The following is a 72089-nucleotide window of genomic DNA, read 5'->3' as shown; positions in this document are numbered from 1 at the left end:
TTCAAATTTACCAACGCCTTCTGAGTTTGCTTCTTCATGTTCTTCCTCAAAGCCATGTGTTTTCCACCCTCAACTTTGAATCTAGTTTCAATTCCTCTCTTTCCTCTGATGGCTGATTGTAGTTCATGCGGGTTTTCCTTTGATAGCAAAAGGCAATCCTTAGCTATACCGCAGATATCCAAGATCTGAATTGATCCTTCTAGTAGCTTATCGACATGTTTTTCATTGCACTCTTGTGCTAATGCTAGTTGTTCAATTGGCAATTGAAGTAACTTATCAATGCAGTCGAGAGGTGGCTTCAGAAATATTTAATCTTTGCAAGTAGTCCTCAATTTGTAGGGGGCAAAACTATTGTTGTGAAGATGCAAAGAGCCTTTTCTATTTGTTTCAGTGACTTCCATTTTTTCGTTGCAGAGAAGAGAAGGTTAGAGGGTGAGTTTGTTTCAAATTTTGAGTTTTTGTTGTTTTGTCACTCCATTTATATAGCAAACAAAGCAACCAATTAAAGGAGACAAGAAGAATATTTGTGTTATTAATTTATGTTACCAATTTCTAAACAAGCAGATTTAGATAGAAATAGATAAGAATCTCTTGAGTGTTAGTCTAATTAAAGCAAAAGATTTGTTAGTAGCAACAAAAAAAAAGTAATTTGCACATAACATAAAATTGTTTGCTTACATTCTAAATTTGAATTTTTCTCTCTCTATATATAAACACTCTATGCATGCTTAATCTAAAATGAAAAAATGATCTTCCAGTCAAATTCAAGATGTTGAGAAAAGCCTTTCGATCCTTGTTTTTTCTTCTCCTTGTTTTCATCTCTTGATTCCATTTGTCAACAGAATCAAGATGATTGAACAGGTGAAGGTGTGAAATGATCGGTGGGGGTTGGTGAGGTTGTGAAAAACAGATTGAATAGTGTTAGACACCACAGTGTGAATCACCTTTTTCATGATTTGGATCGGATGTACCATGTGGCTAGCAATGAGCTTGACCAAGGAATTTCATGGTACAAGTACATTGTGTTTGTGGTTGTTTCAGGTTTCAACTATCACACTGAGTTGCAGTTTCTAAGGAACAAAGCATAGGGAAACTGATGCATGAGACAGATTTGTACTCATGGTCTGACGTATCAACAAGCACCAGTGGTCTAGTGGTAGAATAGTACCCTGCCACGGTACAGACCCGGGTTCGATTCCCGGCTGGTGCATCAATATTTTCAAACTGAGCTTTTTTACAGGATCATTTTCAACCTCCTCAGGTACTAAACGTGCAATCATTTTGGATCTCTCCACGGTGTTGCCAATAACCACACCATTTTCAACCTCCTCAGGTACTATTCTTTTCTTTTCTTAATTTATTAGACTTTAACATTTTCTGTGATTTTTCTCATGACTATGTAGAATTGATTTGATTTAATTTTTTTAGAATTTTGAATGATAGGTGCAAAGTTTTGGAGGTGGTTCAGCGAGTGCAACCAACCAGGCTCCGGTGAGCGGTGCACCGGCTCAGCCGAGGCAGAAAGTTAGGGCTAGGAGAGGACAAGCCACTGATCCACACAGCATTGCCGAAAGGGTATGCTTTTCAGTTTTTCACTATGCGTGTTTGGTTGCCCAGAAAATTGAGAAAAATAGTTTCAGTTGTCATTTTCTAGTAATTACTCCATATACTTCTGAAAACGTTAATATAGTATATCAGCCTTATTTGCTAGGCCCTACTATCATTCTGTTTTGAGTTTAAAATAACTTTGTTTTGTTTTCATTCGGTTTTCTTAATATTTGATTATAAAACAAAGGAACATTAGACAGGTTAATACTGATAATAATCTCATATATGTTGGTATAGTGTAAATTGATATATATATCTATATTTGACAAGTCTTTGTTGAGTTATTTAGATTTAGTTAGAACAATAGATTTCTTTCCATGTATCAAGTTTAGATATAAAATTGGGAAATTCTAGCTTTTTAGTTACAATAAATTTTCAAAACAAAATTAATTTTTATGGAATAAATGATAATTTGATAATTTTGTTTTGATGTATGACAGTTAAGGAGGGAAAGAATTGCTGAAAGAATGAAAGCATTGCAAGAGCTTGTTCCAAATGCCAATAAGGTAATTATCATTCTTTTCTTGATTAGTAGTAGGAATGATATTCAATTTCATTGATCATGCGATATCATTCCCTCTTATTTTAGTCAACAAAGAATTTATTTCATCTAAATTTAATAGACAATAATTTTCTAAGAAAAATAATAACCCAATTAAAAAAATTATAAACATAATGTGATGGGTGTATCTATCCTTGTTGAAATTTTAATAATTTTTCTGGTCTGTGGAGTGACAGACAGATAAGGCCTCCATGCTGGATGAGATCATCGATTATGTCAAGTTCCTACAGGTTCAAGTCAAGGTGAGATTCCCCTCTTTTTCTTCAATATTTTTCAAAAATTTACTATGCGACTTAAAGACATAGAATTTTAATTTTTGTTAATTGTAAAATTTACAGGTTTTGAGTATGAGTAGACTAGGCGGTGCTCTGGCGGTCGCTCCCCTTGTAACTGACATATTCTCCGAGGTACTAGTAGTAATTTCTTCTTTTCTTGTTTCCATTGCTCTTTCAATAAAAGAAAAGAAAAAAATCTTTTTTTTTGTTGGCTTTGGCTCATTCTTTAAATCAATCAATTCAGAAATTCTCAATAACCACAAAACGACAAATCAAAAGTATCACGCGTGGTTACTTTCACAATTCCACTATTTCCCTAAACAGTGACACGTAGTATTTTCTGTTTGCAGGGTGTCAGTGACTGCGTCCAAGCCAACAGCAACGCTGGGGTCCACCCTAAACCGTCGTCGTCGTCGAACGAGAGTCTCACAATGACGGAGCATCAGGTGGCGAAGCTCAGGGAGGAAGACATGGGATCCGCCATGCAAGGCAAAGGCCTCTGCCTCATGCCTATTTCTCTTGCCACTGCAATCTCCACTGCCACGTGTCACGCCAGGAATCCTTTGATCGACGCATCCAACGGTGATGGGTCATCTTCTCCCGGAATGTCTGTTAACAGCATCGTCAAAGATGCTAACTCTGCTTCTAAGTCGTAGACGCCGTTTGGTTGACTTTGATAACAAAAACAAAAGGCATCTAAGATGAGCTGAAAACAACATGACGAGGAATTTCCAAAACTAGGTAAATAATGCGTCAGTCACACGTCATGCGATGTCGTATTTACTTAGACATAAGCGGAGGCTAACTTTTTTGTACCTACAGTATTTATTTTTTGGCATATTGATCAATCCCTTATCAATTTTCTAGGCCTTTATTTTTGTTGGTGTAAGTTTTTTATATCTTTTTGATAATATTTCCCTCTTTTTTTTCATTGTTCCAATCTAAAAGTGTTTTTTTTTCTTTTGGAGAATGGTAACAAGTGCTCTAAAATTTACGCAAGCAAATTTGTTTTTTTTTCTTATAATTAGATAAATATTTACTTGTATTTTTGCTAAATATAGTTTTTAAAAAATATATATTTACAAGGTCGATTAGTGAATTCTATGATATATGTGTATAAATTTTTAAAAGAGTGTTAGGTTGTTTGTTGTAAATATAAAAGTAGATTCGAGTTTTGTAAGAAAATAAAGATAATAATTTGTAAAAAAAAAAAGGATATCGACTGTATCAAGATTCTTGTAAAATGTAAAATAAAAGAAAGGTGAAAAAACAAGAAAAAAGACTTTGTTTAAATATGTAAAGAATTGTGTGCAGGATCATAAATGTTTGCTCACCGACTCCTTTCTCACTCTTACTTGGGTATTTTGAGTTTTTGAAGGTTTTGTAATGATATTGGCTCCATGAATCTTAACACTAGAATCCCTATATATATTACTCCCTCCGTTCCTTTTTAATTGTCTCTTTTTAATTTTTTCCGCATACCAATGAAACTAATAATTTTTACTACTTTTAAAGTAATGATTATCTTTTTACCTATAATACCCTTGGTTATTTGTTAACTTATTTGATTTTTTCTCTCTTTTCAATAAATAATTAGGGGTAATTTTGAGAAATCAACAATTAATGTTACCTTTAACTTTGAAAACGACAAATAAAAAGAAACAAAAATTTTACTCAAAAATGACAGTTAAAAAGGAACAGAGGGAGTAATACATAAATAACTGCCTATGCGAAGTCCTCCTTTTCAAATTTAATATAACTGCTTCGAGATCCTTGGCTAAGGATCATTCTTATCGAAACGCGATCATAAATCATTATTTTATTAAGTATTTTCCGAATCCTTTTTCCTCGTGTCAAGTTCATGATGTCGGAATTTTCTTCTTTTATTAATCTTATAAAATATTTTTAATTAAGACATTCATCAAATCATTGCATTATGAATGCATCGTAAATGTACATTTTGTTGAAGGACGAGAAAATAGTGTTACATAGTATAATGATGCAGCTAGCTGAAAACATTATGGATTAATAATCGCTAAATTTAGAATGAAAGTATAGATTTACAAACCTGATAGACAATATTATGGAATCCATCAAATAGAGAAAAATACTGAATATTATTATGATAAAAGATGATCATGACATTCACGCCAAGTGTTTAAATACAAAAATAAAGAAATTTTAATGGATTTTTAATTTAAAAAAATAGAAAATTGCATAAAATAGTAAATATTGTTTTGAGGCCTAAAACAAACTCATATGACTTATAAAACCCATAGATCTCAACGAATCTATGAGTCAGACTCATGAGTTGATTCAAGGTGAGAAAAATACATAAGACGGGGGTTGAATTCTATATGCCTAAAAATTTCTTTTCGCTTCTGATTCTGGATCATCAGATTCTGAACCAAGTTCAGAGTCTAATACCAGAGTGTATGTCAGTGGTGAAAAGTTTACTTCTTTTTCTTCAACTCTATTTCAGAACCTAAGGTTTCACACTCGGATTCTGATACGATTAAGAGGTTGAATCATAACTGAGTATAACTTCAGAGATCGTTTGTACAACCGAATATAAATACATAAGAAAATAAAGACACACAATATATCTTGGTTCCTCTCAAACCGATAGTAGTTTAGTCCCCTTGCGACATAAGAGCTTTTAACTATAGTCAGACTGATTACAATTGCTTAAGCCAACAACTCAAGACTTCCTGCTCAAACACACCTGATCGAGACTTCCTTTCCTGAACACCTTATTCAGGACTTACTTACCTTAAGCTCATGTTAAGGACTTCCTGCTCATTCACCCTGAATGAGGCTCCCTGCTCTGCCCGCAAGCATGAGACTTTCATGCCTAAACAACCCGTTTAGGACTTTCCTACCTTAAGCTCAATCACATAGAAAGGGACTTGTTTTCCTAATTAATTAGATTATGACTTTACTCTAAGCACAACTATTAGAGTCTTCAAAATCTCTTAATCAAAAGAGTTTAGCATTAACCTTGTATTCGTGTGAATGCTTCTTGGATAAGCAGATACATAAAGATTTACACTCTTGAGCAGAATATGAGTTGTTTGCTCCTGAGTGGGGAAGAATGAAGTGGTCATTCTTCTTCTCTATTTGCACAAATTTTATCTTGTTGTGCCTTTTTGTTCTGATGATCTTCCTTGATCATTTTCTCTTTGCTCTCACACACTTAACCCTTATGGTTATATTTTCTATTTAATGTGTGTTTCTTAGATCTGTGTTTTCTAATTAAAACATAGTATCTCTCTCAACCAATAGTGTAAACTGGTATCACATCTTTGTGAACACAATCACGTATTCTTTAACTCACATTTATCTTGGTCAAAACAGTAATTTGAATGTTTTCTCTAAATAATGAGAATATATCAGTTGAAGGTTGAAACTATCAAAGATACAAGTAGCCGATAAAGGTCTTTAGTCGTTGTACAATAGAGTGAGCCAAAAATCAGCTAGCATTAAGACGTTGGGAGAAAAATGTAAAGTTCAAAGCAGTTAGAGAGATAAGATCCCGACAATATAACTTAATGTTGATTAGACATAAAGTATTGTATCATAGTCACATGATCTTCTTTGGATAACTTTAGATTTTAAAACTTCTTTTAGAAATTTGTTAAAGCTTATTCAGAGTCAATACTATCCTTATACTTAACTTATTGATTCAAAGGATTTTTATAGAATAAGTTCAAGTTTGATCAGAAGTTGAAGTATGTCTTCAGAACCTGGTTGGAGTGAGACTTCAGAGTCTATAGTTCACAGGTTATGAGCTTCTCTTCGTCGGAGTCTTGATCAGAACTAGTTTGGATAAACACTTGTAGAGTTGATGACTTAATGCAGACAAATTTCGTTGAAGCAGATCCTTCAGAAGTGTTGATTAAGCATGTTCAGAAGTTGCAGGGTCATTCCTTGTGACAGGGACTGCTTATTTTAAACGTTTCCAGTCTTTAGAGCTTTTATGATCTTTGTATTCTACGTAAGCTTATGTTCATTATCTGAAAGACTTGAGTTGACTCATCAGAGTCTGGAAGCCTGGTTATGATCCTTCATATTCATAACAACTTTTCTTCCTTTAATGGTTCTTTTGAGTGATTGACTTGATTTATATCAATGTTAATGTCTTTTGGTCTTTCACACTAGAATAACCATTAGTAAACCATATTGTTCTTTAAATATTATGTTATCATCAAAACTTTTAGGATCTTGTACAAATCTTATTCTAACAATCTCCCTCTTTTTTATGATAACAAAGAAATGTATTTAAGATCAATGGTTAATGATTTAATTAACACAGTCTTACATCAGAGGCCGAGATTTATAAGCTTCCCCTAAGTTAGACAGTCCATTAAGGTGAGGTTTGTAAGCTCCCTCCTAAGTCTGATAGTCCATTAAGATGAGGTTTGTGAGCTCTTCTTAACTCCTTATTTGTATTAGTTTAATCCTATAACTTTAATCAACAGAGTCTAAAATCAGAGTCTGAGGTTTGTAAGCTCCCCCTAAGTTTAACAGACCTTAGGTTGAGGTTTGTAAGCTATTCATTTAGTCTTGACAGTTCATTAAGGTAAGGTTTGTAAGTTTTTCCTTAAATTCTTGTATTTATTAGATTAAAATTAGTTATTTAAGCTCAATAGAATAAATTATAACAAAATTAAAATAACATAAAGCTTATAAATCAAAAACTATTTTGTCAGAAACTGCTTTGTTCAAGTTCTGATGCTTTATTTTCTTTTTAAATACTCTATGAATTTTCTCCCCCTTTGTCATTATCAAAAAGATTTACGAAAGACAAAGAAAAGAATAACAAAACTGAGAAAAATAAAACAGTTTAAAAACACAAAATTTTAAAAGAAGTTGATACCAAAAACAGTTAAGGACGAATTTGATATCAAAATAAAAGGATTAAAAACTTTCCAGAGACAGAAGACGATTTAAAACGAGTTTAAGAATCTGAAAGAGAGAACATAAACAAAATTAACACATTTTTCATAAGAGACACTTTAAAAAAAATTAAAGTTATTTTGAAGAGACTGGAAGGAATTATTTACTTCTTATGGTAAATCACTACCGTTACAGTTTTCAAGGAGTAATTATGATTCGATATGACATTGCTTAATTAGGGTTTGACCTTTAGATTTTCACATATCAGAAACTTAAACCCACGAGGTGTTTGATATTTAGAAATTTTGTAATAAACACATATGTTCAAGCTAGAGCACAAATCCTTATTCACTCAACCATACATCTGTTTTAATATGAATACAACTTTTAGACAATCTTCTGCTTCTATTGTTTCAGAGGCTTTTCTAGTCTCTGATGCAACTTCAGATTGGAAGGTGAGACCATTTGAAGGTATTCTTTTAATCTTTCTTCCTTAGACATTGAAGCCACATAGGAAGATTAGAAGAAGAGGTCCATGAGAAGATTCTAATAAGTGTTTCATTTCAATTCAGATGATGAACATTTGATTTAGATTGGAGAAACTTTCTACGATTGTAGACCTAAGGATGGTTAGGATTAATGTGATAAACATTGTTTTGTAGTATTCCTTTAGTTCAATGAAGTCATTTTTCCTTTTTAATTAGCATATCATTTTTTAATCATTAGTTAATTCCTTTATTACAAACTGATTTAAGAAGTTCATAATTCAGAAAAGAAAACGAAAGACAATACTTTTAACTTTATTTTTTTTCATTCAATTCATTTGATACATCTATTTAACCACAAAAACTGATTTTGTTATACAATCAGAGGCTAAGAATGCATCAAACAAAAGAGAAACTAAAAATAATCTAAGAGAAAGTTAAAAAAGAAAAGAAAGGAAATGACTACAAAAATTAAAAGAAAGACATCAAACAAAGGCATCTTAGAAAGATTGTTGAAGTTTGGTGGAAGGAGAAGAAGTAGATGGAGTTGGACTTTCCTTAAGTCCAACATGATCTTCACTAGCAACTCTTCAGCGCTGGGTTAAATGAAACTTCACCCACACTTACAACTTTTCCTTGCATAGAAACGAGTTCACCTAGAACTCATTCAGAAGGATTGAGGAACACCTTCCTCTCATGGAGAGGCAGTGTCATCTTCAAGAGGTTGAAGATTATTTTGTGAAATTTCACTCTTAAGCCTGAGTAAAAAAGAAGCAGGAGATCACAATCAGAGACTCCCAATTCTTCAAGAAGAGCTAGTCTTTCATTGATGTTCTCTAGTTGGTTTCTTATGTCAAGGTTTGAGCTAGAGTTCATCTCAATTTAGGATAGAGGCGAGAGAATGAGCTTTAGAAAAACCAGATCAAGGTTGCACAACTCTATCAAGCAGGTTTGAGGGAAAGGTTATAAAACCAGAATAAGAAACTTAAACTGAGAAAGATCAGTTTAAATAGAAAAACAAAAGGCTTAACTAAAAGAGTAAAAAGATTGATGACAACTAGATTTTTAAAAGACAAAACACATAAAATATTTTGGAAAACCAACAAGCAAGATAAACAAGTACGAAGAAAAAGTAAGACATGACAAGGAATATAGGCCATATAGAATCCAGGGAGTAAAGCATTACAACTCTATAGATTCTGCCTAAATAGCTTCACAGTTAGAATAACAATTTTCAGAAAAATGGATTTTTGAAAACGGCGCCAATTTGATACGCTGTCGCGTGCGGATCAAAACCGAGTTATTTTAAAAACGTAGTATAGCGACAATGACTCGAATCGTCTCTCAAGGATTCTTGATTATCACTAACCAAAGGTAAATCAATTTAGGGGGGGTTGGATTCAGGATCGATTGAGGAAAAAAAGTGATTATTAAATAAGTGATTATTGAAATAAGCTGTTATGAAATAGGTGATTATAAAACAAACAGATTCACTGTGTCAGGTTCGACTTATCATCGATTGCTAAAACTACGACTTCTATCCTATTTGAACACAATATCATTCAACAAACGTGATCGACACTGTAAGGTATATATTCTTATTGCCGGATTAAGCATACGGTTATAGATATCGCAAATTTAACGGTTAAGCAGAGTTGAATTGCGATCAAAAGTCAAGAACATATATCATTCAAATTTAACCAACAATATTATATTGAAATCGGATTAAGCAAACAACAATCATATAATATTATTGAAAGGAATAGAATTCTAATTGCAATTATAACAATCTCAAAGTAGTGAACCTGAATACAGCAAATTTGTCTGGATAGATTAGTTCTCCATTACGGTTCTTTCAAGCGTAAAAAAAATAATTCGTGAATGGTCCCAAAAAATGTGAATAATGTTTTCGGCTGCTAGGTATTAGGGGAAAACCAAGGCAATCTGTTTACAATCCAACTGGGTCAAATACATAACCCAGGCCCAAAACTAACGACCCAAAACTAAAATAAAACTAATGCTGCAGCTTCAAACGAAATTATGGAAAATAAGCGCTCCGAATATGACTTCGACTCCAACATGAAAGTTGTAGCTATTTCTCTTAGCTTTCCGGCGATTATTATAATGCATCAATCGGATTCCTGGATCTCCATTTATGATTGTTTTAGTGCAAACTATTAAACCTGAAAATTAAATACGAAAATCAAATAACATAAAAATAAACTAAAATATAAAAGCATTATAAAACATAAAGGTAAGCAAGGAAATCAAAGAAATGCTTAAGAACAAACATAGGAGAATTTGCATTAAAATGTACTGATCAAATTCCCCCACACTTGAACTTTTGCACTCTGAGCAAAATCAAAACTCAAGAAACATACAACATCAATTACTCATTCCAGGCTACAAACTCTTCCTTGGTTAAGATAGCACCGATAGGTACTAATCATGCACACTAAGGATATCGTAGGAACACTAATCCATAATTATGCAGTCATAAGCCTCCTGAACACATAATCCATTCCGAATCATGTTATTATACCAAAGCCTAACTTACTCAGTCTCCTTTTTACTCTTTTTCATTCTTGCGCAATCACATTAAGTCCGTTATCTCCACACACTTATAGTAAGGCAATCGGTTAGTGACTCTGATCCTTTTTACACGGGGTTCTGGTACAAAAATTGGTAACCCCTTATTTACCCAATTGCAGTTGTGGGGGATCGGGCCGTAATCCGCCCTACCAAGTCTAGCACCAGAAACCTCTGAACCAACCAACAATAGGTAATTATTATGTTTTATTTTTGTAGGTTCCACAATCGTTGGGTTAAGTGACCGGGTGAGGGCCACCCAACTTAGAAGGTGCATTCCCTAATTTAATTTAATTTTTTTCAAAAGAAACTTGGATCACTCACTTATTTTCATCGGCTTCCTTACGTAGAGCATGTGTGAGATGGTGCCGACTGCAAAGATAAATTACTCAAGAGCTATAAGAGAATGAAAATTCAAGGCTATGTCATAACAAGTATTCAAAACAATTTCCATACTCATGAGACTTATGGTGTTAAGACGATACCTATCTTGTGAACTTTTCCCAAGTCTCCACAACTAACCTCAGATTAATCTATAGCCTAGAACTTTCAAACAGATACATTTTTTTTTAATTTTATTTTTTTTATAATTGAAAACAAAATAACGAAACAAAAGCAAAGAAAACAAAACAAAAAGGGAATTCCCTCCCCCACACTTAAAACAAGCATTGTCCTCAATGAAAGGACATAGTTATTGAAGTTGAGAGAAAGGAATAAGAACTCCATGATCAAGTTGCAGTGTAGTTGGGTGCTTCCAAAGAAAGCTCCTCTATGCTTGCATTGTCAGGCGCTAAACTCTCATGAAATAGCTTTAGGCGCTGCCCATTGACCTTGAAAACTTTGTCAGTACCTGCACTTTTAATTTCTACTGCACCGTGAGGGAAAACGTTAGTAACGACAAAAGGGCCAATCCATTTGGATTGGTGTTTCCCAGCCATAAGCTTAAGGCGGAAATTAAACAGTAAAACCTGTTGGCCCACAGAGAATTCCTTCCTAGAAATCATCTTATCATGGAAGTGCTGAGTTTTCTCTTTATAAATCTTAGATTTTTCATAAGCCTCTAGCTTAAGCTCTTCAAGTTGTTGTAATTGGAGTTTTCTTTCAATACCTGCTTGTTGCATCTCCAAATTACAACTTTTCACCGCCCAATAGGCACGGTGTTCTATCTCTACAGGAAGGTGACATGCCTTACCAAAAACAAGTCGATAAGGAGACATCCCAATGGGTGTCTTGAAAGTTTTTCTTTGAGCCCAAAGTGCGTCTTTTAGACGGCGGCTTCAGTCCTTCTTGTTTGGTTGCACCATTTTCTCTAAAACTTGTTTGATCTCTCTGTTAGAGATCTTAGCTTGCCCATTTGTTTGTGGGTGATATGCAGTAGAAATTTTGTGTACAACTCCATACTTCCGGAGCAAAGCTCCATGGTGCGGTTACAGAAATGAGTGCCTTGGTCACTTATGATAGCTCGCGATATTCCAAACCTGCAAAAGATATTAGACCTGACAAAATCTGCAACAACTCTAGAATCATTAGTCCTAGTGGGGATAGCTTCCACCCACTTTCAAACATAATCAACAACAAGTAAAATGTACAAAAAACCAAATGATATAGGAAAGGGACCCATGAAGTCGATTCCCCATACATCAAATACCTCATAGAAAAGCATAGGCAGCTGAGGCATTTCACTCTTACGAGTGACATTTGTACATGCTATCTGGCAATCTTTAAAAGTACGGTAAACCTCATAGGCATCTTTAAAAATAGTGGGCCAATAAAAACCCGAGTCTAGGACTTTTCTTGCAGTCCTTTGAGGACCAAAATATCCGCCGACTTGAGATGCATGAGAAAAATTCAAAATGGATGCAATCCCATAATCGGGGACACATCTCCTGATTACCTGATCACTACCAAACTTCCAAAGATACGGATCATCCCAAACATAATATTTGGCATCACTCTTGGGTTTGTGGATTTGTGTCCTGGATGCACCTGTAGGAAAAACACCAGCAACAAGATAATTAACAATATCAACAAACCAAGGAGTAATACCATGCACAAGTAAAAGTTTCTCATCACGAAAGTCATCTTGGATGGGAAAAGGATCCTTATCTCTCTCTATTCTGCTCAAGTGATCAACCACTAAGTTCTCGGCTCCACTTTTGTCCTTAATCTCTACATTAAACTCTTGGAGCAATAACATCCACCGAATCAATCTCGGTTTTGCTTCCGACTTCTTCAACAAGTACTTTAAAGTTGAATGGTCAATAAAAACAACAACCTTGGAACCTAGCAAGTATGATTTGAATTTATCAAGAGCAAAAACAATAGCTAGAAGTTCTTTTTTAGTGGTGGTGTAATTTGACTATGCAGAATCTAAAGTCCTAGAAGCATAGTAAATAACATGGTCAGCCTTGTCAACTCTTTATGCAAGGACAGCCCCAACAGTATAATTAGAAGCATCACACATAATCTCAAAAGGGAGGGTCCAGTCGGGAGGTTGGATGATGGGAGCGGAGGTCAATGCTTTCTTCAAGAAGTCAAACGCTTGTTTGCATTTGTCATCGGAACTGAAAGTGACGTCATTCTTCAACAAGTTTGACATCGGAAGAGCTATCTTGCTAAAATCCTTGATGAAACGCCTATAAAAACCTGCATGACCAAGAAAAGAACGAATCTCGCGAACGCAAGAAGGGTAAGGCAATGTAGAAATTACATAAACCTTAGCAGGGTCAACAGAAATTCCTTTTTCAGAAATCATGTGACCAAGAACAATTCCCTGCTCAATCATAAAATGACATTTTTCATAATTTAAAACAAGGTCAATCTCGATGCATCTCTCTAAAACCATATTCAAACTTTTCAAGCATGCATCAAAAGACGAACCATAAACAGTAAAGTCATCCATAAACACTTCCATGCAATTTTCAATAAACTCAGAGAAAATACTAATCATGCATCGCTGGAAAGTGCCAGGAGCATTGCAAAGACCAAGAGGCATCCTCCTGTAAGCAAATGTACCGAATGGGCATGTGAAAGTGGTATTTTCTTGATCTTCAGGTGCAATATGAATCTGAAAGTAACCTGAAAAACCATAAAGAAAACAATAATGTGATTTACCAACTAGTCGTTCAAGCATTTGGTCAATGAACGACAAAGGAAAGTGATCCTTTCTGGTAGCCTGGTTCAACCTCCTATAATCAATACAAACTCTTCAGCTATTTTGAACTCTAGTGGGAACAAGTTCATTCTTTTCATTTTTCACACTACGCCAAAAACTGGAATAGACAGCGCACCTTAGAGGGCGCTTTATTACAAAAGCGCACTCTAAAGTGAAGCGAAAAAATAAGGAGCGAACAACTGGAATAGACAGCGCACTTTAGAGGGCGCTTTTGTAATAAAGTGCCCTCTAAGGTGAAGCGAAAAAATAAGGAGGAGATAGAGGGACAACAATACAGGGCGCTTTTTAGAAAGCGCCCTCTAAGGTTACCCTTAGAGGGCGCTTTTAAAAAAGCGCTCTATAAGTCCATGTGCATTTCCAGTTTATAAAGCGCTTTTGGAAAGCCTTAGAGAGCGCTTTCATAAGCGTCCTCTTAGGCCCCCTTTAGAGGGCGCTTTTTTTCCACAAGCGCCCTCTAAGGTCCCCTTTAGTAAACATTAAAATTATAACATACTGCGCGTTTTGTTATTTCACTCTCTCTTATTTTCATTCTTTTTCACGTTAGGGTTCTCACTGCTACGATTTTCGCTACTTCTAAGGCATTCTCCTTCCACCTCTGTTAGATCTACGACGTTTCCTCCTTCTATTAATTCGTTGTTAGCTGTTTGATTTTGACACCATAGGTATTTTTCTAATCTTCATATTACTTGGTTTCTCTTCTGACGTTCGCTATTGTTCATTTTTGGTTTCATTTTTCTTGGTTCATACATTTATTGAGTATTCTCAACAATAATTATTGTGTTGCAATGCTAGCAATGGAGACTAGGCATTATGGGTTAAAAGTTTCACAGAGTTATTAGCCCTTTTGAAAGATATGCTTCCTGAGGATAATGTTCTTCCCAACCGAACATATGAGACCAAAAAGATGTTGTGCTCTATTGGCATGAGCTATGATAAGATACATGCATGTCCAAACGATTGTGTTTTGTTTCGAAATGAGTATGCATCGTTAAATGAGTGTCCTAAATGCGGTGTCTCGCGATATAAGAACAAGTTGTCTCCAACAAAAGTCTTGTGGTATTTTCCTGTTATTCCGAGATTTAGACGCATGTTTCGAGTGATGTAGCAACATTTGGAGTCGGTGCTGTTCAGGTTCGACCGAAAGGAAACTAAATTTATAGCGTTCCAAATTTATCAGACCATAATCTGAACAATATTTACATGTCATTTAGGTTCTTGCTACGATTTTAACTTTGTGGTTAGCAGACAAACCTGGTCGCCGGCTTTTACTTATTGTGAGTCTGAGCTTTTTCGATAATTTTTGCATTCACATTACTATTTGTTTGGAGGGTAATAAGAGATTAATCAAAATCTCCTATTGCAGGTTTCTTCATCTACAATGGCTTTGAGTCTTTTGGTTGTTTCAATATCATTCTACTTGAAGGTAATAATAATTTTTTTGTTTGTTATATTTTTTGAACATTTTTTTTTGTTTATTTTTTAAATATACATAATACATTAACTAGATATTACACATGCATTCATGCATAAATGTTCAAAAATTTGTAACACGGATTCACAGGATTATATATCAGTAAATTCTTCTTTATATTTTTGGTTTTTTATATGGATAATATATTTTATGTTGAATTTGCTCTCAGGAATATATATCACCAGATTCTGATTTATATGCGACATTGAGCCTCGTATCGGTGGCTGGAGTTGTGGTGTGTAAATACAACTTTATTACACAAATGATGGTTTCTATTGTTTGTTTCCCTAACTTCATTATTATAAACTTTCAATTTCTTTCAGGTCATGGTTATTGCATTCTCTCTGGGATTAGGAGCAATGCCATGGATTATAATGTCTGAGGTACAATTTTCTTCAATAATAATATGCATGACAACCCTATATGAACAAACCTTTGTTGTAATATAATGTGATAGTTGATGTGTTGAATATATTTTACATAATAGATTCTTCCGATTAACATCAAAGGCCTAGCTGGAAGTTTTGCAACACTTGCCAATTGGTTCTTTTCCTGGTTGGTTACATTAACAGCAAATTTGCTCTTGGATTGGAGTTCGGGAGGTTTGTGTGCATTGTCTATGTTAATTTTCTATAAATATCTATTGTTTCTAACCAGAAGCTTCCTATGTTTTTATCAGGAACCTTCACAATATATACTGCAGTGTGTGTTTTCACAGCAGGATTTGTTGCCATTTGGGTCCCCGAGACAAAGGGAAAAACTCTTGAAGAAATACAACAGTTTTTCAGATGAAGTTTCCTTTCGAGTAGCACTTCAGCTAGTGTTCACTCATGTATTCACATTCATATTTTTTTTTTCTGAATCAACTCAATTCATTTTTGTGCTCTTTGGTCTTGTTAAATATGAAAAATACCAAAACAGTGTGATTTTCTAATCTAGCAGCATACTTGCATTTTTGTTGTAATTGATTGATTATAAACAAATAAATGAAAGAGAGTGGTTATTATACATTTCAATTAGAGTAGCAGTGGTTTCGGTTCATGACATTTCAAATAGCAAGAGGATCATATAAACAATAAGCATATATCAGTATTTGTATTTTAATATTATAAAAGCATAAAAAGAACTTTTAGTTGCTCTTGTGAATTATAACAAGCAGCTGTATGCCATTTTCTTCTTGTTACCTCTTGTGGCTGCAACATAACCTGAAATGAGAATATGGTCACAGAGACATGTGATGCATGTAAATGTTAAATAACCACCCACTTTAGAGGGCGCTTTCCAAAATAAGCGCCCTCTAAACCCTTTAAATTTCCACTTTAGAGGGCGCTTTCCAGTAAAAGCGCCCTCTAAACCCTTAAAGGTTTCCACTTTAGAGGGCGTTTTCCAGTAAAAGCGCCCTCTAAACCCTTAAAAGTTTCCACTTTAGAGGGCGTTTTCTTTAAAAAGCGCCCTCTAAAGTGGCCCTTAAAGGGCTTAAAGAGCCACTTTAGAGAGCGCTTTCACCAGGAAAAAAAGCGCTGTCTTTACCTATGCCAGCGCCAGATTAGAGGGCGCTTCAAAGCGCTGTTATAGGCCAAAAAAAGCGCCCTCTTTTCCCTTATTTGGCGTAGTGTCACCACTGTGAGTCCAAATTTCTTAGGTATAACCTGCATTAGGCTTACCTATTTACTATCAGAGATAGGATAAATGATACCTGCTTGCAAGAGTTTGGTTACCTCTTTCTTTACCACATCAAGAATCAAAGGATTAAGCCTCCTTTGGGGCTGCCTTGCCGTTTTATCACCGTCCTCAAGTAAAATCCTGTGCATACACATGGAAGGACTGATATCTGGGATGTCAGCTAATGTCCAACCAATTTCCTTCTTGTGCTTCTTCAAAACCTGCAAAAGTTTATTTTCCTGATCGGAATCAAGGTTAGAAGAAATAATAACAGGGAGTTTTTCATCACTCTCCAAATAAGCGTATTTTAGATTATCCGGGAGTTGTTTCAGCTCTAAGGACGGGGGTTGCTCGGTGGATGGGGCGTTTGGGGCAGCCGGGATGTCGAGAGCATCAGCTGCATAAACAACTTCGTTTACAACAACTTCACCTGTAGGAAACATGTCATCCTGTAAGGCAGCATCAATCTCAGCACATACAACATAAATGTTAGTGTCAGTACAATCAGCACATGAGTAAACATCATCAAATCCAAGGATAGAAAATCAAGTGAAAATAATTCAGAATAAGTTTCATCAACCAAATCAAATATCAACTCAATATGAAAAATAGAGTGCTCCTCCAAGGGATGTTTCATGGCATCGAAGATGTTAAATTTTGCGACAATGTCACCAAATTCCATGGACATGGTTCCATCGTCAACATCAATTTTTGTCTTCGCCGTTTTCATGAACGGTCTGCCTAAAATGATGGAAGCCATGCTTGACTTAGTTTCTCCTTCCATGTCCAGGATGTAAAAATCTGCAGGAAAAATCAAATCGTTAACTTGAACAAGGACATCTTCCACTATACCAGCAGGGCGGGCATTGCTCTTGTTCACCAACTGAACGATTAAACCTGTATGCTGCACAGGACCAAGACAAAGGTTATTATAAATAGAAGTAGGCATAACATTAATGCCCACTCCCAAATCAAGCATGTAATTATCGAATTGCTTATCTCCGATGGTACAAGGAATAGTAAAAGTTCCCGGGTCCTTGCACTTTTGTGGCAAGACCTGAGAGATGGCTGAAACATTTTGCTCGCCTGTAACTTTTTCAGAATGGGGCTTGGGCTGAATAAAAGCAGAAATATTTATTCCCAAGTTGACTCTCTCACCACCTTTCATTCGCCTCTTGTTTGTACATAAATCTTTCAGAAACTTTGCATACTTAGGAACCTGCTTAATGACATCAAGAAGCAGAATATTTACCGCAACTTTTCTAAAAACATCCAAGATCTTCCTCTCTTTGTCTCCTTCCTCAATTCTTTTATTTTTCAGAACTCTATGTGGAAAGGGGACTGGTGGTACATATTCTTTTTCTTTATTCTTTTCAGTTTCTACCACAACAGAAGAAGATGAAGAAGGTGAAAAAAGTTCAGATGTTACCTCAAGAATTTTTTTATTTTTTCCGGGGGCTGGTTCTGTGACCTTTCCGGACCTTAAAGAAATTGCAATGACATTGGCATTAGGACCTTTTGGATTTACAACTGCTTGGGCAGGAAGTTGGTTTGATCATTGGGATTGCATGGCATTCATTGAGGTGGCAAGTTGTCTAATCTGTGTCTGCAAGGTTTGAATACTAGATTCTGTTCTTTGTTGAAACTGAAGATTATTAACAGTTAGTTGTTTGACCAGGTCCTCTAATGAAGGTCTAGAGGGTGTAGAAATGGTGGCTTGGGGGTAGCTGCTGGTTGGGTTGGCTATTGGTTTCCATATTGAAGGTTGGGATGGTTCCTCCAATTGGGGTGGTATTTATTGGTGGACAGGTCAGGAATGTTGTTGTACCTGTTCTGATTGTTGCCTTGATTGTAAAGGTTTGATGCATAAGCTTGAGGCAACACAGTGATCGATTCATCATGCAAAATAGGACAAGTATCGTTTGGATGCTCAGGAGAAGTACAAATACCACACAAGTTTGCTGCTTGAGTCTTACCTACTGCCAACTGTTTCACTAAAGAGGTGAGCTCGTCAGTTTTGGTTTCTAAAGCTTTGTTGGAGGAAACATGAATTTCGTTCACATCCTTTGCTTGGACATAATTGTTACTGGTTGTAAATTGTTGGGAGTTGAGGGACATATTTTCGATCAAAGCTTTGGCGGCGGCTAGAGTTTTATCGACGAGTGCTCCACCGCTAGCAGCATCAAGAATATTCCTATCCATTGGTAACAAACCTTCATAAAAGTATTGAATAAGCAATTGTTCGGTGATCTGGTGTTAAGGACAACTAGATACTAATTTCTTGAATCTTTCCCAATACTCAGCAAGTGACTCATTATCCTGTCTAATACCACAAATCTCTTTTCTGATCGAGGTTGCTCTGGAGGCAGGGAAGTTTCTCTCTAAGAAGGCTCTTTTTAGAGCATTCCAATTTGTGATCGAATTTGGCTCAAGATAATATATTCAATCATTTGTTGCACCCTGCAATGAAAAAGGAAAAACTCGAAGTTTGATATGGTCTTCAATTATTCCTTCAGGCCTCAACGGTGTAGAGCACACAACCTGGAATTCTTTGAGATATTTATGTGGATCCTCACATGCAAGACCATTAAACTTTGGCAACAAGTGTATCAAACTAGATTTTAGTTCATAAGGAGTGTCAGCTTCAGGATATTCAATACACAGGCCATTATAATTCACATCAGGGGCAACTAACTGCCTTAAAGTTCTTTGGTCAGCCATATAAAAAACAAACACAATGAAGGAAAACGATTAAAATAAATTCAGAAAAATAAACTAACACCGAAATTAATCTAATGACTTCAAAATTAGAATTTTGAGAATTTTTTTGGATTTTTTCTACAAAAGATCGGGTGAATTTTCTACTCCTAATAGACGGAACAAATTTTCGATCGGACTCAATTTTTCCAAAAACCGATTTTTTCGACTCTAGACGCGAATTGGCCAAAATCGCGAGGAACCTATGGCCTAAACGCAAGAACACTAAACCTATGACTCTAATATTAATTAATAATCACAAGAATCCCCCGCAATGGCGCCAATTTGATTCGCTGTCGCGCGCGGATCAGAACCGAGTTATTTTGAAAACGTAGTATAGCGACAATGACTCGAATCGTCTCTCAAGGATTCTTGATTATTACTAACCAAAGGTAAATAGATTTAGGGGGGGTGGATTCAGGATTTATTAATGAAAAAAAAGCGATTATTAAATAAGTGATTATTGAAATAAGCTATTATAAAATAGGTGATTATAAAACAAATGGATTCACTGTGTCAGGTTTGACTTATCATCGATTGCTACAACTACAGCTTCTATCCTATTTGAACACAATATCATTCAACAAGCGTGATCGATACTGTAAGGTGTATATTCTTATTGCCGGATTAAGCATACGGTTATAGATATCGCAAATTTAACGGTTAAGCAGAGTTGAATTGCGATCAAAAGTCAAGAACATATATCATTCAAATTTAGCCAACAATATTACATGGAAATTGGATTAACCAAACAACAATCATATAATATTATTGAAAGGAATAGAATTCTAATTGCAATTATAACAATCTCAAAGTAGTGAACCTGAATACAGCAAATCCGTCCGGATAGATTAGTTATCCATTACGGTTCTTTCAAGCGTAAGAAAAATAATTCGTGAATGGTCCCAAAAATCGTGAATAATGTTTTCGGATGCTAGGTATTAGGGGAAATCCAAGGCAATCCATTTACAACCCAACTGGGTCAAATACCTAACCCAAACCCAAAACTAACGACCCAAAACTAAAATAAAACTAATGCTGCAGCTTCAAACGAAATTCTGGAAAATAAGCGCTCTGAATCTGACTTCGACTCCAACACAAAAGTTGTATCTCTTTCTCTTAGCTTTCCGGTGATTATAAGAACGCATCAATCGGATTCCCGGAACTCAAGTTATGATTGTTTTAGTGCAGATTGTTAAAGCTGAAAATTAAATACGAAAATCAAATAACAATAAAAATAAACTAAAATATAAAAACATTATAAAACATAAAAGTAAGCAAAGGAAATCAAAGAAATGCTTAAGAACAAACATAGGAGAATGTGCATTAAAATGCACTGATCACATTACAACTCTATAGATTATGCCTAAATAGCTTCACAGTTAGAATAACAATTTTCAGACACATGGATTTTATAAAAAAAAGTTATAAATAATCCTCATTCTTTTTTATGATTTTTAGAGCCTAGTGCTTTTGAGAGGCTATCTATAATCAGAGATTGTTTAAGACTTTGATGAAGTTGCTTCTGATTAGCATTAGTCTTTGATACTCTATTTTTCAGAATCAAGCCTTGTTATAATAAGATGAGAAACCCATTCTTATATAAGAATTAAGCCTTTAAAAGACACGTGGTAAAACAAGCAAAACAACTCATTAAGTAGTTTACCTAAAAAACAACACTTTTCTGATCAAAACTTTTGAACTCACAATACTTGGTTCTGAATAAAGAATCTGAACAAGGATACAAACAAATATTTTCCACTTGTTCTGAAAATTCTTATGCAGACATATTATCTAAGAAAATTATGCATTAAGGAGATAGACACATAGATTGGAGTAAATAACATCTCTTTCATAAAAGTTGTCTAAATAAAAAGAAGGAGTTTAGACATACCTTGGATGTTGCTTCTGAACATCTTTTGGTTTCAATAATGTTCTTACTGATGTGAATCAATATTGAACACTCTTGTGGTTGAATCAGGTTGTCGCTCCGCACAATCTTGGAGTAGTACTAGTGACCATAGTACTTTTAGCTTTTCTCTAGACTTCAACTATCCTTCCTCTTTTAGAGTTCATATAAGAAATTATGCTTTCCTCTTAAAGAGGATGTAGTCATCTGTTATCCAGACATTAGGACGGATGAACTAACACAAGCAAATCAGCAAACACAAATTCAAATTTTGGTACCCATAATCTTATGAGTCCTTTTGTGTTTGTTACTCTAGGCCTTTTCTTAAAGAGTGCTCTTGCCTTAGAGTAATGTCTAACCTTAATCCATACTTTATTTTTAAATAAATACTATCATGGATGAGCTTTGACATTAGCTTATGATCATTTCAGATGCTTGGATTTAGAAGTCTTGGGTGGTGAATACCCTTGACTTTTTGACTTTTGGATCATGGTGTCTGGTTTCATCAAAACCACTAACTTTGAGATCTCAGGTTCTAACATTTGCAGAACTTTTGACCTTGAGGTCTCTGGTTCTATCAAAACCTTTGACTTCTTTGTTATTGACTTTAATGGGTTCATAACTTTAATCCCTTTAGTATCAGACACCAATAAGTCATAAGCATGACATGAAAAAGATGGTTCTGAAGGGTTCTTTCATGTCAAGGTTCTAAAAACCACACAATTCATGAAAGCTTATACCATTTATTTTTTCTCTTGCTTACTCCATAAATCATGGGTGCAAGTAGAGTTCTATTGAGATCTAATGTTAAGAAATATTTGAGAGCTATATCATGCTCAAGCAACAGCTAGATTTCTTTCTAATGTCTCAATTGTTTCTTTAGAATATTTCAATTCTTCTTCTAAGAAACTCAAGTTGTTTCTTAACAGCCTTCACGCACCTTGCCTAATCTTGACAAAGGCTAATGAAATCATGAATAAGATAAGACTAAGATAGGTTAGAGTATACCATATATTTTTCATCATATTTAGAGGCAAAACCTGACTCAAACTCTGAATCAAATAATGTAAGAGCCGTCAATGCAAGATTGGCTTATTCAACTTCTTTGTCTGAATCTTCTCCATCATCAAGTTCATCTGATGCTGTCATGATACCTTTCTTGAACTTGCTATGAAACATTCCTTCATAAGGCTTTCCTTAAATGATTTATCTTTTAGAGATTATGACAATCATTTCAGAAGTGATCAGCCTAGTTGCAATTGTAGCAGATCTTCTAATCAACTTCTCTGTTCTTGGAACATAAGCCTTTGAGGTTAAAGCTTATACCAGAGAGTCTCTTGTTACTCTTGGTTATCTATAGAAGTCTCTTGCAAAAGGAAGGCCATTTCCTCACTATCATAATCCCCATTAGAATCTTCTTAAACATAAGCTTCTTCTGTTTTTTTCTAATTTTTGAGAATTTGGAAATCTGATTAGTCTTCCTTTTAAATAAGCAGATCAAAATTAAACTTGATTCATGCAAAAAACACATTTACACCACAAGTCAGTCTTAAGGATTAAGAAATCCTTTCATACTCACAAGGCAAATGACTCGATGCTAACAAGGTTTCTTAATTTCTTCAAAAAGCATACATGTCCCACGAGTCAGTCTTAAAGATTAAAAACTCTTTCATACTCACAAAACAAGTGACTTAGAGTATAAACAAGTCTCTTGATCTCCTTCAACTCAATTTTCGTTTTCTTTTATAGTTTACATTCTGGAACAGATGGAGGAAACTCCAAGGAAATCTGAGTCGCTACTTGAGCAATGTTTTCTCATCAGATCTTTTTCGTTTCATTATTAAGTGAAATAGGCACAACCGGGCTCTGATACTAATTGAAGGTGAGAAAAATACGCAAGAGGGGGGGGGGGGGTGAATTGTGTATTTCTAAAAATCTCTTTTCACTTCTGATTTTGGAGTCAGATACCAGAGTGCGTATGAATAGTGAGAAGTTTACATCCTTTTTTCAACTCTGTTTCATAACCTAAGGTTTCACACTCTGATTCTGATATGAGTAAGAGGCTGAATCAGAATTGAGTTTGACTTTAAAGATTGTTTGCACAGTGGAATATAAATGCGAAAGTAAATAAATAGACACACAATATATCATGGTTCCTCTCAAACCGAGAGTAGTCCAGTACCTTTACAACACGAGAACTTTTAATTATAATCAGACTTATTATAATTACTTAAGCCAACATCTCAAGACTTCCTGCTCAACCACACCTGATCGAGACTTTCTTTCCTAAACACAATGTTCAGAACTTCCTTGCCTTAAGCTCATGTTAAGGACTTCCTGCTCAGTCACCCTAACCGAGACTTCTCGCTCTTCCCGCAAACATGAGACTTCAATGCCTAAACAATTTGTTCATGACTTTCCTACCTTAAGCTCATGTTAAGGAGTTTTGCATAATCACATAAAAAGAGAATTATCTTCCTAATTAATCAGATTAAGACTTTACTCTGCACATAACTACTAGAGTCTTCATAATCTCTTAATCAAATTAGTCTAACATTAACCTTGTGTTCATGTGAGTGATTCTTGAAAAGGCATGTACATAAAGGTTTACAATCTTGAGCATAATGTGAGTTATTTTCTCCTGAGTGTGGATGAATGAAGTGGTCATTCTTCTTTTATCCTTGCACAAATTTTCTCTTGTTGTGCCTTTTTGTTATGATGATCTTTTTATTATTGTCTTCTTAGCAATGACATAAAGAATGATCCAAATGGACAAAGAACAAAATGACATAAACACAAATAATATGAGATGAAATTTTAAACATAATGCATAAAATAAGTTACATAAAAAAAAGCATAAAGGTAAATGACTTTGAAGTAAAAGTTAATACAATTAAAATGTTAGTAAAAGATGTTAGTGAAGATGAAAAAAATATGTTTTGATCATTTTTTGGAGAACACTCAACTATCCACTCACAAACATAAAAATATGAACTTATACATCATTTATAAGAAGAGCTTCAACTTGGATAAAATCAACAAGTATGCCACTAGCTCTCACAAATTGAAAAGGAGTATAATTTTCATACAATACCATGAGGAATAGGAAACTTACAATCTCACTTATAAAATTTAGCGTTATGTTAAGCAATCGTAATTTAACTTATGTAGAAGTCACAACTATCTGAGGTCGGTCAATAATAATGTTTGTGTTTATAAATGCTAGAGAGATGATATGTAAATCATCCTCCTAAATCTATGACACATAAGAAAAGAAAAAGAAAGGGGGTGGTCAAGCACAAGGGCAAGGAGGATGGTCTATTACTTCAATCCATATTTCATGACACTTGGGAGAAACTTATGCATTAATCCAAAGTACCTTAAATGATTCATGATCACTTAGAAGGTAGATTTGAAATGATGAAAGTTCATCAAGCACCAACCCACACATCATGAACAAGAAATTTTAAAATAATAAAAGAAAAATTATTAAAATCAGAAAAAACCAGGAGTGTTGGATCATGTCTCATTAATTGACGTGGCAGATCCAACACTCCAAATGATGAGAAACACGATGGAATGCGCTGCAATCAAAAACATGATCCAATTTGAATTTAACCAATTAAAACATTTCAAAATGCCAACATGTCTGGTCCAAACTCAAACCACCTGAGAAATACTCCGGTAATCTTCTCTGGTGAGCGAGCTCACCGGAGTTTCATCATTTGGTAACTTCAAGACACGAGACCACCACCAATGTGATCCTCTTCTCATCCTGAATTCAACCTTATGCCTCATATTCATTTATGTGAACTGAGCAAAGATAATTTCAAAGAAGTTTCAGAAATAAGCAAGCCGCGAAAAATAAAATAAAATGATGAACACGATCAATTAACACCAGACAAGTTAGGGGAAAGCATCAGAGAGTGAAGGACTAAATTGTGGTAACTTGTTTGAGTTCAAATGATGCTCAAAACTACCTTGTCCAGATGGTGGTCAGAAGTTGATGAAGCTCGATCTGGTTGGAGCAATTCAAAAGGTCTCTGAGCTTGAGAATTGTTGCAAAAGTTTCAGAGGATGCTGATGGAGCTAACAGAATCAAGAAAATGGATTGAAGCAGGTTGAAACTCAAAATACGATAATTGAATTTTCTGGAAAAACTTCAAGTTGCAGCAGGTGCTTATTGACTCTCCAAAGCTTGGAAGTGAAGGCATTAGCTTCCTCTATTTATAGGAAATATGATTGGATCCAAATACGTGTGAAATGATGTTGACTTCGTGCAAAACGAATTTGATCCAAGTGTGACTTGAAACTCATTAAAACTCAGCCAAATAATGTGTTTTAAGTGTCAATTAACTTCTGGAGGTTTGTTAAAACATGTTTAGGACTAAAACACTTGCTAATTTGGCTTAGAATTGAGTTTAGTCATGATCCAATTTCGGGCAAATGGTGATTTCTTCAGTTCCAAGTCACCATGTTCATCTCAATGGGGCATCCTACTCAAGAGGCTTGTTGATCCCATTCCTTTTGCAATGTGCTAACATCATGGTCAAGATTACAATGTGCTAATAAATATTGCATTCGGATGTTTGAGCACAAAGTTATGGTGTGTTGAAGTTGACATGAAATACTGTCCCAATGATATCCATGGCCTTCCAAGCATATTTCGACCTTGGTCCTTGAATAAAAATTGTAGATGGCATCACAAATGGCATTGTGAAAAAAGAATCAGTTCCATATGTTGAAAATTTAAGAAGTTATGATCCTTGAAAGTTGGCAAAAATTCACTTGAAAATAGGTCAAATTTCACTAAGTCCACAAATGACTTGTAATGTCTCCCAACTTTTGATGATACTCCAAGCACAATTGGATCTTGGCATGTAAAAAAAGTTGTAGAGGATGCTTAGAAGAGTCATATGCAAAAAGGGGAATTCAAAAATGTTGAGAATTGGAGGAGTTGTGATCCTTGGAACTTTGACCTTAAAATGTTGACTTTTAGGTCAAATCACTTGGAACAAGCTCGTGCACTTGGACTTTTCTTGCATTTCAAAGCACATGGGTGATAATATGATATCAAGATAAGGTGTCCTTGGCGACCTCTTGATTAAATTACTCAAATCTTGAAGTTACTTGTTGAAGAAGGCATGGAAATAAACACATGAACCTTTGACTTTTCTTGAGAAGTGGGTCACCAAACTTTGAGATGCTTTTGACTTGGGGAGCCATACCTTGCATAATAAACTTAAGGAAAACAAGACATATTTTTGGTATTTTGATTAGTGGTTAGATAAGCAATAAACACAAAAGTAAAACAAAGAGGTGTTTGGTGATCCCTGCAAGAAGCAAACCCAAAGATGGTAAAGGGAAAGGCCAATATGTGACCTTGTTTGTATGCAAAAGATGCAAATGAGATGTGGGATCTTAGGGTTAAAAACTAGGGTATGGCAATACCAAATATTTTTATGATAAAAGATAATCCTGACTGCCATGCCAAAAGTATTTAAATACAGAAACAAAGAAATCCTAATTGGCTTTTATTCCAAAACGTAAATAAAATAGAAAATTGCGTAAAATAGTAAAATGACGTTTTAGGCCTAAAACATACTCAGATGCTTAAAAAGCCCATAGTAAAATGATGTCTTGGGCGTAAAAGAGTAAAATGACGTTAGAAAAGTGAGTTGATTACCTATCTAGAAAGATATAATAATAGCCATTCTGACATCGGACGCCAAATTTGCTCAAAGCCCGTCGAACCTTTTTGATGTGTGACTTCTTCTTCGATACGCATAACCAACCTTCCTAAATCATATAATTATATTTTTGGCTATGAAGTTGTTTGCCTACATCAGGGCACATTCAAGGCATGGAAAGTCTGGATCCTCAACCACTACCATATTGGCTATTTCTTTGTGGCAATGTTTATGCAATATCCCCAACTAGACACCTTAATAATTTATATTGATGCGTGATGGTTTGCTGAAATTCACTTTTAAAATAATTATTTAAGAGTATTGATATTATTTCAAATAGGGATGATTAAATATTTTATATAAGTCAATCAAGTATGGTTGTTACAATGAAATAATTGATACTGACTTATCTCTTCTATATGTGTATGTGCCAAAAAAAATGTTGTTTCAAATGTGGAATTGTACATAAATCTATTATTGAATGAGTGTTATTGTTTTCTTATGATGGATTAAATATTGCTTAATTTGTAAACAAGAGCAACTCTGCATAGTTTGGACGGGACCAAGGAGAATGGAATTAGAAGCACCTAGAGATTTTTGTCCAATGGTCATATCTCTATTGTATTATTTGGGTGATACCACCATTTGTATTTATTATTATTTGTCCATCCATCTCAGTTGTATGTCATTTATGTGTCTGAATGTCCATTTTATTTGGTGTTGATCAATCAATTTACTTGTTCTTATGACTAGTGTTACCTTTATTAATGGCAGTGTTAATTTGCAAGATCATACTTTGGGGCAGATGATTGTGATGGATGTGAGTAAAATGGTTTTGTATTGTCCAACAAGTATAGGGTGTGCGTGTCCCCCTGCAATGGCAGAGACATTAAGAGGCCCTAGTAGGTATATTATAGTTTGTGGGTGAGGGTTAGCTCACGAAGGCGAGTAGCATTGTGAAGGAGAATCGCGATCCAAAACGCAGCGGAAATTAAAAATTTCTCCTTTAGTGATCCTTACGAATGGGCATGATCAGCGATAGAAATCATTACCTCTTGTGGCGATTGAAACCTTTGATGCAAATTTAATGAGTGATCACGAATGTTAAATGGTGACAACGCCTCTACTCAACCCACATGAACATATTCCTTCAGTCTTAGTGCCAGCTGCTACGAATGAAGGCTTTGAGTGAGTGAGAGAGAGAAAGAGAGGAGAGAGAGAGAGAGAGAGAGAGAGAGAGAGAGATAGATAGATAGATAGATAGATAGAGAGAAACGAAATTTCATCTAATGAAATGCTTTTGTACAAGGGATCTATTTATAGAACCACTTGTGTGGCTGCAAGCTAAAAAGCACACTTAAGTGTGTGTGGTACATATCTTATGGTATACCAAAAAATCACTTAAGCGCGTGGTACCTTACCATATTTCGTATTTTACTTAAGTGCACCCTACCTTACGATGTTCCACAATTCACTTAAGTGCACCGTACCTTACGGTGTTCCTTATTTACTTTATCTCTCATCAATCTGTCCTTTTGTGTGTGACCATGTAGGTTTTTCGCGACATTGACAATTATATAAAATCACGTATTTAACATAATAAACAGTGAGCGGTATCTAGCAACACATCACTACTACCCAAGGCACGAAAATGTCATGTGATCTGACAAATCCCTTTTTGTGATAATACTTGTGTATATAATTACCCTTTTGCCCTTATGTATATATTGAACATAAGGCATAGACTGTGTCATCCTTGTCCAGTTCAATATTTGACCCTTATACATTTATCATGTTATTCAAGATGAGAAAATTCCATCTAGGCCACTCATGTCCCTCAACATGCTTCGTGGAGTACCCATCAACTGTCTTTATGGTCATCTAATTATGGACAATGTTTGATCAACAATAAAGCACTCGACTCTACATCTAGGGTCCATAGTGGTTTCAGGTCGAAGGGTGGTATACACCACTATCACCATTAGAGTAACTTATGACACTTTGTATAACATTCTATATAGTATTCTCATAACGGGTCAATCCAATATAAATATTACTCATAATATTCATACCTATGTTTAAGACTTGATAACTCCTTATCCATGCTCCATGAGATGTGATCATCAGTCTATATACATAATAGTCTTAATGCTTTAATATTGTCCCACTTCACAACAAAGCTCGACTATGGATACTTTAAGAATAATGTCCTTATGTTTAATGTGATCTCATGATTAAGTCACACTTGATACATTAAACAAACTAGTTATTCTAGGGACTTTATTAAACAAACATAATAAAGAAAAAAATCTTTTTATTATAAATAAATAATTCAATACAAGTACCAAAAGTATTGGCCTCTAGGGCTTACACCAACAATCTCCCACTAGCACTAGAGCCAATCAGGCATACCCCTAATACCCATAGATCTAGTATGACCATCATGCTTCTGCTGCGCAAGAGGCTTTGTCAGTGGGTCAACAATATTGTCAAGTGTAGGTACTCTTCGTATTTTTACATCTCCTCTATCTATTATCTCTCAAATTAGGTGATAAAGTCTAAGTATATGTTTGGATCGTTTGTGAGATCTAGGCTCCTTAGCTTATGCGATAGCACCATTGTTATCACAATAGAGATCAATAGGATACACAATGATAGAACTATGCTAAGCTCAGTAATGAACTTTTTGATCCAAATAACTTCCTTTGCTTCACTTGAGACAACAATAAACTCGGTCTCGGTTGTAGAATCAACAATTGTATCTTGCTTTGAACTTTTCCAGCTCACAGCTCCACCGTTTAAGCATAACACATAACCAGATTGCAATCTAAAGTCATCCTTATCTGTCTGGAAGCTAGCACCGTGTATCCAATTACAACAAGCTCTTCCTGACCTCCATATATCAAGAATGAGTCCTTAGTCATTCTCAAATACTTAAGGATATTCTTGACAGCTACCCAATGAGCATCATCGGGATTAGATTGGTACATACTCGTTGCACTTACATCATACGAGACATTTGGTCGAATACATAACATGGCATACATGATAGATCCTATTGCAGATGCATATGGAATCTTATTCATGCGATCCCTTTCTTTCTTAGTTGAAGGGGATTGTATTTTTGATAGACATATGAAATGTTGCACAAGTATGAATCCTTTCTTGGAATCATGCATATTAAAGCATCTCAACACTTTGTCTATGTATGTACTCTGACTTAGGCAAAGCAGTTTTTATGATCTATCTCTATAGATCCTGATTCCTAATATATAGGTTGCTCCACCTAGGTCCTTCATAAAAAAGCATTTCCCCAACCAAGTCTTCACTTGTTGCATAACAGGGACATCGTTTCCAATGAGTAATATGTCATCTACATATAATACCAGGAAGATGATCATGCTCCCACTAACCTTCTTGTAGACACAAGGCTCATCTTCATTCTTGATGAATCCATATTGTTTTACTGTTTCATCAAAATGAATATTCCATCTTCTGGAAGCTTGCTTCAATCCATAAATTGATCTATATAACTTGCATATCTTTTGGGCTTCTTCTGATATGTCAAATCCTTCAGGTTATGTCATGTACATATCATCAAGAAGATTTCCATTAAGGAAAGCAGTTTTGACATCCATCTGCCATATTTCATAATCATGATATGCAACATAGCAAGTAAAATCTAAAAAGATTTAAGCATTGTAACTGGTGAAAAGGTTTCATCATAGTCATCCCCATGAATTTGTTTATATCCTTTTTTAACCAGTATTGCCTTATGGGTATGTACCTTACCGTCCATGTCATTCTTCTTTTTGAAGACCCACTTGCATCCTATAGGGTTAACTTCTACAGAAGGCTCTAGCAAGGTCCAAACCTGGTTTGTGTACATGGAATCCATTTCAGATTTCATGGCTTCTAGCCACTTCTCAGACTCAAGACCATTTATGGCCTCTTGGTAGGTCACATGCTCATCTTGATCCATGAGTAATACATCCCCTTGATCAGTTATGAGATATCCATATCTCTCAGGTAGGTGACATATGCTGCTTGACCTACGTTGGTCTTGTTCTACTTGAGCAGGTTGCTCTTCCACAACTAACTGTGTTTCCTACTCTAATTCCTCCATAGGTGTATCAATGCTTTGTGATTCTTGAATTTCTTCAAGCTCTACTTTCCTCCCATTTATTCCTTGGAAATAAAATCCTTTTCTAGGAAGACTCCAGTTCGAGCGACAAACACTTTGCCCTTAGAAGGATTGTAGAAGTAATACCCTTCTGTTTCTTTAGGATACCTCACAAATAAGTGTTAGGGACCAATTAGTACTACTTTTTATATCATTTTATTGGTCCCTTTTACCAAGTTTTGATGTAATTACACACTTTTATTCTCATTAATTTGTATAAATGCAATTAGGTTTAATTTATTTTGTTTTGAATAGTTATTTCACAGATTTGTTAGTTTTGTAGAATTTTTGGATGAAAGAGCTTTTGGAATGCAACATCATAATATGGAAGAATTTGGATGAAGCTGGGATAGCTTCAGTTCGCGCCGCGAAGGCTGCGAATCCAACAAGCTGATTTTGGGCCAAGGGTGTTGTTTTCCTTGACCAGCTGTTTTGCCATTTTGGTGTCTGCCTTGGAATAGCTTTTCTGTTTTGGATGAAAATTATCAATTAAGAAAATGTCAACTCTTTTAGGATAGGAGAACACATTATTCTAAGACATTCATTATTATTCACACATTGAGACATTGAGATATTTTTGTAAGAGAGAAAACAGAGTTTTTCTTCCATTGCATTTTATTTTGTAAAATGATGATGAGGAGCTAAACCCCATTTTGTCAAGATTGGAGGTAGTAGCTATTCTCATTTGTCTATGTATTCCATTTAATTTTTATATATGATAAAGATTGTTGATGTATTGAATATTGTTTTTGCCCTAAGTTGAAAACCATATTTGAGTAGTTGTTGAAAGAGATTATTTGAGTCTTGACATAAAACATATTTTTAAGTAGTGAATAAGTTGTAGAGATAGATTTATTCATTACTCTTCTTTGGTATCAAACATTAAACATTGCTATATTGATAGTTAGGTGGAGAGATCGTCTAAGGATCAATATAGTGATTATCACAATATCATTTAGACATAAATGACTTTGAGAGGATACTTGAACATCATCAATAATCTTAAATCTATATAGTTATCATAACGAATCATAAGCATTTAGAATAGTGAACTCCAATCTTGCCAAGCTTTTACATTTGATTAAAACCATTTTACTGTTTTTAGTGACATTTACTCACAAGATGATTTTCCAAACAAAACAACTTTGTTACTTTTTAAACTTATAACAATTTGGATTATAGAACGACGGTAATAACAACCAATCTCTGTGGATACGATATAAAAATATTTGCCGAAGATATACTTTTCAATAAATTGGCGCCGTTGCCGGGGATTGGTGTTCGATATTACAAGCATTGCAATAATTCATTGTTTTAAGTTTTGTTACTTTTATTACTATCCCTCTTTTGTTTCACTTGGTTTGTTAGTTTTGTAGATTCTAGTGCATGCGAGGAAAAGCTACCAAGGAGAAATTTCAATTCGATCCCGAAATTGAAAGAACACTTCGGAAGCTCAATAGCAAAACACGAAGAAGAAGGAAACTAGCCGAAAAGAGGAACCGGAGAGAAGAAGCATCTACTTCCGCACTTGTTCAAATCGAAGAAGTGGGTGTAGAGGTTTGCATAGGAAACATGGCGGATGACAATCGTACCGAAATGTCCGCTAATAGTCCAAGAAGAAATGCTCAGTTTGCCCGTGGAGGAAGAAATACGGAGATGAAGACCGGAATCCTCCAACTTCTCTATGCAAATCCATTCACCGGAATGGACCATGAAGATCCGTATACCCATCTCATCAAATTCTATGAGATTGCGGGTTCTACGGGAATTGATGAAACGGGTGAAGAGGCATTATTCAAAAGGATGTCCCCACACTCCTTAGTAGGAAAGGCAAAGGAGTGATACCTTGATCAAGCACCGAGAGTGATGACGTATTGGAATTTGCTAGAAGAAAAGTTCTTAGAAAGATATTTCCCTCAATCCCGATTCATGGAAGCCAAAACGGCTATTGCGGTATTCACTCAAGGAAGCAACGAGTCTCTAAATGAGGCTTGAGAAAGATTCAAGTCAATGTTGAGAAAATGCAAGGGTCATGGCTTTGATGAGCTCACTCAAATCCATATTTTTCTAAACGGGCTCCAATCAACTCACAAGACACTTTTGGATGCTACCGCGGGTGGCTCGCTTATGTCAAAGAATGCGAAAGAAGCTAAAGTCATTATTGATCGGATGGCACTCAATGATCGCCAAAGTCAACATGATCGTAGCCCTTCACAACGTAAACCGGGAGTTCTTGAGTTGAATACCAATGACGCCATTCTTGCTCAAAACAAGCTACTCTCTCAACAAGTGGAGTTGCTCACTCAACAAATGGCCAAGCTTCCACATCAAATGAAAGAAATTCAAGGGTCTTAAGTTCGGCATCAAGTAGCATGTTGCGAATTATGTCAAGGGGGTCACCCTACTGGTTTTTGTCCTCCACTAGAAGAAGTGAGTTATGTGAACAATCAAAATCAGGGATATCAAAGACAACCTCCTAACAATCAAGGTTACCAACCAAGAAACAATCAAGGCTATCAACCATCAAGGTTCAACAATCAAAATTTTCAGCAGCAAAGTCCTTATCAACATCCAAATTCTCAAGGACAGCAGTCACAAAGAGGAAGTTCCAAGCTAGAGGACACTCTTCAACAATTCATGCAAGCTTCCATGGCAAATCAGAAGAGTAATGAAGCAGCAATTAAGAATCTGGAAAATCAAGTAGGCCAACTTGCGAAGCAACTATCAGAACAAAATGCAGGATCGTCATTTTCCGCTAACACTCAAACCAATCCAAAGGAGCATTGTAAAGCAATTGTCACGAGGAGCGGTAAAGAGTTGATAAGTGAAAAAAATTGAGGAAATTACAGTAGAAAATGATATGGATGAAGTACTGGAAAAAGAGGACATGGTTGGTGGAGGGGAGAAAGTGGCTGAAACTTCACAGTTCGCGTCGCGATCCCCCTTCGCGCCGCGAAAAGAGCAGGATTTGTCAGCAAATGAGCAACCTGAATTGGAGGTGAAAAAGGATGCTGAACCAAGAAAGAAGAAGAAAGGAGAGAAAGGTGTGAGCGTCATTCCAACCCAACATCTACCTTATCCACATGCTCCATCGAAGAAGGACAATGCTAGGCATTATGCACGGTTCATGGACATATTCAAACAACTTCAAATCAATATTCCATTTGCCGATGCATTAGAACAAATGCCACAGTATGCAAAGTTCATGAAGGACATTCTTACAAAGAAAAAGAGACACGTGGAAGACGAAACCATATTGCTTGACGCACGTTGTAGTGCCATCATTCAAAAGACTCTCCCAAGGAAGGAATCCGATCCGGGCCGAGTCGTTTTACCGGTAACCATTGGAAGCACATACATTGGTAATGGTTTGATTGACTTGGGGTATAACATCAATTTAATCCCCCTCTCCATTGTTAAAAGATTGGGAAATGTTGAGATCAAATCGACAAGGATGACTTTACAACTAGCCGACAAGTCTACCACTTCACCATACGGAATTGCTCAAGACATGTTAGTGAAAGTGGACAAATTCTTGTTTCCGGTAGATTTCGTGATAGTAGAGATGGATGAGGATCGTGATGTTCCTCTAATTCTTGGAAGACCATTCATGAAAACAGCCCGGATGATGATTGACATAGATAATGGATTAATGAAGGTGAGAGTGCAAGACGAAGAGGTGACCTTTAATCTTTTTGAAGCTATGAAGCATCCAAATGACAAGCATGATTCTTTCCGAATTAACGCAATCGAAGAGGAAGTAGTGGAGGTCGCAAACCAAGTTCATATTTCTAATCCTCTAGAAAGATCTCTTATCGGAGCATACAATGTGTTGACCGAAAATGAGGAAAAAGAGATTGAAGCAATGTTGCATGAGTTAGAATCTTGTGGTGAGCTTACTTATCAAGAAGGAACAAAGGAGGACTTGGATGCGATGAAGAAAACGGAAGAACCAAAATTAGAGTTGAAAATGCTTCCCTCACATTTGAAGTATGTGTTCCTTGGTGACGAATGTACTAAACCGGTGATCATAAGCAACACCTTGTCCACAAAAGAGGAAGATAAATTGATTCAAGTGCTGAAAAAGAATGAAGGAGCAATAGGGTGGGTGTTATCCGAGTTGAAGGGTATTAGTCCAGCCTATTGTATGCATAAGATCATGATGGAGGAGAATTTCAAACCCGTTGCACAACCTCAAAGGCGTCTAAATCCATTGATGAAAGAGGTAGTTCGGAAAGAAGTTGTCAAACTCTTGGAAGCCGGAATGATTTATCCTATATCCGATAGTGCATGGGTGAGTCCAGTACAAGTAGTTCCCAAGAAAGGTGGCATGACAATTATCAAAAATGATAAAAATGAGTTGATTCCGACAAGAGCGGTAACCGGGTGGAGGATGTGTATTGACTATAGAAGGTTGAACCAAGCTACAAGGAAAGATCATTTCCCACTACCCTTCATGGACCAAATGTTGGAGAGGTTAGCCGGCAAAAATTTCTACTGTTTCTTGGATGGGTACTCGGGGTACAACCAAATTTCGGTCAATCCAGCGGATCATGAGAAGACAACTTTTACATGTCATTTTGGCATCTTTGCTTACCGAAGAATGCCTTTTGGGTTATGTAATGCACCAGCCACATTTCAACGGTGTATGCAAGCTATATTCTCGGACTTAATAGAAGAATGCATTGAGGTGTTCATGGATGATTTCTCTGTGTATGGATCATCTTTTGATTTATGCTTAAAACATCTTAATGTGGTTTTGGGAAGATGCGTGGAGACCAACTTAGTGCTCAATTGGGAAAAATGCAACTTCATGGTCACCAAAGGTGTTGTACTCGGTCACAAGATCTCCTCCGAAGGATTAGAGGTTGACAAAGCCAAGGTGGAAGTTATCAAGAAACTACCACCCCCAACAAATATAAAAGGAATAAGGAGCTTTCTCGGACATGCCGGTTTCTACCGGAGATTCATCAAAGATTTTTCAAAGATAGCAAAGCCATTGAGCAACTTGCTCAACAAATGTACGCATTTTCTTTTCGATGAGTCATGTCTCAAAGCTTTCCTTGATTTAAAAGAAAAGTTAGTCACCACACCCATAATCGTGGCACCAAATTGGAAACTTGATTTTAAACTTATGTGTGACGCAAACGATTATGCGGTTGATGCGGTGTTGGGTCAAAGAAGAGATAAAGTTTTTCATGCTATTCATTATGCTAGTAAAGTGTTAAATGAAGCACAAGTCAATTATGCAACAACTGAAAAAGAATTACTAGCCATAGTTTACGCATTGGAAAAGTTTAGAGCTTACTTGATTGGGTCAAAAGTTGTAGTCTACACTGACCACTCGGCGATAAAGTATTTGCTAACCAAATCGGATTCCAAACAAAGACTAATTCGCTGGATTCTCTTACTGCAAGAGTTTGATTTGGAAATCCGGGATAAAAAAGGTTCCGAAAATTTGGTTGCGGATCATTTGTCTCGTTTGGTCAATGTGGACATTACAAACAAAGAAGAGGAAGTGAGAGAAGAATTTCCAGATGAAAAACTGTATGCGATTCAAGTGAGGCCTTGGTTTGCTGATTTTCCTAACTACAAAGCAACCGGTTTAACACCGGAAGACCTCACTTGCAATCAAAGAAGGAAATTCTTGGCGGATGCAAAATATTATGTTTGGGATGATTTGTATCTGTTTAAAGTGGGTGTAGACAATATTTTGAGAAGGTGTGTAACAAGTGAGGAGTCAAAAGACATCCTTTGGCATTGTCACAACTCTCCATATGGAGGTCACTATAGCGGTTTGAGAACAGCCACTAAAGTGCTCCAATCGGGCTTTTATTGGCCATCTTTATTTAAAGATGCACATGAACATGCAAAAAGTTGTGATACATGCCAACGGAGTGGGGGAATAGGAAAACGGGACGAAATGCCTCTAACCAACATGCTAGAAGTATAAGTTTTTGATTGTTGGGGTATTGATTTTGTTGGCCCATTCCCCTCTTCTTTCTCAAATGAGTACATACTAGTGGCCGTTGACTATGTCTCGAAGTGGGTAGAAGCAATTGCCTCACCTAAGGCTGATGCCAAAACAGTGATTAAATTTTTAAAGAAAACATATTTTCACGTTTTGGTGTGCCTAGGGTGTTGATAAGTGATGGAGGCTCACACTTTTGCAATACACCTCTAGAAAAAGTTTTGCAACATTATGGTGTAAAGCACAAGGTGACCACTCCCTACCACCCACAAGCGAATGGTCAAACGGAGGTTTCAAACCGGGAAGTCAAGCGGATTCTTGAGAAAACAGTCTCGAATTCAAGAAAAGATTGGTCTTTAAAACTGGATGAAGCTTTGTGGGCGTATCGTACCGCCTACAAAGCACCTATTGGGCTAACTCCGTTTCAAATGGTGTATGGGAGGACTTGTCATCTTCCAGTGGAAATGGAGCATAGGGCATTATGGGCTATTAAATTCTTGAATTTCGACTCCACTCTAGCTGGAGAAAGAAGAAAAGGACAACTCCATGAATTGGAGGAATCAAGGAATAATGCTTACCATTCGAATAAACTGTATAAGGAAAAGGTAAAGGCATACCATGATGGAAAGGTCCGTCATAAGGAGTTTCATGTTGGACAAATGGTATTGCTTTTCAACTCAAGGTTGAAGTTATTCCCTGGTAAGTTGAAGTCAAAGTGGTCAGGACCGTTCGTTGCCAAAGAGGTGCGCAATTATGGAGCCATTGTGATCGAGGATCCAAAGTCACAAGAGAGCTGGACTGTAAATGGTCAAAGACTCAAAGTCTACCATAGTGGCGACGTAAATCGTGATGTGTGTGTCGTGTCTCTATCTGAACCGGGCTAATCAGTAGACCGTCGAGCTCTAAACGACGTTAAACAAAGCGCTTGTTGGGAGGCAACCCAATGTTATGTCAAAGAGAACCAAAACCACGACTTCCGTTCAACCCCGTTCATTAAGAAGGTTCACAAGTGACGAACACGAAGAACGATTCGAGAGCTTAATCAAGAGAACCATCCTGCCGGAGAGGTTCATCCGTTTAGCACCGGGTGGGACTTATCAGAGTTTGGTTTCAACTTTTGAGAGACAAAGATGGATGAAACTGTGTGAACCAGAAGCGACAATCAACTATGATATTGTTCGGGAGTTCTATGCAAACGCCATGCATCAAGAAGAGGGGGTAGCTTTCAACTACCAAACAAGGGTAAGAGGCAGGATCATTTCTTTTGGGAGGGATGCCATTAACTCATATCTTAGTAATCCTCTAACCCTTGGAGAGAACGAGCGGTGCGAGTATCGTACCCAGGAATTAGCTAATGTGTGGGATCTTCAAGCGGTAAATGCTACCTTGTGCCTTAAAGGAAAATCATTTGACCTAAATGATCAAGGACATCCCAAATCTTGGAAAAGAGAAAATTTAAATCTGGGAGCTAGAGCTTTTCTTGTGCTGCTGTTGAGCAATATTCGGCCAAGGAGCCACACCACCACGATTCCTCTGGATGTAGGATGTTTGTTGTACTGCATTATGATCGGAAAATCTGTGGATGTAGCATCAATCATCGCGGGAGAAATGAGAAAGATGGCTATAAGTGGAACCAAATTCGGTGGTAAAGCAGGTGTGCTTGCGTACCCGGGGCTAATCATGGGACTTTGTCGTCGGGCGAATGTTGCCATTCCGGAGGAAGTACATTTCTCTATCACCAGTGTGATTAACGATGCCTATCTGAATAGGTTCTGCCAAAGCCAAATGGATAGAACCGAAGGAGCGGGAACTTCGTCATCCAGACCCCGACCCCGACCCCGACCCCACACTACTCCAGTCTTTAACCAGATGGCGTTTACCAATTATTGTTGCGAGAGCTTTGAGGCCTCTAGGAGGTCTCAATCATTTATCTTCGATGCTATGCAACAACAATTCCAGAACACGTTCCTTGCACCCGAAGCCCGCACATTTCCTTCTCAGGCGGAATATGTGGCTTATGCTAATTGGCCTGAGGGCAGGCCAGATTTTATGGGGGGTGCAGGAGGTGGTGCAAACCCTAATGATGAGATGGAGGACATCCTTGGTGATGTAGGTGGTGGCCAAGAGGAGGAGGATTGAGGAGTTGGTAAATTTGAGGAGTTGTTGTCATTTTGAGTTTCTTTGTATTATTTTTGTTTTTGAAATTTTTTGATGTACTTTTGGGGTGGCTCTAGTTCACCAAAACTTTGTTTTTTGTTAGTTGTTTTAATAATTGCATGAATACTATTTGAGAATTAAGTGTGTTACAATCAAATTAGTTTACCAACATTTTTGTTTAATTGTTCTTACTCTTAAGTCAAGCTTAAAGCAACCGAGAAATGATCGCAAAGAAAGAAGCATAGGACACTTCGAGTGGTGATGATAAGAATTAGTGTCGGCATTTCAAGGTACACTTTATCGCTTTCTAGACTTAACATGAGTAGTTTGATGGTGTGTGCAAATTTCATATCATAAACTCATTGAAATGTATGTCACCTTTGAATCAATATAGGACTTAACCAATTGTGAAGAAGCTTTCCATTGTACACTAAAAAGCGGGAAACCAAGCATTATTTTAACTCATTCTTATCATGCTAAATCATGCATCAATCTATTTTTGTGTGAAAATTTTGAAAATGATAGAGGCATTGTTTGTGAGAAAAACCACTTGACCAAAAAGTTTGAATCAACTAACCTTGTGAGGAATAATCCTTAGTTAGACCCCTTTGAGCTTATTTTAGGATTCATTTTATTGATCATTGAAAAATCAATTGAAAATTGTGGAATAAATGAATCCTAATTTCTTTCGTGTCAATTGAAACCTCAAATCGAGTTGTTTGCAAATTTTGCCTTTTGCTTATTTCTAAGTAGGGAGCATTATTGAATAAATTTGGTTTTGGAATCTAAAGTTGGGGAGAGTAAAGTGAAAAGTTGATTAGAAACTTGGAAAAGTGAGTTTTTATGAAAGGGTGAAAATATGAAAAGAAACAAGAAAAAGAAATCACCCTTGAAACCATAGAGCAAAGAAAAAAAAAGAAAAAAAAAAGCAAAGTAAATGCTCATGGTTGTGTGGATGTAAAAAGAAAAAGAAAAAAATAGGGATCAAAGAAAGGGAAATTGTGTAGAGTTAAATGTTTGGGAATGCTCCCTTAGGATAGACAACTTTGTAAATTCTCTTAATCATATCCTTTCTTGTAACCTAAGTCACATTACAACCTTTGAAAGACTTCTTGATTCTCATTTTTCACATGATTTGGTATTTGTTGTGATAACCGCATGATTTGAATTGTTGTTGATTTAATTGTTTGGATGAGTGAAAGTAACCCTTCATGTTATTCATCATTATTATGATGTGTGTGTAAGTTTGATTCAATTTTGACATATATGGCTTTGAATTCCTTGGAATGATTTTTGCACTCAACCATTTTCCTTATTCACATTTTGTCTAGAATTGAGATAGGTGGATTGAGAAATTGCCAAACACTTTTGAACCATTTGAATGTCCTTGGTAAATCCTTGCTTCGATCTTTTGTAATTGCTTTGGTTGTAAGGGTGGAAACTTTTGTTTAGGGACAAACAAAATGCTAAGTTGGGGAGAGTTGTTAGGGACCAATTAATACTACTTTTTATATCATTTTATTGGTCCCTTTTACCAAGTTTTGATGTAATTACACACTTTTATTCTCATTAATTTATATAAACGCAATTAGGTTTAATTTATTTTGTTTTGAATAGTTATTTCACAGATTTGTTAGTTTTGTAGAATTTTTGGATGAAAGAGCTTTTGGAATGCAACATCATAATATGGAAGAATTTGGATGAAGCTTGCAAAGCAAGGAAGCTGGGATAGCTTCAGTTCGCGCCGCGAAGGCTGCGAATCCAGCAAGCTGATTTTGGGCCAAGGGTGCTGTTTTCCTTGACCAGCTGTTTTGCCATTTTGGTGTCTGCCTTGGAATAACTTTTCTGTTTTGGATGAAAATTATCAATTAAGGAAATGCCAACTCTTTTAGGATAGGATAACACATTATTCCAAGACATTCATTATTATTCACACATTGAGACATTGAGATATTTTTGTAAGAGAGAAAACAGAGTTTTTCTTCCATTGCATTTTGTTTTGTAAAATGATGATAAGGAGCTAAACCCCATTTTGTCAATATTGGAGGTAGTAGCTATTCTCATTTGTCTATGTATTCCATTTGATTTTTATATATGATAAAGATTGTTGATGTATTGAATACTGTTTTTGCCCTAAGTTGAAAACCAGATTTGAGTAGTTGTTGAAAGAGATTATTTGAGTCTTGACATAAAACAGATTTTCAAGTAGTGAATAAGTTGTAGAGATAGATTTATTCATTACTCTTCTTTGGTATCAAACATTAAACATTGCTATATTGATAGTTAGGTGGAGAGATCGTCTAAGGATCAATATAGTGATTATCACAATATCATTTAGACATAAATGACTTTGAGAGGATACTTGAACATCATCAATAATCTTAAATCTATATAGTTATCATAAGGAATCATAAGCATTTAGAATAGTGAACTCCAATCTTGCCAAGCTTTTACATTTGATTAAAACCATTTTACTAATTTTAGTGACATTTACTCACAAGATAATTTTCCAAACAAAATAACTTTGTTACTTTTTAAACTTATAACAATTTGGATTATAGAACGGCGGTAATAACAACCAATCTCTGTGGATACGATATAAAAATATTTTCCGAAGATATACTTTTCAACAATAAGCATTTGTCAGATTCGGTCTCAAGCTTAGTTGAAATTTGTCGTTTCACATAAACTTTGCAACCCTAAATCTTCATATAAGACATATGTGGTTTCTTACCACTCCATATTTCATATGGTGTCTTCTCAACCTTTTTGGATGGAACACGGTTAAGTGTGTAAGCTGTTGTCAATAATGCATGTCCCCAAAAGCATCTTGGAAGATCGGTGTGACTCATCATGGATCGGACCATGTCTAACAAGGTTTGATTTCTTCTCTCAGATACCCCGTTCCATTGGGGTGTTTCAGGAGGAGTAAGTTGGGATAGAATCCCACACTCTTTCAGATGGTCATCAAATTCTAGGCTTAAATATTCACCACCTCGATCTGATTGAAGAGTTTTAATATTCTTACCTAGTTGGTTTTATACTTCATTCTTGAATTCCTTGAACTTTTCAAAGGACTCTGATTTGTGTTTCATTAAATACACATAATCATATCTACTGAAATCATTAGTAAATGTGATGAAGTACCGAAAACCTCATCTGGCAGGTATGTTCAATGGTCCACATACATCAGTATGTATGAGGGCCAAAAGATCTCACATTTTCTTGTGAATGAAGACTTTTTCATCTTTCCAATTAAACAATATTTGCATGTCTCATATGATTCATAATCAAAAGAATCTAAGAGTCCATCTTTATGGAGTTTGGAAATGCGTTTCTCATTTATGTGGCCTAATCGACAATGCCAAAGGTAAGTTAGATTTAACTTATTTGGTTTCATCCTTTTAGTATTAATGTTATAAATAGACATTTCAAGATCAAGGACATATAGTCAATTGTTCATTTGCGTAGTAGCATAAAATATATCATTCAAATAAATGGAGCAACAATTGTTCTTTATTATGAATGAAAAACCAAACTTGTCCAAACAAGAAACAGAAATAATATTCTTGCTAATTGCAGGTACATAATAACAGTTCTCTAACTGAATTATTAAACCACTAGGTAAAGTCAATATATAAGTCCCTACAGCTAAAGTAGTAACCTTTGCTCAATTGCCAACTTGTAGGTCAACTTTACCTTTTGCCTGATCTCTACTCCTCTTTAGCCCCTGCACATTGGTACAAATGTGAGAATCACATCCATTATCTAATACCCATGATGCAGAAGTAGATAAATTAATTTCAATAACAAAAATACATGAAATTGAAGTCTCTACCCCATTCTTCTTATCTTTAAGGTACTTTGGGCAGTTTCTCTTCTAGTGATCAGTCTTACCGCAATGGAAGCAAGTGTCTTCCTTTGTTATGCCTCCACTAGACTTCAAAGCAGGAGCAATGGGTTTGGGTTTGGCAACTTCCTTGCCTTTCCCTTTACCACCCTGCTTGGTGGGCCTTTTGTTCTGTCTATTTCCATTTCAGATCATCAGAATGGACTTCCCTTTTGACTTCAAATTCTGCTCAACAATTCTTAACATGCCTAACAGTTCAGGAAGAGTTTTGTCCATATCATACATGTTAAAATTAAGGACAAATTGACTGAAGCTATCTAGAAACGATTGCAAGATCAAATCAGTCCCAAGTTCCTTTTCGAGGGGAAAACCCAACCTCTAAAGGTTATCCACATACCAACCATTTTGAGCACATGGGGACCTAGAGGGGATCCCTCAGCTAACTTGCCTTGAAAAAGGGCTTTTGAAACTTCAAACCTTTCATGCCTTGCTTGCTCTTAAGAGAGCATCTTCAGGTGTCCGATCATATCGAACGTTGCCATGTTCTCATGTTGCTTTTGCAACTCTGAGTTCATGGTAGCTAGCATGAGGTAAACCGTTTCATTGGCATTAGCAACATGCTTCTTATAAGCATCTTTTTTTGTCTTAGGTGCATAACTAGGAGGTTCCTCTTCAGGAACAAGTTTCTCCAAGACATACAACTTTCTATCATGCTTGAGGATAATCCTCAAACTTCGGTGTCAATCCAGAAAATTTGTCCCAGACAATTTGTACTTATCAAGGATTGATCGTAAAATGTTGTTAGAGGTGTTTGTTGTCATGGTAATCTACATGAAAAGTATGAAAATATTAGTATCACTAAAATAACATATTTAATTAGGCCTTTAATTAAATATACTCCCACTATTTTACTAAAAACAAATGACCCTCACCATTTGATTCAGAAAATCCCGTTGGAAGATTTTCTAGTGGGTCGAGATCCACATTTCACTTTGTTTTAAGTCCGCGTAGGCAGATTACACAAAACTAGGTTATTTAGGTAGAAACTCCTTCCAATTGTATCTAATACAACTCTCGAATATTTTAGTTGGGTGAATGACTCCTTATTCCAATCCATCATATGGATCATTTCCAACTCTTTCTTCTAAACGTATATAATCTTATTAGAATTTGTTTAGTTAAGTTTGACCCATTGTTTTAGCAATTGAATATTACAATTATCCCATTGCACCTTACAGATATAGAACATGCACCTCGCGTAGGCGAAACCTACATTATCCTATCCCATTGATATACCCTCAATATTATCTTCACTTTAGTAAGATGACTAGTCTTGGGTTTAACTAGATATCTAGCACATACACCTACAAATAATGTGATGTCAGGTTTACTTGTTGTGAGATAGAGCAAATTCCCAATCATACTTCTATATAAACTTTGATCTACACAAACTCCATTTTTATCTTTGGTCAATTTCACATGTGTAGCAACATAAGTTCTTTTGTGGCTTGCATTGTCAAGCCCAAACTTCTTCACCATACTCTTATCACTCTTGCTTTGAGATAAAAAAATGCTATCTTCCATCTGCTTAACTTGAAGACAAAGAAAATAAGTGAGTTATCCTACAAGACTCATCTCAAATTCAAACTTCATTTGTTAGACAAAGTGTTCCACCATGTGGTATGATATTCCACCAAATACAATGTCATCATCATATATTTGAGATATCATGAGCTTTCCTATATGATTCTTCACAAAGATTATTTTATCTATTCCACCTCTTTTGTATCAATTATTGACCAGTAACTCATTTAACCTTACATACTAAGCTCTTGGAACTTGCTTTAAGTAAGAAAGAGCTTTCTTTAACTTGTACACGTGATCAAGAAATTTGGTATCAATGACCCTCTTTGGTTGCTACATAGAGTTATTCATTAAGATAACCATTTGGAAATGCACTTTTAGCATCCATTTGATAAAATCTGAATTTCATCATGCATGAAATTTCTAGTAATAATCTAATGGACTCAAGTCTAGCAACTGGAGCATATATTTCATTAAAATCAACTCCTTTTATTTGAGTGTATCCTTGAGCAACTAACCTTGCCTTGTTCCTTGTTACATTACCACATTCATCAGACTTATTATTGAATACCCACTTAGTATCAATGAAATTTACATCTTTAGGTCTTGGAACTAACTCCCATACATTATTCCTTATGAATTGACACAGTTCCTCTTGCATATCATTTGTCCAAAATTCATCGTTCAATGCTTCTTTTATAATCTTCGGTTAAATCTTAGAGATGAATCAAGAGTTGAAAATTATATCTCTGGATCTGGCGATGACTCAATCATTCAAATTTTCTATGACATTTTCAATGGGATGATCCTTCTGAATTTTGATAGATGGTCCCTTGTTGGTGGGAGTTTCTTCTGCATTTGTGCTTTCAGACTCAATATCGAACCTATTATCTAGGAGATATGCTGGGACATCAATCTGTTGAGGAGATACATCATCTTCTTCCTTAATATCATTTTCTTCATGATTATCATCAATGACAACATTTATGAATTCCATCATAGTCTTGGTACGAGTGTTGTATACTATGTAGGCCATGCTATTTATAGAATAACCTAGGAATATCCCTTCATCACTCTTTGGATCCATCTTTCTTATTTGCTCATGATCTATCATGATGTAACACTAAACCTTACGATATAAAAATTATAGAGACTGTCTCAACATCATTAATCACATAGTTACGAATCTTTAACATTAAATCTACCTTTTGTATATGTATATTTACTATATATATTCAGCTACTAAACCAACTATGCAGACACAAATGTATTATATTAGTTCTCACTAAAACCGGTCAAATAAGAATTCAAAATTAATAGCAATGCAAGGAAAAATGAAGTTTATTTAAATATTTTAATTAAAAAAATATAAAAATTAAGATCACAATAATAAAAATAGACACAATATATGCATCATGAATTGGTAAGAAGTTAGCGGGAAAATTAAGAAGCTAGCTACAAAAATGCCACTCATACAAGCGGGAAAAGTAAATTGATAAAAAATGCCAATAAGGGTTCCCAAATCGTGAGTCTGAAGTAAGCTCAACCCAATTCATTTCGCTCTCTACAAACGAAACCAACGAGGCTAGGGTTCCCAAATTTGGAGGAAACAAGCGATAGTGGCGACCATGATTCTGACTCAACCTATTGACATCAAGCCGTTGCGGTGGCCGTTAGCCGGTACAGTGGAATGGTGCAATGGCCTTACTTTCTACAATGCTTGCTCACGATTTCTTCAGAACCGCAAGTGAGTTTTTTTCCTCTCACTTTCAAATTATTAGCGTAGTTTTACCATTTAATTGTCTCAAATATGATTGTTATTGAGCTATTTGCATGTTGCTGATATAAAGTTTCAATCTCTGCAGTTCATGCACCTTATAATTTGCCATTATATCATTTGTTTGTAGAAGAAGAAGCTATTTTCTATTCTAAAGAAGAATGCAGTCTTTGAACTTGTCTGCCTTCCATGGGTCAATTGGGAACAGGCGGAATCTTCTTGTTTGGGTATTAATACAATTAGGACATAATTATGACCATTTACAACTTCATATCTATTATTTAATCAATATTTATACAATGCATGTTAGCTTATGATATTAATACTAATTAGCTGGTACTCAGTAGATTATTAATCTCTATTATTAGCAAATAAACTTGGGATGCTGTGCAAAGTTTTTAATTAATTATGAACCCAATGGGAGTTTTGAGATGGACAACTAGGATATGCATACTTAATTTGCAGAGGTTTATAATTATTTTATTTTACTTCTCCTCTTTTTCCATTCTTCATTTTACTTTTTACCAAAACGAGAAATAGATTTTTTTTAATTACTTTACTTCTTTTGTGACTCTAGAAGTGAAAAACTTTATTGACTGGTTTAACTTTTATTTCCTTTCACTTATTTTAATGGAGAATATTTGAAAGAAAAATGAAATTGAAAGAAAGATTTTGAAGGGAACTATGCAAGAGAGATGATGTTGAAGTAATAATAAGGGTTTGATCCCTAGATAATAGTATTCAGTATTAAAAAGAAGATATATTCACATTCATTTACAGTTGTGTAACACTCTTGGGGGAAAATTGAGTGCGCAAAAATCATACAGACACTATGGTTAATGGTTGAATATGTTAAGAAGTGAAACTCTATTTCTTATTAATTTTCTTGATATTTGTTCAACTCCTATTTCTAGGTCTTGAATGCATATCTCCAAATCTTCCATATGACTCTGAAAAGTTTCAGTAGATGAAGGCTTCTGGATGATGAGGGACTGCAAGTCTGAATCCACCTTCTTAAATTCATTTGTCTCTGATTCTAGAGAGTCACAAACTGCTCTTTTAGAATGCATCAACTTAGAAATTGCTGACCATCTGCTGTACTTTGCGCATCCTTTTGGATCATATATAAATAGCAACAGATGTTCTAGTGAGCACAGGGTAACTGATTCTGCTTCTTTCAATATTCCAAACACGGTCGAAGAGTTATTGTTTTTGTTGCTTGAGGAAGAAGCCTTTAACTCATTCTTCATTGCTTTCAATTTTAACATCGCCTTTCGAATTTGCTTCTTTATGTTCTTCCTCAAAGCCATGTATTTTACACCATCAACTTTAAATCTAGTATCATGGCCACTTCTTCTGATGACTGACTGTAATTCATGAATGTTTTCCTTTGATAACAAAAGGCAATCATTAACTATACTGCAGATATCCAGGATCCTAAGTGATCCTTCTAGTAGGTCATCAACACATTTTTCATTGCACTCCTGTGCTAAGGCTAGTTGTTCATAGTGCAATTGAAGTAACTTATCAATGCAGTCATGCAAATCTTGCGTGCCATTAAGTTTGTTGCATACCGAAGACGATGACACTGTGGAGGTACTTTCAAAACTCTTTAACTTGTGCAAATTGTCCTCAAATTGTGATACAAGAGGGTGAGGTGTGGAGGGTAAGCTGTTGCTTCGAAGATGTAGAGAGCTCTTTATGTTTGTTTCAAAAATTGCCATATTTACTTTGCAGAGAAGCTTAGAAGGTTATAAGGTTAGAAAGGTGAGTTTGTTTCAAAATTTGAGTTTTTCTTGGCTTTTTTGCTTCATATATATAGCAAACTAAGCAGCAAATTAAAGGAGACAAGAAGAATATTTATGTTCCTCAAATGTCACCTAATTTTTATTCGGGTCTTAGCAACCTCACCACTTGTTTCTCTGCATTAAGCTTCCAACTCATCCCTAAATATATTAATTGGGAATCACATGGACTCTTTCAAAATGGCATCTTCACAATATAATAGTTTTAGTCTATGAAATTGTCTGCCTGCAACAGAACACATTGAAGGCAAGGGAAGTCTCGATCTTCCGCTACTTCTTGGTGGCAATGTTTGTGCAGTGTCCCCAGCTAGAGACTTATTAATTTATGTTACCATTTTGTTTGCTGCTATCACCTGTCTCATTAACATATGAAAATCTAATTTATGTTACCTTTATAAGATTATTATTATTTTTCAAATGGACTTGATCAAAAGGGTGTATGCGTAGTTGGAACACGGGTAAATATGGAAGGGAACAAAAGTATAGTTTAACCAATCTTTCTATTTTTTTTTTATATTAATCAATTGAGTTACAGCGAGAGGCAATGGATACTGATTTATTTCTTCTATATATGCATGTAATGTGCCAATAAAATGCTGTTTCAAATGTGGAATTGCATAAAAATGTAGAGATGGATTGAACCCTGCTTGGGTGTATTCTATGTGGCTGGTTGTGTGCTGTATTTCTATGGTTGCTACTACTGTTTTTGGTTGGGCTTGATGTGCTTGGGTCAGTAATTTTAATTCAATTTTAGTTTTTTCTGAAAAAGAAGAAGAGATGAACCAAAAATATAGTGATTATGAGTCCAGTAAATATATTAACAGTCTCTGATCAAGATATAGTAAAAGCTTTATCATTTTATTAATTCCGTTTGAGTTCTGATGCTGTTTCATGGCAATTCATTTATTGTCGCACGGAATATAGATCTACTTGATGCATGATGCTATTGTGAATTGATTCCACCACTTGTATCTGTCCTTTCCTGTAATTTGCATGTATACTTTTATGTGTTACTTTTACTAATGACAATATTACTTTACAGGATCGGACTTCTGGACAAACGATTGGTGCCAAATGCGAGTCAAATGGTCCCTATTATCTCTGCCAAATCATGAATGCTGTACCATTGATTTTGATCTGACAAATGATCTGTTTATTATCTATTGATGATTATAATATATTGAATTCATTAGCTTAGGTCTCAAATTTGCATTTTTTACTGGGATTCAATATTTGATTTTGATCTTGCATTAGAGAAGTGTTCAAATTTGATCTGCATCTATTAAGGCTTCATATGGAACCATGATGATCCAAAAGATAAAACAGACGGTCTCATATAATCCATGTTTTCTTATGCAAAAATATGTCCTCATCCATACCATAGATAAATATATAATTCCCCATACCGAAATTCAATTTATAGAACTTCATTGACCTTTATTTAATCCATAAAGTTATGGTAGAGTTGTAACATTTTTATGGTGCACAGTTCATACTTCATCTGCAAACAACTTGTTGAGAATCATTATCATATTTTACATGGCGTATAGACTATAAAGACATAAATTTACACGGACATTGCCAACAAGCACCAGTGGTCTAGTGGTAGAATAGTACCCTGCCACGGTACAGACCCGGGTTCGATTCCCGGCTGGTGCATCAATTTTTTATTTTTAATGGAAAAAATATCATCAATTTTTTATTTTTAATGGAAAAAATATCTGCATGATATATACTCGGATTCAAAGATGCTACTTTAGGTACTAATGTTTCTGCTACGGACATGCTCGAACTGGTGTAATAAGGAGGGAGATTGTTGGTGATCACCAAAATCAGGTTGTTAGCATTAAAGTAATGACAAGAATCATAAACATGATCCATATAAAGTAATCTAAACCAATTATATCATCTTTATTTGCTTCTCACCTTCCTTGCTATTCTCTGATTGAAGTCGTAATGTTTACTATACACTCACTCAGCTTCCTAACTCATTCTTTTATTTTTAACTTGGCATCACATGGATAAACAACATCTCTGCATTTTGCTAATATAAAATTTCAATCTCTGCAGATCATGCAACTTAATGGCTATTATATCGTTTGGTTGCAGAAGAAGAAACTATTTTCAATTCTCAAATAGCATGCATTCTTTTGAATTTGTCCACTTTCAGTGGATCAATTGGAGACATGACGAATCTTCTTGTCCTGGTTTTAATACAATTATTAGTACATTATGATGACTATACTTTGCAATCTCCCAAACTTCATATCTACTATTGTTTAATCAATTATTAATATAATGCATGTTATTTGATAATACTAATTGGATGCTCCTTGGTAGATGAAACACAACTAGCTTATTTATCGCTACTATTAACATAGAAAACTTTAGAACACGTATAAGCCTTTTTATTTAATCATGAACCTAATGGCAGTTTTGAGATTCACAACTAGGATATGCATTTAAGTTGACCTTGAGATTCACTTACGTTTATATGCGACTCAATGAATAGATTTAATTTTATTAATCAGTTACTTAATTACTTCTTTGGTGACTCTTGAAGTGAAAAAATTTGCTGACTGGTTTAACTTCTCTTTCCTTTCAGATATTTTAATGCAGAGCATTTGGAAGAAAAAGGGATATTGAAAGATAAAGATTTTGAAGGGAACTGATCAAGGGAGATAGATGTTGAACTAATAGGATTTGATCCTTAAGATAATAATATTCAGTATTGGAAATAAGATATATTCACATTCATGTACAGTTGTGTAACACTCTTGGGGAAAATTGAGTGCACACAAATCATATAGACACTATGATTAATGGTTGAATATGTTAAGAAGTGAAACTCTATTTCTAATTAATTTTCTTGATATTTGTTCAACTCCTATTTCTAGATCTTGAATGCACATCTCCAAATCTTCCATAGGACAATTTTCAGTAGATAAAGACTTGTGGCTGATGAGAGACGACAAAGCTGCATCCACTTTCTCAAATTCATTTGTGTCTGAATCTTGAGAGTCACAAACTACTCTTTTAGAATGCATCAACTTGGATATTGCTGACCATCTTCCATTCTTTGAGTGCCCTTTTGGATCACAGATAAATAGCAACAAATGTTCTAGTGAGCTTAGGGTGACTGCTTCTGCTTCTTTCAAGAATCGAAGCATAGGCAAAGAGTTGTTTTCTTTGTTGTTTGAGGAAGAAGAAATCAAATCATTCTTCAATGACCTCAAATTTACCAACTTCTTTCGGATTTGCTTCTTCATGTTCTTCCTAAAAGCCATGTATTTGGCACCCTCAACTGTGAATCCAGTTTCATTGCCTCTCCTTCTTCTGATTATTGATTGTAGTTCATGGATGTTTTCGGTTGATAGCAAAAGGAAATCCTTAGCTATACTACAGATATCCAAGATCTTAAGTGATCCTTCTAGTAGCTCATCGACACATTTTTCATTGCATTCTTGTACTAAGGTTTGTTGTTGAATCGGCAATTGAAGCAACTTATCAATGCAGTCATGCAAATCTTGCATGCCATTTAGTTTGTTGCATATCAAAGATGATGACGCTGAAGAGGCACCTTCTGATGTCTTCAATCTATGCAAATTGTCCTCCAATTGTGATACAAGAGGGTGAGGTGCGGAGGGTAAGCTGTTGCTGCGAATATGCAGAGAGCTCTTTGTGTTTATTTCAATGACTGCCATTTTTCTTCCCAGAAAACACAAGGTTAGTAGGTGAAAATATACAAGAGTTTAAAACTTGAGTTTTGGCTGACTCTTTTGCTTCCTATATATAGCAAACACATCAAGGGGACAAGAAGAATATTTTTGTTTCTTAAATGGAACCTTATTAGTATGCAATTATATCAGCTACCTCACAATGATCTGTCAATGGTCTCCATGCACCACTCTTCCAACTCATCCCTTCTCACAAAATAGCATCTTTACAATTTAATACTTTATACATAGAAATGCATTGTGCATGCATTGTAAATGTACATTTTGTTGGAGGATGAGAAGATGCTGTTTTGTAGCAAGATTATCTTTTAGTCTATGGAGTTGTCTGCCTGCAACAGGACATATTGAAGGCAAGGAAAGTCTCTTGATCTTCAGCTACTGACACTGTTACTTCTTGGTGGCGATGTTTATGCAGTGTCCCCAGCTAGACACCTTAGTAGTTTATGTCACCATTTTTGTTTGTTGCAATTACCTTTCTCATTAACATGTGAAGAAAACAATTGATGCTATTAGAGTACTGTTACCATTTTGTTTGTAGAGTTTTTATTTTATTTTTAAATAACTCTTAGAGTACTGTTACATTTCCAAATGGAGATGATTCAAAGGGAGAATTTGAGTGTAAGTGTAGTTGGACATGTGTAAAAATTAAAGGTATGCATTTGTCATTCATGTGTCTGGATGTTCAATTAATATTATGTGGATTAGTCGATTGACTCGTTCTTTCTTATAACTGTTGTTTGTTACCTTTACAAATAACTATGTTAATTTGCAGGACCGGACTTCTTCAAGACGGATGATTGTGTTATGTGAGTCAAATGGTTTCTATTATCACTATCACATCAACATTTGTTAGAGTAACACACTCACATTTGTTTTATTTTTCTCTTTCACTTCCATGATGATGTAATTCATTTGCATGGCCATGTGGACTATTCTGATAGATGAAACCATGACTGCAATTCTTTTATCCACGTGTCTCTGTTGAAGAGACAAGAACTGCATTAAAATACAGCTATATAGGGATGAATGAAAAAGAGACCAACCCAATTTTCATGGTCACCAATATATGTGTTATTTATGCATCTCATTTCGTGTAAATTAAACTGCTTGATGGTTACAGATGTCAAATCTCAACTTTGAATATTTGATCAAGAAAAATATGTAGTTAGGTATATATATTAACTTAAAGCATTATAACCATGATCTAAAGCAATTATATCATCTTGATTTGATTCTCATCTTCCAACTCATCCCTATAGAATGCATCACATGGAGAAACAGCATCTCTGCAAATCATGCACTCTTTAACACGTCTGCCTAAACAAGACGAATCTTCTTGTTTAGGAATCAATACAATTGGTATATTATGATGGCTATATTTCACAAGTGTCCCCAACTTCATATCAATATTTAATCAATATTCATTGTTAATATAATGCATCTTAGCTCCTAATTTTAATACTAATTCAATGGTTCTAGGTAGATGAAACACAACTAGCTTCTTTATCTTTATTATTAGCATATAAAATTTGTGAGTATAGGCCTAATGAAAGTTTTAAGATTGACAACTCTGATGTGCATTTAAATTGACTTTGAGTATCATGTTGGCATACTTAACTTTTGCGGAGGTTCACAATTATTTTATTTTAACCCTCCTCCACTTTTTTCATCCTTCATTATATTTTTTTACCAAAATGAGAAACATAAATTTAACAGGTGAAAAAGTTTGTTGAAAGATAAGATTTTGAAGGAAACTGAGCAAAAAAGATAGATGTTGAAATAATAAGGGTTTGATCCCTAGATAATAATATTCACAATAAAAGAAGATATAATCATAATCATGTACAGTTGTGTAACACTCATGGTGGAAAATTGAGTGCACACAAATCATATAGACACTATGATTAATGGTTGAATATGTTAAGAAGTGAAACTCTATTTCTAATTAATTTTCTTGATATTTGTTCGACTCCTATTTCTAGGTCTTGAATGCACATCTCCAAATCTTCCATATGACTTTGATAATTTTCAGTAGATAAAGACTTGTGGTTGATGAGAGACAACAAAGCTGCATCCACCTTCTCAAATTCATTTGTGTCTAATTCTTGAGAATCACAAACTACTCTTTTAGAATGCATCAACTTGGATATTGCTGACCATCTTCTGTTATTTGAGTGTCCTTTTGGATCGCAGATAAATAGCAGCAAATGTTCTAGTGAGCTTATAGTGACTGTTTCTGCTTCTTTCAAGATTCTAAACATGGTCGAAGAGTTATTGTCGTTGTTGTTGTTTGAGGAAGAAGCAATCAACTTGATTGCTTTCAAATTTACCAACGCCTTCCGAATTTGTTTCTTCATGTTCTTCCTCAAAGCCATGTATTTTACAAACTCAACTTTGAATCCGGTTTCAATTCCTCTCTTTCTTCTGATGACTGACTGTAGTTCATGCGTGTTTTCCTTTGATAGCAAAAGGCAATCCTTAGCTATACTGCAGATATCCAAGATCCTAAGTGATCCTTCTAGTAGGTCATCAATACATTTTTCATTGCACTCTTGTGCTAAGGTTTGTTGTTCATTTGGTAATTGAAGTAAGTTATCGATGCAATCATGCAAATCCTGCATGCCATTAAGTTTGTTGCATATTGAAGATGATGACTCTGATGAAGAGGCAGCTTCCGAAGTGTTCAATCTTTGCAAATTGACCTCAAATTGTGATATAAGAGGGTGAGATGTGGATGGTAAGCTGTTACTGCGAAGATGCAGAGAGCTTTTTGTGTTTGTTTCAATGATTGCCATTTTTCTTCTCAGAAAACAGAAGTTTAGAATGGGAAAATATACAAGAGTTTATATGAATACTTGAGTTTTGGTTGGCTTTTTCCCTTGATATATATAGCATACAAATCAAGGAGACAAGAAGAATACTTTTGTTTGTTGAATGTCACCTAATTAGTATGCAATTAGATCATCTTGATTTGGATCTGAGCTACCTTACCATGATCTGTCAATAATACTCTCCATGCACCAAGCTTCCAACTCATCCCTCAATTGTTTTCTTTGGAATCATGTTGATTCTGACAAAATGTCGATTTTACAATATAATACTCAGAAGTGCATTATGCATGCATTGTTAATGGAGGTTTAGTTGGAAGATGAGAAGATGCTGTTTTGAAGCATGATTTATCTTTTAGTATATGAAACTGTCTGCCTGCAACAGGACATATTGTAGGCAAGGAAAGTCTCTTGATCTTCAGATACTGTTACATTGGTTAGTTCTTGGTGGCGATGTTTATGCAGTGTTCCCAACTCAGACACCTATTAGTTTATGTTACCATTTTGTTTGTTGCAGTTACTTGTCTCAAACTAGTTGATGCATACTGGTTTTGCAGAAGTTCACGTTCAAAACCATAGTTTTTTAAGAGTATTATTACTATTTTTTCAACTTGTGATTAATAATTTCTTGTAGCACTTTCTATGATCTTGTTGATTTGAAAATTAGGAAAAATAAAAAACACTCGTGCTTTGTTTCTTGCCAATTTTACAATATACTATTGTATAGAGTCTCACCTCTCAAAGGAGTGTAAGAGCTGTTGTGAAGGGAAAAAGATTATATATAATTCTCTGACCCTAAGTATAACTTTTAAGATCTCTGCTCACATTTTGCATTAAAAAGAGTGCTTTACATTTAAAGTTATCTATTGGTTTCTACAAAAGTTTTCTTGAGTCTTGACAAAATGGCTTCTTTACCTTGCACCCATATCATTGGACCCTGCACCCCCTCTTTATATATACCACTGTTTTTACCATGATACCCTCTTACTTAAAATACACAACTTCCATTATTCATTTGTTATTTTTAAGAGATTTTAGAAAAGTCTGATATCTACTACATTTTTTGAATTATCTACCAGATATTTACAAGTTTTTTTCCCATTAAAATTATGCATTTTTAATGGAAATTTAGAATTTATACTGAATTTTTAGGAAAAAATATGTATTTTTAAATTTTTCGATAAAATCTCATATTTTACGTGCATATATATTGATATTTTTGAAAAATATGATACCCAACGTGCATTTTTATTGATATTTTTGAAATATCTGGAAAAAATGTATACATGCTTTCCAACAATTTCGAAAATACCGATAAAAATGCATGCTGGTTATCGCATTTTTCAAAAAAGTCGATAAATATTAAATTTTTAATTCTGTGTCAAAGTAGAAATAGTGTTTGTATTCGACGGGTGTCGAAAGGTGTTTGTGTCGAACATAATATGTATTTGCTATATTTGACAGAAAGTCAAATATAGTCTATCGAAACATGTAGTTGTCGAAGGAGTCTAAAGAGTCGAAAATAGATTAACTTAGCATAACTTTAGTTGAGTAGTTATTTTGTGATTATTTGGAGTGCATGTACTCTCATCTATAAATAGAGAAAAGCTCTATTTCAAGTGTAATGTAAGAATTCAATTTTGTAGTTACATTGTGTAGTTTCAGAAATCACATGTGTGATTAACACACATTGTATCAAACAATCAGAGTGCAGTTTTGCACAATAATACATTCATCATCTTCCTCCAGAATTTCTATTTTCTCTCAATTTCAATTGTTTTGTCTTCTTCTTTCATTCTCTGTGTAGTGTATAATCATCTTGTAATAAATGAGTGGTTGTTTCACCTGAGTGAAGGGTGAAGAACAAGAGACATGATCAATAAAAAATATCAATCCTTGTTCATCAAAATTGATTCGGTTAACTTCAAGATTGAAGTTTTCCCAATATCTGGTATCTAGAGCATTGACTGTGCGATCTTTGGGACACATTGAATCACGATGAATCATTCGAACAAACATTTTTCTACAAATCTTCCCATCTTGAATGATAAGAATTATGAAAATTAGTGTAAGCAAATGAATGTTGTTTTCTGTTATCAAAATCTTTGGAATCTTGTGAAAAATAGAGTAAAATCAATTGGAGAGAATGCTACGGATGAACAGAAGGCTGCACACAAAGATTCGAAGAAGAAATATTATAAGACTGTATTTTTAATCCATCAACGCGTTGATCCATACAATTTTGAGAAAGTTGGTGATGTCGATTTGACAAAGGAAGCATGAGACATCCTAGAAAAATCATTTGGAGGCGCTGAGAAAGTGAAGAAGGTGAAGTTACAAACTCGCAAAAGAATGTATGAATTGCTTCAGATGGAAGACAATGAAAGTGTGACTGGTTTCTTCACTAAATTAACGAAACTGGTGAATCAAATCAAAACATGTGGAGAAGTGTTGACATCAAAATCTATAGTGTCAAAGATTTTGAGGTCATTGACTCCAAAGTTCGATCATGTGGTAGTAGGCATAAAAGAGTTACAGGATTTGTCAAGTATGACAAAAGAAAAGTTTCAAGAGACTCTTGAATCTCACGAACAAATAATGGATGAAAAAACTGCAAGCAAGTGATGTAGCTTTGCAGGCTCAGTCGACTAAAGAAATGAAAGACAAAGGAATATGAAATGGTAACAATGGCAGAGGAAGTTACACCAACTCAATTGGTAGAGGAAACCATAAAAAAGGTAGTTGATCGAATCAGAGACAATATTCTAAACAAGGAAATCACAGAGGCGGTGGTACAGGTAGAGGAAGACGCAATAGAAGAAAACCTAATAAAAGTCATATTCAATGCTACAATTGCCAAAAGTATGACCATTATGCAAGTCAATGTCGAGGAGGCAAGAAAGATTAAAAAAGTGATGCAAAGCTTGCAGAAGACGAAGTGATGCTAATGGTCAAAATAAAGGAAGAAGAAAGATTCAAAGATCAATGCTATTTCGACTGAGGCTGTTTGTCACACATGACTGGAAGAAAAGATTGGTTTATCAACATCAGTCATCGTCGAAGAACAAGATAAAATTTGCAAACGTCAATACCATATCTGCTGAAGGTATTGGTAATATTCTGATCAGGAGAAAGGATGGTAAACAATCAATAATTTCTAATGTGTTGTGCATACCTGGCATGAAGAGTAATCTGCTGAGTATAAGTCAACTGATCGAGAGGAATTACAAATTATTGATTGAAGATAGAATGATGAAAGTGATTGGCTCGAGTAATAGGTTAATCTTGAAGGCTCATATGTCTCAAAATAGAACCTTCTGGATTGAACTTGATGTGTTGGAATACAAGTTCCTGGCGACTGCAACTAGCAGAGATGAATAGTTATGACATTATAGACTTGGTCACTTGAATTTCATTAACATTAGTATTATGAAGAGGAAGAACATGATTTCAGGCGACCAGGAATCAATATTCCATAAGAAGTATATGAAGAATGTGTTCAAGCAAAACAACACAAGAATAACTTCAACAAGGATGCAATAAGCAAGTCGAAATCTACTATCGAGATAATATACTCAGACGTGTGTGGTCTGCTCCCAATATATTCACTTGGAGGTAACAAGTACTTTGTTACATTTATTGATGATTACAACGGAAATCTATGGACCTACTTAATCAAGAAGAAAAGTGATGTGATTTATGTTTTCACCAAGTTCAAAGAAATGGTCGAAAGATAGAGTGATCACAAGATTAAGGTTCTAAGGATAAATGGAGGTGGAGAGTACGTGTCAAAATACTTCAACATACTATGTACAAAAGAAGGAATTATGCATGAGGTGTGCCATCATACACTCCTTAACAAAATGGTACTGCTGAAAGAAAGAACATAACCATTATGAATATGATGAGAAGTATGTTGAAAGGCAAACACCTCCCAAATGAGCTATGAAGTGAGGTTGTGTCGACTGCAACATACATACTAAATAAATGTTAGACAAAAAGGCTTGAAGGTATCACACCAGAAGAATGTTGGTATGGTGTCAAACTTAGTTTAAGCCACTTGAAGGTGTTTGGATCCATAACACATAGACAAGTTCCAGATCAACTGAGAAGAAAATTGGATGATAAGTTGAGTCAAATTATTCTAGTAGGATATCATTCGACTAGTGGATACAAACTATTCGACCTAGTGAACAAGAAAGTCGTGATCAGAAGGGATGTGATCGTAGATAAGCTTAAGAAGTGTGATTGGACTAAGAACATCAAGATGTATTCAGTGAGAATCATGTGTGATGAACCATCTAGTGAAGCTGCTAGAGATGTTCGACAACCTATTAGAGAAGTTAGGCAAGAATCTGTCAAAGGTCAAGCTAGCACAAGCAAACCTCAAAGAATAAGAAACATCTCTGCAAGACTGCAAGAATGTGTAATCACATCTGATGATGTGGTCGATGATAAAGGTGAGTTAGTACACTATGTCTTTTATGGAGATATTGAGTCAATCAATGCAGTTGAAGCATTGAAAGACTCAAGGTGAATGAAAGCTATGGTGGATGAGACAAAATCTATATAAGACAATGATACCTTATCACTAGTCGAATTTTCAAAAGGGAAGAAGGAAATTTAAGTGTCTCTTTGTTGTAAAAAAAATTGGTTGCTTTTTAATTGTCACTTATAAAGCTCAAGTATAAAGTTAGTATTAATTGCATTTTGTCAAAATTATCTCTAGGTAATTATTACAGAGAGATAAAAAATAAAATGAATGTAATAAATAGTTAAGAGTATTATAGATAAAAATAGAATTATTATTAAAAAAGTAATAATAATGATTAACTTTTTTGATATGTGTAAAAAGTTAAAAAATACTACCTCCGTTTTTTATTAGAAGTAGTTTTGGAAAAATATTTTGTACCACAATATAAGTCATTTTATTATATCAATGAATCATTAATGATATTTTTCCTATTATACCCTTAAATATTTATTATTCTCTCTCCTTTTAATTATGTCAATTTCTCTTTTCAATACCATTAATGAAGGATAATTTTATAAAATCATTTATAATTTCTCTTTTTCATACTACAATTATTATATTTTTTTAATACGTGTGAAAAATAAAAAACAACTTATAATAAAAAACGGAAAGAGTATCACTTAAAAAAAAAAAAAAAAGGAAAGCTGAAAATATAAATTGACCAAAATGCCATAGGTCAATTTATAAAAATATTAATAATAATAATACCTTATAATTCAAAAAAATTCAAATTCTGATCAACTCAATTCAAGGAGGCTAGGGTTCCCAAATTTGGAGGAAACAAGCGATATTGGCGACTATGCTCAAATGTGAATGCTGTTGCGGCGGTGGCTGTTAGCCGGTACTGTCGAATTGTGCCACAGCCATACTTTCTACAATGCTTACTCACGACTTCTTCAGAACCGCAAGTGAGTTCTTTTTTTCGACTGTCAAATTATTAGCTTAGTTTTACCATTTAGTTGTCTGAAATAAGAACAAGAAGAGGGGGAGCCATCTCATGCCGATGCATGATCCCGAAATTGATGGTCCCATGGGTGAGGTTGAAGGACATAGGAATGCCTCTAGTGAGCTTGTGTAATTAGTTTTGAAACCCACTTCGAGTTTCTTTTGGTTATATTGGCATGATGTTGCACCTTTATTTAATCCATAAAGTTATGCTAGAGTTCTAACATTTTGTATGGTGCACTGTTCATACTTCATCTGCAAACAACTTGTTGAAAATCATTATCATATTTTACATGGCATATAGACTATAAAGACATAAATTTACACGGAGATTGCCAACGAGCACCAGTGGTCTAGTGGTAGAATAGTACCCTGCCACGGTACAGACCCGGGTTCGATTCCCGGCTGGTGCATTTAATTTTTATTTTCTGATGGAATTTGCATGTACTATGATAGATGACTGAACTGCATTAGTTATTGTTTCAGTTATTGTTTCAATGCATTAAAATAAAGCTGGAAACTTGTGAATGAAAAAGAGACCAACCAATATATTTTAACGGATGTCAGATCTCAACTCTGATTCAGAAATCATGTACTTTGAATATTTGATCAAGAAAAATATGTAGTTAGGTATATATATTAATCTAAAGCAATTATATCATCTTGATTTGATTCTCATCTTCCAACTCATCCCAATAGAATGCATCACATGGAGAAACAGCATCTCTGCAAATCATGCACTCTTTCAACACGTTTGCCTAAACAAGACGAATCTTCTTGTTTAGGAATCAATACAATTGGTACATTATGATGGCTATATTTCACAAGTGTCCCCAACTTCATATCATTATTTAATCAATATTCATTGTTAATATAATGCATCTTAGCTCCTAATTTCAATACTAATTCAATGGTTCTAGGTAGATGAAACACAACTAGCTTCTTTATCTTTATTATTAGCATATAAAATTTGTGAATATGTGCAAAGTTTTTATTTAATCATGGGCCTAATGAAAGTTTTAAGATTGACAACTCTGATAATATGCATTTAAATTGACTTTGAGTATCATGTTGGCATACTTAATTTTTGCGGAGGTTTACAATTTATTTTATTTTAACCCTCCTCCACTTTTTTCATCCTTCATTATATTTTTTTTACCAAAATGAGAAACATAAATTTAACAGGTGAAAAAGTTTGTTGAAAGATAAGATTTTGAAGGAAACTGAGCAAAAAAGATAGATGTTGAAATAATAAGGGTTTGATCCCTAGATAATAATATTCACAATAAAAGAAGATATAATCATAATCATGTACAGTTGTGTAACACTCATGGTGGAAAATTGAGTGCACACAAATCATAGAAACACTATGGTTAATGGTTGAATATGTTAAGAAGTGAGACTCTATTTCTTATTAATTTTCTTGATATTTGTTCAACTCCTATTTCTAGGTCTTGAATGCACATCTCCAAATCTTCCATATGACTTTGATAATTTTCAGTAGATAAAGACTTGTGGCTGATGAGAGACAACAAAGCTGCATCCACCTTCTCAAATTCATTTGTGTCTAATTCTTGAGAATCACAAACTACTCTTTTAGAATGCATCAACTTGGATATTGCTGACCATCTTCTGTTATTTGAGTGTCCTTTTGGATCACAGATAAATAGCAGCAAATGTTCTAGTGAGCTTATACTGACTGTTTCTGCTTCTTTCAAGATTCTAAACATGGTCGAAGAGTTATTGGCGTTGTTGTTGTTTGAGGAAGAAGCAATCAACTTGATTGCTTTCAAATTTACCAACGACTTCTGAATTTGCTTTTTCATGACCTTCCTCAAAGCCATGTATTTTACACACTCAACTTCGAATCCGGTTTCAATTCCTCTCTTTCTTCTGATGACTGACTGTAGTTCATGCGTGTTTTCCTTTGATAACAAAAGGCAATCCTTAGCTATACTACAGATATCCAAGATCCTAAGTGATCCTTCTAGTAGCTCATCAACACACTTTTCATTGCACTCTTGTGCTAAGGTTTGTTGTTCAATTGGCAACTGAAGCAACTTATCGATGCAATCATGCAATTCCTGCATGCCATTAAGTTTGTTGCATATCGAAGATGATGACTCTGAAGAGGCACATTCCGAAGTCTTCAATCTTTGCAAATTTTCCTCAAATTGTGAAATAAAAGGGTGAGGAGTGGATGGTAAGCTGTTGCTGCGAAGATGCAGAGAGCTCTTGGTGTTTGTTCATTGATTGCCATTTTTTCTTCTTAGAAAACAGAAGTTTAGAAGGTGAAAATATACAAGAGTTTATTTGAATACTTTTGCTTTGGTTGGCTTTTTCGCTTCATATATATAGCAAACAAATCAAGGAGACAAGAAGAATACTTTTGTTTGTTAAATGTCACCTAATTAGTATGCAATGATATCATCTTGATTTGGAACCCATCTACCTCACCATGATCTGTCAATACTCTCCATGCACCAAGCTTCCAACTCATCCCTCAATTGTTTTCTTTGGAATCATGTTGATTCTGACAAAATGGCATATTTAGAATATAATAATCAGAAATGCATAATGCATGCATTGTTAATGGAGGTTTAGTTGGAAGATGACAAGATGCTGTTTTAAAGCATGATTATCTTTTAGTATATGAAATTGTCTGCCTGCAACAGGACATATTGTAGGCAAGAAAAGTCTCTTGATCTTCAGATACTGACACTGTTATATTGGTTACTTCTTGGTGGCGATGTTTATGCAGTGTTCCCAACTCAGACACATATTAATTTATGTTAACCTTTTGTTTGTTGCAGTTACTGTCTCATTAGCATGTGAAAAAACTAGTTGATGTTGGGTTTTGCAGAAGTTCACGTTGGAAGCAATAACGTTTAAAGAGTACTGTTATTTTTCTCAAGTTGTAGTGATTAATAATTTCTTGGAGTCTTTTCCTCTGAACTTTCTGGTTTGAAAATTAGGACAGATCAAAAACATGTGTGCTTTGGTTTCTTGCCATTTTTATAATATTTTGTAGAGATTGTCTCACCTCTCAATTGAGTCTAAGAGGTGTAGTGAAGGGACAGATTGACTCTAAGTAAAGTAACCTTCAAGTTTCAACTATCTTTTGCTGCTCACATTTTGTATTAAAAAGAGTCGTTTATATTTATAGTTACCTACAGGTTTCTACACAAGTTTTTCTGGGTCTTGTTTGAAAGGAGGTATGGAGTTGGACTGGAGAAAAATGGAAGGGAAGCCAAATTTATTTGGCATCTCACTCAATCATCAAATTGTTACCATGATTTGACTTCCCTAAATTGAGTAGAGTGTTAAGTGAGAAAATTAAAAGTTGTTATTTTAACGAACTCGTGAATGGTGTATCTATATTAGTCTTTTTTTAACAAGGCTAATATCCAAATAGAGTAGTTTCAAAAGATCACACAATGAGTTTTAGAGGTACTAAAGTGTTCCATAAAATCTAAAAAAATAAATTGAACAACTCACAATACATAAAATACCCCTAAACAATAGTTAAACATCAATCACACTAGAAAACATTATCAAAAATTGAACTAAATTTATCAAAAATAATCTCTGACAGTTGTGACGGCCATGTCGTCATCTGGGTGACGACTGTCACTCAGCTCTTCATCAACCCTTTCATAACCCGTCACCTCTGTGACGATCGGTAGGAGGAATCCCGTATGGAGATCATGACATTCTCCCCGTCACTCTGCTGACAACCGTCAACTAACTCAGATGTATGACGAGTAGCCCGTCATGCTGTTGCAGAAAATAGTTTTTGCGTTTTTGGTCATGGGAGCTCATTCAAGGATTCGATTTCGACCCCTAACATCCCAAATCACACAGAAATCAAATGATACATATCATATAAGGATTATCTCGCCACGTACTCATTAATTAACATTCAATTTTATCAATTAATATTGAATTCAAGAATATGTTCATAAATCAATTACACAACCATGGTAGGGATAACATCCATATCCATAATCATTCAACATACACAAAATGCAATAATATTTATAACACAAATTTATACATCAAACATGGTAGATAGCATGAATTTCACATAATCATCATCGAGCTCCTAAAATACAACAATGGAGAGAAAACCTAGATGAGGTGTCATACCCCAAAATTCACCCTATCCCATACAACTTTCATCTTATCCATGACCATACTGCACATGCATGCACTCATTATTTCATCATTACAATTTCATTGAACATTCATAACCAAAGACATATTACACGGACTCAAGGCATGGTGTTTACATCTAGGAAAAACAGGGGTTTTCCGGTTAAAGTGCTGGAGGAAAAAACCAACAAAAATAAGAAAAAAATCAATTTTTGGTTTGTGTAATCGATTACCCCAATCATGATAATCGATTACACGGACAAAAAATTGATTTCCAGGCCATTTTGGCTGGTGTAATCGATTACCCCAATCATGGTAATCGATTACACCTTCGCAAACAATAGCAGTAACTATGTTTTTTTACCGCAAAGTGATTTTCTTTCACCCACTTCAACCCCTTTGCTTCCTCTATAAATAGAGAACTACCCCCCTTATTTTTCAAGCTTGAAAGCCACTAACTAAACCTCTTCCAAAATCACATTCAAGCTCTCTCTTTTCAATCTAAACTCTAACTCATCCAAACCCTCTTTTCTTCTTTGAACCACCCAACCACCATGTAAAAAATCCACCATCTTCACACAACAAACAACAGTAGCAAACTTGTAACCTTCACTTACATAATCATTCACCACCACCATATAAACATACAACTTCATTCTCTTCCATTTTCCTACCACAACAACCATAACCACCCTCTTCCAAGCTTTTTGCTTCATTCTCAAACCCAAATACAACAACAACCTAGTCTTTATACCACAAACTTGATAATATTTTGGACTCAAACTCCTTGACATTCTTGGTTCTGTTTTGTGTTTGGAAATGAGGTTTTACTCTTGTATTGTATTTTGAGAGAGATTTGAATCAACTTTGAGACAAGTGGGTTTTATTGTGTTTACACTCTTTTGGGAATATTTTGCTCTTACTACTTTTTATCCACCATTTTCAATCAAACTTTGTTTCTTGTTATCATTTACTATTTATTGTTAACTCATTGTTACATTTGTTTGGTTGATGAGGTCTATTAGATCATGACCATGGTTGTTTAGAGTTGATAAAACCTTCAATATTTCAAAGCTATTAATGATTGATCAATAGATCATTCATGATACTTTGAGGAATTGATAGGTTGCCTCTATTTCAACCATATTTGGATCATTTGATGCATAGATGAAACCATTTTCTGTACAGTAACTTGTTATTCTATTTGCTTATTGTTATTCTACTAACCATTAACCACTAACCACTAACTTCTAACATTTATATTATTGCACTTTATTTTCTTGCAATTTATTTTATTACTTATTTTATTTTCAAGTACTTTATGTTTATGTTTATTGTTATCTAACCATATCATTTACATTACACTAATTTATTTATTCTCTTACTATCTTTAAATAAAAGTGAATTAAAAACAAAAGAAATAAAATAAATCATATTGATAGATGGACTTAGGGTTGTATAACTTTCTTTGTTACAAATTTATTGTTAGTTGATTTTTTAATCATCTTAAATACTTTGCATCAATGATAAATTATCCCTTAATGTGCCATATTTTGAGTTTTAACCTATGAATAGATAGTCCTAAAAAATGTTCATTTGACACATATTTCTAACCACTAATTATACTTCACTAACTTTGTTTACTACTAACCGTTGTTATTGTGATTTTGTTACCATTAACTTATGGTTTATTTTATGTCATTTACATTCACTAACCATTATTATTGTGATATTGTTATTCTTTATCTTGTAATTTACTTTTATGTCATTACCTTGTAATTTACATTTAAGTACTCATCACCATCATCATTGTACAAATTTATCATGCATCATTTGCATTCATGTTGCATAAGTCGAATTTCATAATCAAATAAAACAAATCCTTAATTCAACGTCAAGTGGCATTTTCATAGTCAAATTCAGAACACTTAATAATTACGATTATTATTGTGCACCACGAGCCTTAAGTGGTGGAGAATGAGTAAGAATAGAGCTTTCCTACCCTTACTCTGATTATTTTGGACGCAATACGCTTGACTTGTTGTCTAGAATAATCACCTCCGCCCATAGACTTTAGTACAATATAATCACAAACATTCTTTCATAAAACCCTTATTCAAGGTCAAAACAATACAACTCATTTTTGTGTCTTAGGACATCATCTTGAAAACTCTTTTTTCAAAGGTAAAATCAACCAACGCACAAATATTTTCTACTCCAAACTACGGAGCTCTAATTCCTCATCTCCGAATGAGTGATACGTAGGCACAAGGGCCCAAATCCTTGGCGAGCACTATAATAATAAAACACCCCCTCTTTCACACACATTCTTTTGAAGATAAAACAATGATAGATAAATCTCCATGTATGTAAAATCTCCCAAATGGTTCTCATGGAGTACCATGGACGTAAGGGGTGCTAATATCTTCCCCTTGCGTAACCGACTTCCGAACCCAAACCTCGGTTGCAAGACCGATTCTTTATTCTCTTTTAGCGCTTCCCGTGCACGTATCTTTTGAGGGTTTTATCGACTATTTCCCCTCGCCTCTCCGATAGAGGTAAACTAAATAAAATTCGGTGGCGACTCTTCTGGTTTTGCCTCTCTTGCCTCTCTTTGGCATCTCTTTAGTCTCGGTTTCGTTATCGTGAAATCCCGGTAGCGACATGAGGGTGAAGAATTATCTATCCTTCATGCAGTACACCTATACTCAAGTAGTGGGAATTGAGTGTTATTTGATTATTTCTATTGTTGTATGCTATCATTTCTCTCTCCCTTTTCTCTCTTAACGAGGAGCCCATTTTATACCCTTCATACCTCCTAAGATCATTAAGAAGTGTCCCTTCAAGTTTCATGATTAAATGATGTTATTAACGTCTGTCGTCATCATCATTTTCGTGTAACATCTTCTTTATCAATTTTCGTAACTCCCATGCAACCATGGAACTATCCTATATCCGTTACTTTGATTTATACACTTTGTCCAAAAACGTGTCTCCGAGAACCATATGATTCAGACTCATATTTGTCTCATAAGTAGCAACTCGATAATTGTTATCTTTTATAAGTACCCGACACACCCGACTTTTCCTTCTCGGCCCTAATGACTAGTAACTCGGTCTTGAGAATTCCGGGGTGTACATTATGAGTGCACATTCGTTTAGATGTATTTTGTATGATGTCAAAACTATGATACTTTAGCGTTAATGCATATTAGACGGTATCATCCGATTCTCTATGTGCATCTTAGAATTAGGAAGCATAAAAGAATTTGAAAACAACTTGGAAAACGTCTCATGCATCAAAAATGCATGAAAATTATTTTTTTTGTGTGAAAACTTTCATTATAGGTTGACGCATGTCGTCTATAGGTTGACACATGTTGTCTACAGGTCAACACATGTTGCCTACAGGTCGACCTATAGAAACATTTTCACTACTATAGGTCGACGTGTATGCTGCAGTATTAAAGCCCGTAGCTTCTATTTCAAGTGTTGACTCCTCAAGTCGACACATAGGAAGCACATAGCTATTACAGGTCGACACACGACCTTGAACAGATCGACGCATGTTGTCTACAGGTTTAAATAGGAAGGCGGCAAAAAGTTTTCCAAGAACATGGATAGATAGAGTGTTTAGAGCCAATGAGTAGCCTCAGCGGGGAAAAAATATGATTAATAAAATCAAAAATAAAATCTTAAATCCAGGTTTAGTGGTTGTTTAATGACCTTGGAATTCAAAATAATGTTATACTGCCATTTGCACATTTTAAAGACGTAATGTTTGATAGAAAATCTAGTCATCATGACTGACAACAAGCAAGACTGGGATGACGTGGCTCAGAAAGTGAATAATGACAAAGTGGTTACAAATAATTCCACATTTCTCCCATTAGATATGGTCAACGGTGACATTTTTTAGGGGGACATCTATTACACTTGGATTTTTCAGCTAGTGGAAAGTCAACAAAGAATGTCAATGAAAAGACGTTTGTTGTGAGAAAACATTAACGAAGTGTCTTAAAGAGCATTAATGTTAAAGCATCGAGCCGTCGACACAGGAATATAAGGTTTGGAGGTTTCTCAGAGATAAATTCCCAAGACCTGGATCCTTGGGAAACATGTCTAGAATCTCGAAAAGGGTAGTCGACATAAGTTGTTATTTCATCAATAGAACTAGTCGACTGAACCACATAAGATGAAAGACTTAGTAAATTTACAAGTCCAGAGTCATTGATAGTCAGCATCGACAACACGTTGGAGCAATTACCATCAAGGGTCTGTGGGGAAGTTGGAAGCAGTTACGACTCAACTTGGATTTCAAACAGATAGTATCGTGGGTGACACGTGATCGCTCGACTTTATGAGTCGAATTGGGGTACAGACTGCAAGTGCACAGTTCTATCGCGTAGTTTTAAAAGATATCGATCCCACAGGGACTTATGAATCGATATACCGTTATCTAAGGTTACTTCGTAAAGCTAAGGCAGATAATGTTTGATTGTTTGGGGAAAAGCTAAAACTAAAAATAGAATCTAAATTAAATATCAAATAAACGGATATCGGTATGTAGTTCGTCGTAATTAGGGAATCAATTCTTTGTTGGTTTCTCGGTTTTAAAATAAATCATTTCAGTTGACTATATTGATTAAAAGTTCTATCTCAAACTCTCGCTATGTTGAATAAACCATGATTTTATGTTAACGTAGCTGTCACTTATAATTAAGTCAAAAACCATTTTTTGAAAGCAATAAAGTCCGTAGAAACTCTTTTTAAGAAAACACTAACCGTTTAAACACCCTTATCTCAAACTCTCGCTCTGTTGATTTAGGTTATATAATTAAATTCGAATGCTTAACTCTCGTCCTCACATTCAATCTTTAAAAATACTTTTTGGAAAAGATTAGAATTTAATTAACTCTAAAAATTGCTCTCGCCCTGATCTAGAATTAATGTCCAATTTACACTGTCCAGTTAAAACCTCAAACTTTCGCTCTATTGATTTTAACCTCTTTATGTCCTTTACTCTCGTATAAAAACTTTGTTATTAAACCTGTAAACTGAGACCGTAAAAAGAGTGATTTTAATTTTAAATTTAATTAAACCGACTTAGTTTTGATCCCTTATTCCGCTTACTTTACATACCGATATCTAGGCGAATTAGCCAGACATGCTAAACGAACTTAAATAATTATCATGCATAAACAGACTCATCTCAAGCAAATAATATAAATAAATAATAAAACAAAGCATTAAACAATAATTAAAGAACCTGAATTATTTAAACAGTAGTCTTGAACACTCCACCACAAGTCGGTAGGATTTGCTCTTGAATTCTTCAATCGAACAACAAATTAAAACGAAGGAATAAAAAACTAGATTCTAACGTAAGGTTAGATCCGGTAAAAAGGTACACAATAGTTTCCGGTGTAGAAACTATTATGTGAAAATTAATTAAGTGCTAGAGAGGAAAATAGAGTTGCAAGAGAAAACAATAAAAATTGCAAAAGCGGTATGTAAAAGGTATGCTTAAACTGCTGAAGAAAAGAAAATTGGAAACTGCCGAAATCTGGAAAAAGCGTGCAAACGTGGAAGCGTGGAACCTCTGCAGGGTTTGCAAAGTTGCTATTTATATTGATGCTTTCCGTAACGGTTTTCAAAGCAGTCCGTGTCAAGGAGTCTTCACGTAACGGATGCATCGCCGTGGAAATAGGATTCAGCGTGTAAACGTGGACTCTCAACGTCTCTGAAGGCAGAAATGTAGGGGGATGGTGTGACGTCCGTCACACCATGTGTGACGCTCGTCACATAAGTGTATGCAGCGTGACGTTCGTCACAGCATCCGTGGCGGTCGTTGTAACACCCCGATAAAATAAGATAATTATTTAATTTAAGTTAATAATACATTTATTAATTTAATTAAATAATTGAAATATTATTATTGGAATTATTATTATTGGATTATTATTTTATTGGAATAAAAGTTGGAATTAGAAAAAAGATCCCATTTGGTAAAAAGAGGTTTTCACGTGAAAACAGAGAAGCGACTCAAAAGAGGAAAAAGGGCAAAAAGGCAGAGCCAGAGAACAAGGGTTGGAGAGAGGAAGAGCTTGAAGCTGAAGGATTGCCGGATTAACTCAGGTAAGGGGAGTTTATCGTCGATTAATGGGTATTATGGGATAACATGTAGCGGGTAGTAATAAATCATTGAATTGACTCTAATTGGAATGATGCATGATGAAATTGTGAAATATTGGATGAACGAAAAATTGGATTATGATTGAAAGGAATTCGTAGGAATTAGAGGTGAAAATGTTAGAATTTGTGAAATTGAATAGGGTATGATTCGTGTTAGATGATATGACTGAATTCTGTGTAAAATCGGACTGTGGGAGGTTGGAATTGGGAGATCTCGTGGTAGAGAAAACCATAGCAGATCTGGGAATCTGGTTTCTGGTCATACGCGTATGGCACTAGGCAATACGCGTATGAGATGGTCTGGTACGCGTATGGCACTAGGCAATACGCGTATGGATGAGGAAGATGATGTTTTGAACGTGGTTTGGTCTCTGTTGGTACGCGTATGGGGAAGTGGTACGCGTAGCATACGCGTATGAGACAGGCAATACGCGTATGGGATTGGCTGAGAAATGGGCCATACGCGTATGAGACTAGGTGATACGCGTATGGGCAGGATTGTGATTTTTCTGTGCTGTTGTTGTGCAGTTTTTGGTTGTTCAGCTGAGTAATGTAATTTAGCTGATGTATGATAGAGTAGGGATCATTTCCCGTTGTTTTGAGCAGTATAGGTATTAGTAGAGTGTGCTAATACTGTGATTGATTATGTGGCATGACATAATATGATTATGTGATAAATATGTTGATGATGTATGATTATATGCATAATGTTGTGAATGTGTATATCATGTATGAAGTTATGAATGGACTGTTTATGGCTTAGAGTGTGAGCATATGTCCATTGTGGATGATTGTTGGTGTTTGCATGACTAAGTGATTTAGCTTGCATATTGTGGCCTTTATGGTGGTAGCTAATTCCCATGGTGAGGAATTAGTGAGTTAGTATTGTGGATTGTTGTTGATGTTTGCATGCTAGGTGATTAGCGTGCATATCATAGCCCTTGGGGTGGTAGCTAATTCCCATGGTGAGGAATTAGTGAGTGAGTCACTAGGTCTCAAATGAGTGGGACTAGTGAGCTTGGTAGCCGTATCTGGATTTGATCGGTGAGGTTGAACTATATGTTCACGAATAGTCGGTACCGCATGCATGGAGTCTCATTGCATAATGTATGTATGTATGGCGTATAATATGAATGGATGTATTCCAATATTATACGTGTGTTTTATGGTTGTGTTGAGTTTGAGTATGATGATGATGATGATTATGAGTTGATATTGCCGTTGCTGAATATGTGTTATGATTAGGGTGATGAAATGTGTTAATTTACTTAACATTTCATGATATT

At 35.2% G+C, this 72089-nt stretch overlaps 3 protein-coding genes, 1 long non-coding RNA gene and 3 other non-coding genes across 8 annotated transcripts; 4 read left to right on the top strand and 3 right to left on the bottom strand.

Moving 5' to 3' along the window:
• Window positions 1-1139: 1139 nt before the first annotated feature.
• Window positions 1140-1210, top strand: TRNAG-GCC (transfer RNA glycine (anticodon GCC)). The gene has a single exon. It is a non-coding gene; the product is annotated as a tRNA-Gly (tRNA).
• A 45082-nt stretch (window positions 1211-46292) lies between these two features.
• On the top strand, window positions 46293-49606 carry LOC127106896 (uncharacterized). 2 transcript variants are annotated; one of them, XR_007795531.1, is made up of 3 exons: window positions 46293-46574; window positions 46693-48371; window positions 49452-49606. It is a non-coding gene; the product is annotated as an uncharacterized LOC127106896 (long non-coding RNA). The 2 variants fall into 2 exon arrangements; XR_007795530.1 differs by lacking the exon at window positions 49452-49606 and having other exon boundaries at window positions 46693-46831; window positions 47519-49439.
• Window positions 49607-49997: 391 nt separating this feature from the next.
• TRNAG-GCC (transfer RNA glycine (anticodon GCC)) lies at window positions 49998-50068 on the top strand. The gene has a single exon. It is a non-coding gene; the product is annotated as a tRNA-Gly (tRNA).
• Window positions 50069-51228: 1160 nt separating this feature from the next.
• Window positions 51229-51808, bottom strand: LOC127106895 (uncharacterized). The gene has a single exon (XM_051044187.1). The coding sequence runs from the start codon at window positions 51694-51696 to the stop codon at window positions 51229-51231; it is 468 nt and encodes a 155-aa protein (XP_050900144.1). The 5' UTR covers window positions 51697-51808.
• Window positions 51809-54034: 2226 nt separating this feature from the next.
• On the bottom strand, window positions 54035-54504 carry LOC127106894 (uncharacterized). The gene has a single exon (XM_051044186.1). The coding sequence runs from the start codon at window positions 54501-54503 to the stop codon at window positions 54051-54053; it is 453 nt and encodes a 150-aa protein (XP_050900143.1). The 5' UTR covers window position 54504; the 3' UTR covers window positions 54035-54050.
• A 6291-nt stretch (window positions 54505-60795) lies between these two features.
• Window positions 60796-60866, top strand: TRNAG-GCC (transfer RNA glycine (anticodon GCC)). Its single transcript has one exon. It is a non-coding gene; the product is annotated as a tRNA-Gly (tRNA).
• An 827-nt stretch (window positions 60867-61693) lies between these two features.
• Window positions 61694-62849, bottom strand: LOC127106893 (uncharacterized). The gene has a single exon (XM_051044185.1). It carries the CDS (start codon window positions 62541-62543, stop codon window positions 61827-61829), a length of 717 nt encoding a protein of 238 aa, XP_050900142.1. The 5' UTR covers window positions 62544-62849; the 3' UTR covers window positions 61694-61826.
• Window positions 62850-72089: the final 9240 nt, after the last annotated feature.

Source organism: Lathyrus oleraceus, chromosome 7 (assembly GCF_024323335.1).
Source record: "Lathyrus oleraceus cultivar Zhongwan6 chromosome 7, CAAS_Psat_ZW6_1.0, whole genome shotgun sequence".
NCBI classification, from domain to species: domain Eukaryota; kingdom Viridiplantae; phylum Streptophyta; class Magnoliopsida; order Fabales; family Fabaceae; genus Lathyrus; species Lathyrus oleraceus.
Note: the sequence above shows the minus strand (reverse complement) of the source record. Positions and strands in the feature narration are given on the sequence as shown.

Excerpts from the sequence above, each read along its gene's own strand:
- LOC127106895 (XM_051044187.1), bottom strand. The coding sequence starts at position 51,696 with ATGGCTTTTAGGAAGAACATGAAGAAGCAAATCCGAAAGAAGTTGGTA.
- LOC127106894 (XM_051044186.1), bottom strand. The coding sequence starts at position 54,503 with ATGAAGAAACAAATTCGGAAGGCGTTGGTAAATTTGAAAGCAATCAAG.
- LOC127106893 (XM_051044185.1), bottom strand. The coding sequence starts at position 62,543 with ATGCAGGAATTGCATGATTGCATCGATAAGTTGCTTCAGTTGCCAATT.